This window comes from Lampetra fluviatilis, chromosome 2, assembly GCF_964198595.1.
Source record: "Lampetra fluviatilis chromosome 2, kcLamFluv1.1, whole genome shotgun sequence".
In the NCBI taxonomy this organism is placed as follows: Eukaryota; Metazoa; Chordata; class Hyperoartia; order Petromyzontiformes; family Petromyzontidae; genus Lampetra; species Lampetra fluviatilis.
This window is the reverse complement of record NC_136276.1, coordinates 20879566-20951654: the sequence shown is the minus strand read 5'-3', so window position 1 is coordinate 20951654 and position 72089 is coordinate 20879566. Positions and strand designations below refer to the sequence as shown.

The following is a 72089-nucleotide window of genomic DNA, read 5'->3' as shown; positions in this document are numbered from 1 at the left end:
GAATAACACTTACTGTCTTTTAAAATCTAAATACCGTCGCGAGGTTTACATTCGCCAAAGCGCATCTCTGCCTTGGGACTTTACGGATGTGCATGCTCGCATATAGGCCGAGTGTGGCGAATGGCTCAAGTTCTAAAAAAAACCCACACACACACGCGCGAATGATAGCGGAAGGATACGTGCTTAGAATTGCAGAATTACATCTTGGGACATAAAGAGAAACACGCGGATCAGAGAACAAACAAGGGCCGACTGGTTGTTGAGTGTGAGATGGTGTGACGGTCAGCCAACATGACGCCTGAGCTCGTTGGAATGAGGTCGATTCCAGAAGCAGCTTAATCACTTCGGGTGGGCAATTACACGAGGGGTACAAGCAATGTTGTAAAGTGGATTGCAAAAACGCCCGTTGGCATCATCTGCTCAGCCAACATGCTAGAATGGCGTCGTCCAAACCCAACATAAGAACATTCCTGCAATTAGTTGTTTTTTATATGAATGCCTTGATGAAGCCATCATACAGGGCCTGCTTTCAAGAGAGATCATGAACCCCGGGGAGCGCTCGCCACGTAGATGGACTACGGATTTAGAAAAATAACATAGCCATGGAAGAATCCGACGAGCTATAAAGCTCTTTTTCACAGATGTCCAGGAAGATGAGATGAATGCCAACCGATGGAAAAATGCGGTGATAGATTTCCAGCAAGGAGAAGAAACGTGCACACGGGGATGGCTGGCTGGGGAGGAGCCAGGACGAGGGAAATTAAGGGGCAGTGCAAGAGTGAGATGGATTGCGTGTGGCCGTTTGGTGCGGGTGCACCGTTCTACGGTAGCCAACGGAGGACGGCTGTCACAGGGGGGTGATGATGATGATATATATATGTGCAATGGCTCTTACATCATGTGAAATCACTCGCGTGAATTTTAGCTGAAATTTTGCTGCACTCTTGCTTGATGTCGTTCCTCCTTGAATTGCTTTTCCCCGAATAGTCGATGCGGCTATTACGGCATTGATTTAAATTGCAAGTGCACACCGAGCCTTTATAACCTGTTCATCACGCGCTTTGCGTATTTTTGAAAATGCAACCCATTACAATTCTTATTTTTTTCAGCCCTGTATTTTGAGGTCTTTATTTATTTAAAAAAAAGGGCCAATTTGTAATGGATTATCTGTTCCTCTTAACCTCCTGAAATACATTACCTGGCAGCTGCAGCAATCAGGTCGCTTCGTCTGCGTGTAAACTGGTCCAGTCGTGAGCCGTCGCGCTTTTGTCGTCTTCGCTGCAGAGAGTTTGCGGGAGTTCGAACCCAGCAGCAGCAGCAGCAGCCCTGGTTAATACTGTCCAGGGTGGGTTCACCGTAACAATTCGTGCCGTCGGCTTCACACACAAAAAAAAACTCGTGATGTTGTTTGTGCGTTGGCGTCAAAGCTCAACTTTTAAAACAACATGCGAATTAAAATCACGGAGCAACATCACCCCTTACTGGCAGACTATGCCTGTCTGTGAAACATAGCACCTTGATGATAGCTTTGTGCAATAAGAAAATTTATAAATACCGAATGTACAGTACTTAATTATTATTGCATTTAAACCGATGCTTAAATGGTAGGCATTAAAATATAATATTTTGTCCGTATAGGCAAATATTTGCCAAAAAATTGCTCCTATTGTCTGAAATAGATTCATTTGGAAATGCATTTTTTGTATTAGTCAGTGTCTAAAAGCTAATGAATGGCTGTACATTGACACCTCAAATGGTTTTTGCTTTCATTGCGGACAGCAGTGTGCATTGCTTGAGCAAGTTACGATCAAGTCAGACACGTTTGCACCCCAACGCCACCGAAGCGTCAACTCCGCCCGTCGGTGCACTTACGAGGAAGTCACCAGTGGTTTCCTGAATGATTTCGCAGCTGCAGAAATTGGGGAGTTGCTGCTGAGCCCCAACGCTCCAGCAATAACTCGGAGGGCGAAATAATTGGATTTCCTCTGCATCCCCCTAATGAAGCTCAAGTTCACATGAGATCTCTGAGCAATCCGCTTCCATGGCACTTGGGCCGTCAGACTTTCCGGGCATTCTCTACCCGCGGAACCCAGACTGTGGCACTGTCTGGGCCTTCGCTTCCATGGCACCTAGGCTGTGGGACTCTCTGCCGAAGGCCTTCAGGGAGCCTGGCTCGGCCAGGATCTTCAAGTCATTTCGCCTAAAGACATTTCTCATTCAGAAAGCGCTTCCTCTTTTAGCTCCACACCACTTCTGACCCAACCCCACCCCCATTGTTATTGTTGTGGAGCGCCTTGGGATGCTTTGAAAGGCGCTGCTATATAAGCTATAATTATTATTATTAAGGAGACTGGTTACTGCTATATTAATGTGGAATTCCCACTGCGGGCTCAGCGCCGCCAATGGAAATTGCTCAGCTCCCGGAGCACACGTTTGCCTTCCTGCTTAGATGAGCATGGAGCAGTACTTATCTCTGTTAATAGCTCGACGCCTCTGGTGGAGATTCCACATTCCAGCGTGGAGCCCAGCCTATTTATAGAGCGAGCCCTTTAGACTTCCCTCAAAGTGATTATTGTCCTGCCCTGGTGGCACGAGAGGCTGTCAACCGCCCAACCATGAGTTGAAAACCTTCACTTTCTGATTGTGAGTTAAGAACTGGACCCAAGATTCACCTAGCGAGTTTATTTTGTGTTATTATTTGTATTGGTACAAACTGAAATGTGGTAGTTAAATTTCGATTTAAAGCTTTCGTGACTGCAGGGATTCATCTTCTTGGTTTTTTTGGTAAAGTCACGTAGAAGGGAAGTAATAAAATAATAAAAATAAAACATAATAAAATGAAACAATTCTCACGACGTTTCGGCCACAACGCAAGCAGCCGTCCTCAGGTGAAGAATGAGACAATCCAAGCTAGGAGCTTACATATAAGCTGGGTTGGGGGTGGGAGAAGAGCGCATTAACAAAAAGGATGTGCATATCAAGAGGAATTTAGCATATACATGGGAAATGCGCAGGGGGCGGGGGGGCTTCAAAGTCATACCATGCCCACGCACTATGCAGGATCAAGAGCACCAAGGGGGGGTGCAGGGATTAGCATTAACAAAGGAAAGGAATGCCAATGATATGTAGCTGCAGTTACTAAAAAACACCGTAGAAAACTAAAGTATAAACTACATACAAAAAACTAAAATATAAACTGCATAGCACCATCAGTATACTTACTATACTCTACAATAAGCTGAGTTGCTAACAGCAAGTAATACATTACAATTCTACGTCGTAAAAGTTATATAATATGCTTCCATCTAAACTTTATTCTCTTACATAAACCGAGCATATACCGTACTATATACTGCCATAGATAAACCCAACATTAAATTATATACTGTATTGCAATAAACCACATTTCTACATAACACTATGTATTATTCTACCTACCCTAATGTGTATCAAAATGGTTTATTGCGTCCTTCCAATGATTGCTAAGCCAGAATCCATCTTCTCGATTAAAATTGTCTCTGTGTTTGTATATGTGGATCGCCTCATGAACGAATCTCTCATGATAGCCAGGTGGCTTGCAGAGAACCTCTGTCTTGGAGAAGTCAATGTCATGTGAGCCCACTGAGTTGTAACAGTGATCTGCCACGGCTGAGGTGTTTGTCCTACCGTGTTTCAGGTCAGCTTTATGTTCACGGATGCGGTCCGAGACATGTCGTTTGGTTTGTCCAATGTAACTGCTACTACAGAGGCAACTTAGTTTGTAGACACCAGGGTGCTGTATGTCTGGAACCACATCTTTTACAGACGGTACCAGATCACGGATTTTATGTACTGTTGAATCGGACCTGGATCTTGTGTTTAATCAGGATTTTGGAGATCTTTTTTGTGACCCCAGCAATGTAAGGTAAGGTGATGGTCTTGAAAGGCTCCTCAACAGGATCCTTCTTGATGGTTGGAGAGATGGCTTTGCGGATTGTGTAGTCGGAGTAACCATTAGCCTTAAGAGCTTGGCGTACGTGTTTGAGTTCACTGGAAATGTGTTCATGGTCGGATATGCATTGGGCTCTATGATATAGAGTCTTGATGAGGGAATTCTTCTGGGATGGATGGTGGTGGGAATCCGGTTTTAGATAAGCGTCCGTATGGGTGGATTTCCTGTAGACAGAGTGGCTCATTGAACCATCAGGTCTCCTTTTGATTAGGACATCCAAAAAGGGTAGCTTGCCATCTTTTTCGACTTCCATGGTGAATCTGATGGCTGGGTGTATGGAATTGATGTGGTCAAGAAATTGGCCAGATGACAAAAGTGTCGTCTACGTACCTCTTCCATGCGGTACTAAACTCTACTGACCTGGTATCTACAATCAAGGGGATTGCCCTGTCCCCAGACGACCTGCTTGTCAGTTTTGATGTGGTTTCCTTATTCACCAAGGTTCCTGTACCTGACACCATCGCAATTATTGAAGACTTGGTTCATCAGGGACTGAATGCTGGGGTACCCCCCCTGGTGAGACACTGCTTAACCAATACATACTTCACCTGGAATAAAACTTTCTACAAGCAAATTGAGGGCACCCCAATGGGCTCCCCCCTATCTCCGGTTGTAGCTAACATCTTCATGGAGAAATTTGAGACGGACGCCATCCAGACTGCCACTCTACGCCCGACCTTATGGAAGAGGTACGTAGACGACACTTTTGTCATCTGGCCACATGGCCGGCCTGCTCTAGACCAATTTCTTGACCACATCAATTCCATACACCCAGCCATCAGATTCACCATGGAAGTCGAAAAAGATGGCAAGCTACCCTTTTTGGATGTCCTAATCAAAAGGAGACCTGATGGTTCAATGAGCCACTCTGTCTACAGGAAATCCACCCATACGGACGCTTATCTAAAACCGGATTCCCACCACCATCCATCCCAGAAGAATTCCCTCATCAAGACTCTATATCATAGAGCCCAATGCATATCCGACCATGAACACATTTCCAGTGAACTCAAACACGTACGCCAAGCTCTTAAGGCTAATGGTTACTCCGACTACACAATCCGCAAAGCCATCTCTCCAACCATCAAGAAGGATCCTGTTGAGGAGCCTTTCAAGACCATCACCTTACCTTACATTGCTGGGGTCACAAAAAAGATCTCCAAAATCCTGATTAAACACAAGATCCAGGTCCGATTCAACACAGTACATAAAATCCGTGATCTGGTACCGTCTGTAAAAGATGGGGTTCCAGACATACAGCACCCTGGTGTCTACAAACTAAGTTGCCTCTGTGGTAGCAGTTACATTGGACAAACCAAACGACATGTCTCGGACCGCATCCGTGAACATAAAGCTGACCTGAAACACGGTAGGACAAACACCTCAGCCGTGGCAGATCACTGTTACAACTCAGTGGGCTCACATGACATTGACTTCTCCAAGACAGAGGTTCTCTGCAAGCCACCTGGCTATCATGAGAGATTCGTTCATGAGGCGATCCACATATACAAACACAGAGACAATTTTAATCGAGAAGATGGATTCTGGCTTAGCAATCATTGGAAGGACGCAATAAACCATTTTGATACACATTAGGGTAGGTAGAATAATACATAGTGTTATGTTGAAATGTGGTTTATTGCAATACAGTATATAATTTAATGTTGGGTTTATCTATGGCAGTATATAGTACGGTATATGCTCGGTTGATGTAAGAGAATAAAGTTTAGATGGAAGCATATTATATAACTTTTACGACGTAGAATTGTAATGTATTACTTGCTGTTAGTAACTCAGCTTATTGTAGAGTATAGTAAGTATACTGATGGTGCTATGCAGTTTATATTTTAGTTTTTTGTATGTAGTTTATACTTTAGTTTTCTACGGTGTTGTTTAGTAACTGCAGCTACATATCATTGGCATTCCTTTCCTTTGTTAATGCTAATCCCTGCACCCCCCCTTGGTGCTCTTGATCCTGCATAGTGCGTGGGCATGGTATGACTTTGAAGCCCCCCCGCGCCCTGCGCATTTCCCATGTATATGCTAAATTCCTCTTGATATGCACATCCTTTTTGTTAAGGCGCTCTTCTCCCACCCCCAACCCAGCTTATATGTAAGCTCCTAGCTTGGATTGTCTCATTCTTCACCTGAGGACGGCTGCTTGCGTTGTGGCCGAAACGTCGTGAGAATTGTTTCATTTTATTATGTTTTATTTTTATTATTTTATTACTTCCCTTCTACGTGACTTTACCGAAAAAATCCAAGAAGATGAAATGTGGTATTAACAAAAGTGGAATTTGGCCTCATAAATAATGTGATGCTTGTAAATATAATTTGTAAATCTCTTGAAATAAATACCAGTTAGCTGCTTGAACCAAACAGACCGACTCGTGGTGCTGGTGGCGAAATGTTAACTCCCTCGCCTGGTATGCAGGAGGTTGTTGGTTCAATCCCGACCCTGACGCCTGCTGTATATTTAGAGTTTGCATGCTCTCCCCGTGGTCACGTGGATTTTTTTCCGGGTCCTCCGGTGTTTTCCTCCACATTTAGAATCAACATGCGTTTAGAGTATTCGACAATAAATGTGTCCACATGATGAGTCACTTCGCTGAGCTATCGTTTATGACCAGGTCGCTTCTTAAAAAAAGAGCTACATCAGTCTGTGGAACTTGTCTGCTAAAATAAAAGTATTAGCAGTTTGTTTTTGTTTAAGTGGGAGCTTTATGCACGCGTGTCGACAAGGCGTGGCTGTGATTCAAACCGCTTTGTTTTCAGAACATCTACAGATAAACAATGCACACACACACACCGCGTCGGGAAACACAGCGTTCATTATACCGTGCACGCGATTTTTTTGCACAAAGCGCTCGCGTTGTCTCCATGGCTGATGTGCAGCTTGAGCCGACTAGAGGCTGGACTTCTTTTGCAGCCTTACGTCTACAACACAGATGGACTTGACTCGGAGCCATGAAGGCAGAGTGCGACGCACTTGGCACTTCATACGGTGCGGCACGCGGCGTGGGACACAGCGTCATTGGCATGGCTTGACGTGCGGAGTCCTGCAGTATGCAGGGGTCATTTAGCAACACGTTCAACTCTCGTGAATATGATTAATTGAAACGATTAAGCGAATAAAGTGGATTGTCATGTGTATATCAATTAACTTCAATGGGTTGATTGATGAATCGTCGTATTTTTTTGTTGGGGTGAACCATCGGTTCGGTTTGGAGTCGAACCGACCTGATTTTTGAAACAGAAATCCGAATCAGATTTGGTCATTGGAATGATTTTCTGAACAGAGACAAAACGTAACACATTCGTCAATAAACACCGTGTGGACCTTAATAGCAAAACAAAAGTAGTCGACGTTTCAGCCAATGGTTCTTTTTCATGGCACATGAAACGCGTGACGCTTGTGCACCGCTGCCAACGCATCATCACCCAATTATTCGTCAAATTTGACGCAACGTGAGGTCTATTCTTGATTTGGCAGATTGGATGGATTGCTTTTGGAATTCGATTACTGTTTGTGGAATTTAATATGGCCCGTTTATTTTGTATTCTTACCACCACTGTGAAGCAGTGGAGTCAACAGAGCCCACGGGAGTCACAATTTGATGCCAAAATTGATTTTTCTTCACAATTTTGGAGCGTGTGGAGCATTAACACGGCGACAGTGGTAGCCATGCAATTGGCAACGCTCTAATTTTCATTACAGTTTGCGGAGCGGTGGAAGTCACACTGATTCTTTTGTGTTATAATTTGTGCCAATGAGACAGCTGTATTATCATCACCATCATCAGCAGCATCATCATAAACAGTAGCATAATCATCATAAGTAGCAGCAGTATTATCAACAGTAGCATCATCATCATCAGTAGCAATATTATCATCAACAGTAGCATCATCAGCAGCAGCAGCATTATCATTAACAGTAGCATCATCATCAGCAGCAGCATCATCAACAGTAGCATAATCATTATAAGTAGCAGCAGTATCATCAACAATATCATCATCATCATCAGTAGCAATAGTATCATCAACAGTAGCATCATCATCATCATCAGCAGCAGCGTCATCATCAACAGTAGCATAATCATTATCAGTAGCAGCAGTATCATTAACAGTAGCATCATCATCATCATCAGTAGCAATAGTATCACCAACAGTAGCATCATCATCAGCAGCAGCAGCATCATCAACAGTAGCATAATCATTATAAGTAGCAGCAGTATCATCAACAATAGCATCATCATCATCATCAGTAGCAATAGTATCACCAACAGTAGCATCATCATCAGCAGCAGCGTCATCATCAACAGTAGCATAATCATTATCAGTAGCAGCAGTATCATCAACAATAGCATCATCATCATCATCAGTAGCAATAGTATCACCAACAGTAGCATCATCATCAGCAGCAGCGTCATCATCAACAGTAGCATAATCATTATCAGTAGCAGCAGTATCATCAACAGTAGCATCATCATCATCAGCAGCAGTATCATCAACAGTCGCATCATCATCATCAGCAGCATCATAAACAGCATCATAACCAGTATAATCATCAGCAGCAGGGTATGGTGGCACACGCCTTCAAACCAGCATCTTGGGTAAGTGCACGTTGAACTTCGTTCGCACCGTACGTGGCCAACTGTGCTAATGGGAGGTGCGCGCTCCCCTCCGTGCGGCCTCTGCCCCCGTGCGCCGCGCCGTGAGTTGCGGGCGCGTCCCGTGATTCCGCCTGTTGCGGCGCGCACGCGTCACGGTGTCTCAGCGAGCGTGCGCCCCGTGCAAGGCTTACGAGCACCAGCTCGTTGACTGTGAGTGCTGATCACGGGAGGGGAGGCCGTGGATAAGGTGGCGGGGGGCAACATTGTGATGAATGCCCTGTCCCCCCCCCCCAAACGACACGCACGACATCCAAATTGTACGTTCGCCGTTTCGGCACAAGGAGCATTTTGCTTCAGCGACTCATAAGTATTGGCTTTCGCCAAATGTACTGGAAAGGCCTCGGCTCAAAACAACCTCGAGGCCGTGTTCTCTACCACGGAGAGAAGAGCGGGTTGGTTATTCTGTGTTTAATTGCCAAGCGGCACTTGATGGGAGCGCAGCGCCGCGTTTCTACAACAACAGTGCGTTGTGCTCGTCATCTCTAACTTGGAGCATCGCCCTGCAAAGTCATTTCGGAAGGTTAATCTAAAAATAACGCCGTGTAACATTTCATCTGTACGAGGCTTGAAGGTGTGCGCTAAAAGGTGCACCGCCCTGTTGTGGAAAGAGAAATGACTTCAAAAGTAGTTCTCTGATGTCACCTTCCAGAATCGTTTTCTGACACTCCGAGGCGACGTTTGAATCGCCCGCTGCGAGAACTCCTCGTGGGAGATGTCCGCGTCTGGTGACGCCGATGGCAATATACAAACGAGCGCGATACTTGTGGACGCAAAGTCTGAAAAAGTAAAAAATAAAACATCACGCAGAACAATTAATTGAAATTGTAACTCGTCGTAAACCACAATTTGCCGTGCGCGACGGGACGACCTGAAGGAGCATTTTCTCCTCGCGTTTCTTCATGCCTCATGCTGTCAGGTGAACTGGCACAACGGCGGAGATGGATGCCCTTGCAGATAAATAAGTGTACCAAATTTGAGCGCTTGATGTGATTTTACTTCGCTCCATGAACGAACGAGTTTATATAATCATCACTAAAACGTGCTTCGGGTGCGAACGTATTCCTTGCGAACACGCGATCACTTTATTTCACCGCGGAGAAATCCGAGCGCAACGCCATGGACAGATTGCGAGTCAATATGCTCAGAAGAATGGGGCCACGGCATGCAAAATGTGTACCCCTTTGTGTGGATTTCGGATGACATCTGGGTTCTGATTCACGTTCATTCAGGACGATAAATAGTTGCCATGTGCCGCTGTCGTGCCACTTTGTGACCCCGATGGATGCGTGGCTCTCCGTGTGTGCCATGTGCCGCTGTCGTGGCTCATTGTGACTCCGATGGGTGCGTGGCTCGGTGTGTGCCATGTGCCACCAATGAAAGAAGAGCCTCACGGTGCGCACGACTCAAGTCACGCGGGCGTGTGGAGATCGCGTGCCACAGACAATGGCCAGCGTTCACCCCCCTGTTATTAATAACCCCTGTACAATTGTACGCATGCCACATTTGTATTCTTTTATATTCAAAGGGTTACTTTGATTGTCCGCTCTAGGCGAGCGAAGCCCCCGAGGGGAGTGTGAACATGAGGCCACCTTGTTGAGCTTCTCTGTGGCGTTAACCGCGAGGCAATTACATGAATCTGGGCTTCGTTGTAACTATTGCGGCTCGGACCAAGTTTGATTTTTCGTGGTGTCATGAAAGGGCTTGGAGTAGTTACCGCAAATGCGATGAGCACAATTGAACCCCTTACATTTCTCGATTGCATTAACATTCGTGCGCATGAAAATGCAGTGTTGCGATTCTGTAGGAGGCTAAATTGTGTTGTTTAATGAGCTGTCCAGAACATGATGTAGCTGCTCACCCCGAGCTCTCAACCTCCCGATAGTGCCATTGTCCTTGTGCTGTCCGCCTTTTGGCGCCCTCTGGTCGAACCCTGTTTGAGACTAGCCTCTAAAGACCAAATCAGTTTCAAAGACATCATATACTACCAGAGCATGTTTTTTTGTTTGCATGTTCACCACAAGTATATGTGGTGAAAATGCAAACATGATTCCTTGCAAAAGGTTTCAGTTTGGTGTTTTAATATCTTAAAATCTGTTTTATATCCAGAAAGGGTAAAACACATTCTTATATGAGCTGTCCAGAGTTACGTTCTGCTCCACATCCGCGAACCAATCATCGGAAGGATGGTGGTGGTGGGAGATCTCGCTCCAGCGCCATGATGTCATTGGACAATCCCCACTCGTGGACGAAGCCGTCGAAGGCCGAGTTAGTCCGTGAGGTTCGGGGGTAGTCTACCATGCAGGACGCCACGGTGGCGAGATGTTAACTACCTCGCCTGGTGTACAGGAGGTCGTCGGTTCGATCCCGACTCTGACGCCTGCAGCTGTATATTTGGAGTTTGCATGTTTTTCCACGTGGTCGCGTGGATTGTTCTCCGGGTCCTCCGGTTTTCCCCTCCCCATTTAGAATCAACATCACGTGTTTAGATGATTTGACTGCTCTACATTTCCACACGATCAGCCACTTTGCCAAACTTTAATTTGTGGCCAGGTCGCTTCTGAAAAAGTGCTATATACCACACCTCCGATTAGCACGGTTGGCTACGTACGGTGCGAAAGAAGTTCAACGTACATACTTAGCTTAGTGGGCCCTTACCTGGTAAAATGATAATAGTTTATGATAGTTTTTTTTGTATAACAACTGCTCTGCTAAGTGCCAAACTCCCTTTGTAAAGGCATAACGAGAGAAGATAGTGGCGGTCCTGTCGTGTGCACACAGACACGCGTGCACCTCACGATTATCTCACGGCCACGAAGCTGTCCAGGCTACTGCCGGTAAAGCCACCACATCTTATCGTTAATCTCTTCCCTCTGCGAGGTCCTGTAACTACAGCACAGCTGACCCAAACCTCCAGTAACCGTCATGTTACCCCGGACGCGTGCTTCATCCGGAAATCATCGGCGTTATCTGAACATACTTCCCTCCGGTGGTCAGTACGATTTGGTGAAGGCAGGGAGCATAGACATCATGATACAGTACAACAATTGAATTTGCTACATCATCCTCTGTGGCCTCACCACGTATTCTCGAGATGCCCCACAACACCATGTTGAATCAGAATCAGAATCTTTATTTCAGAATCAGGATCTTTATTTATCCTGGAGAAATCCGATAAGCTATGACGCTCTTTTTCACGGATGGTCATGAGGGGCGGGTCAGTAAGATACAACAACAATCTCGATTTGAAGCTTTCGTGACTGTAGGAATCCATACTCTTGGTTCTTTCGGGTAAGTCACGTAGGTAGAAAAATAAAATAATAAATAATATTTTATACATATTATATGTTCTTTTTAGTGGAAATCTATAGCGTCCGGTGGACCCGGACAGAAATCCACGTGACCACGGGGAGAGAGAACATGCAAACACCGAATATTCAGGTGTCAGGGTCGGGATCGAGCCCACGACCTCCTGTATACCAGCTGAGGATGATAACATCACGCCACCATGTTTAATGCATGGCAGTCACCCATTTAAGCACTTGCCCGGCTCAATCTTCTCAACTTCATATCAGGATGATTTGGTCATAGGCACACGCGTATATATGGTGTAGACATACACTGACATATATTTCCATAGACACAAAACGTATCATCCTGCATTGTGCAATTTAATTTAACAGTTTTCTGCATTCGCAACTGCCAGAGTAAGATGTTCCTAATGAGCTGCATGTTAGTTCTTGCATGCCACGCTGTGTGCACTACTCAGAAGCCACGACTGGAGCAGAGAGGGCTTCCTGTAGCAACCAAACTTTTTGTGATGAGAAATGCCACCGACTGGGACCTCAACACAGACAATGAAGGACACTCCTAATTATTATAGTGTAGATGGATGTTGTGTTAACTATTCAGACCAAAGAGCAAAAGCTGTAGCCTTTGTTTTATATCGCCCTTGGCACTGGCCAATGTGTCTGATAAGCATTAACCTTATCATAACAGGCACACCCAGCTCATAAGCACACGCCAGTATGTAAAATAAAAAATATATGATGATATAGTGCTGCTACGCATGGTGCGAAAGAAGTTCAACCAACATACATTAATATATTTCACAGTTAATTCCATCACTTGTATATTTGCATACCCCGTAACATTGTTTCGCAAGATAATGTTTCATACCGGAAGCTTTCACGAGGCAAATTCAAAACATTTTTGCCAAGGAAAGAGGAAAATGCTCACGCACAAGACAAAGATCCCCCGTGTAGCCTTCACAGACAAGTGCTCTGTTAGCGAGTACTTTTGGAGGCCGCCATGGCGCACGAGGGTGTGGGTGGCCAGCATCACGCCCGGTTGCCTTTGTCTCCCTCACGGCGATGTTTACACATCGCATCAGGTACACATGTGAGGATGAGTCAACCTAGGGGAGGCCTAGGACAGATTCAAATAATTACAATTGTCGCCTGTGTTGGAGCGCAGCGCGCTACCCGCTACACTACCGCCCCCCATTCACATGCACGTATGTTAACCATCTCTTGCACCGTACATAGCCAACCGTGATAATCGGATGTGCGGGCATACACCCATGACTATCTTAACCTTTCATACAGTCACAGATGCATGAATAATGAAACTTTTGTCTTTTTCCTATTTTAAAATAAATAAATCTTCTTAATCACTGAAAGTAATCGACTTCATTTTTCAGAAACCGAGAAGGATAATTAATACACTTTTTTTTATCAAATTATTTATTCACAAAAATAAAAATCAATGTTGGCACATTGCAATTTTTTCAATTGCATCACAACGTAAAAACAATCATTCAATAGTGTAATAAATTATTATTCCAGGAAATGTTTACATAGTAGTTTATTTTGCACCTGTTAGATGTTGTGGCAGATTCAACTTTTTACGAGGTCGTGCTTGGTGTGAGCTTTATTTCCCAGGCGATGCTGTTTGTGAATTGGTCTCCTGGCACAGACATCCGTCCTGTTAGAGGACTTTAACACCCAGGCAGGTCACCACACCTCGATGTTACCGTCTGGAATTCTATATGGGAGCAATTAAAAGACATGGGCCTAATCAGCCCACATATTGTGTTGGAGGCTGGTTGATTGTTGTGTGCCCCATGGTATTGTAATTACCAACGGGATGTTCAGTTGTGCATCAGCACAACAGTACTGGGCGAATGCGTAACACAAACAAGGATATTTGCTGGACTACCAAGTGGTTGAACACTAAATGTGGGGTCTCACATCACGACATAAAAAAAAAACCAAAATATTATGGCTTACCATCCATAAATGTTAATTTAAACTCTGCTGAACATCTTGAATTAACATTTAAGAAGAATATATTACAGTCTTTTAAAGTTAACATATTCTCCAAAATACCACATCCCCCCATTTTACATGCAAGAACTTTCGTTCGTCGTTAATTTGAATTAACTCACAGGAGCTGTCTGTCGTTCGGTGCACTATCTCTCACCTTTAAATCAAACGAAATTAGTTTCCCAGGAGGCACAGAGGCTGACGTGCCAGTGGTTAAGCCCGCTGACTTGTCAGAGGAGAATGCATTTTGTCTCAGAGAGAGAGAGAGATACAAGAAGGGAGGGGCACAGCCGTGGAAGAGGGTCGCATTTTTTTGCTGTGAATCTCGTTAACTCTCTGCGGTCGACTCATTTAAAGCGTTTACACTGACACGGATGGGTGCATATCTGGGCTGCGCTTTCTCATTCCAAACGCGACCAAATGTCAAACGACAGCGAGATCTACGCACCGGGCCCTAAACCCCCTGCCGTGGGCTGAATATTTCAGCTGCCACGCTAGTCGCTAATATAAACCGACGCCCAATCAACTTTTATCACCGGGCCCGGCCAGAGTTAAATGAAACTCCACACTGTTAGCTCTGATGAGCTCAACATCCCCGTGTTTGGCCATTTGGCAACGAGCCAGTGTCAACAAGCAGTCTGGGCAGCACTGCAACACCTCCCACGCTGCACAGAATCAACGTGAACGTTGAGCTCCGGACTCAAAACTATTAAAACTAAACTATTTATTTTATTTTACTAGGTAAGGGCTATATAGCGCTATTTCAGAATCGACCTATCCTAAATAATAGCTCAGCGAAGTGGCTTATCATCACGTGGACATTTCTAGCAGTCAAATACTCGACACGCGCATTTCTAAATGTGGAGGGAAAAACCGGAGGACTCGGAGAAAAATCCACGCGACCACGGAGAGAGACTTGCAAACTCCAAATATACAGCAGGCGTCAACGTCGGGATCGAACCTAGGCCCTCCTGTTTACCAGGCGAGGTAGTTAACATCTCGCCACCGGAGCACTCAACACAATCTAACGGCAGATAACGACCAGTGGAGTAATCAAAGCCATAAACTGCGTCGAGACTGCTTTGTAGCAATATAATACAAATGCTGATACTGTATGGTTACATTTTAATTGTACAGTACACAAATACTTAATAACGTTTTCTGTGCGTGTAAACACTGTTAAGCAGTTTTGTTTCCTATTTGTTGGGGCATCTGGGTAGCCCGATGGGCGACGCGTAGAGAGACATATGCAGGAATGGGGAGCATCGTAGAAACGCCACCACTGCCACCACCGTCGGTGCGCTCGAGTTTAGTTTTGACGCTGCAATGGAATTCCGTGTCACCCGTGCCAAAGGCTTCCTCCGTTCAGATGAATCCACGGCGCTGCTGCTGCCGGCACACCGGATCTGCTGCAAAGTATCGGGGGCGATTCTGCGTTGGCTGTGGTGCACAAGCATATTTAACGAACGAAATAAAAAATAAAACCCTCGTCAATAACGTTGCCTTAAAAAATAAAAATACAATAGACGTCTCGGGTAATGGTCCTCTTTTCATGGCAAATAAAGAAGGGCTATTTGCGCGAAAGGTCACCTGTGATATATTTTTTCATTTAAGGCAGGGCTGTCTACTGGGGGGAGGGAGGTGGGGGGGCATGATTACGGCATTGCTGTGCCCAGCTGCAATTAAAGGGTCGCCCGGTGTGCGGACACCACTTCTGTTCTCATTACCAAAGGTGCTGACTACTGTGCTCTTGGGGTGTCTACAGCAGCAGCAACAACAACACACCTCATCGGAAAGAATGCAGTTACAGCACTAATTAGTGGCTTCCCATTAAAGCAACGGCTGCACCATCACACACCAGCACAGTTAGGTATTAGTATCAATTTTAATTAGTTTTTACATTACTTTAAGGGGAGGCGGGAGTTCGGGGTGAGTTTATTTTGACACTATGCATAAATCACGTGTGACATTGTTATACCTTCACCCCCCCCCATCCAAGATATGCCCTCAGTTATTTCACACATAAGGCCACCAGATTAATGCGATTTAAATTAGGCACAATGTGCATGCCCATTGAGCAAATATGAGCATGATTAAAACAGTGCAGTACTCTACTGTTTTGTAAGTATGTATAAATGTTGAACTTTTTTTGCACCGTACGTAGCCAACCGTGCTAATCAGAGGTTCGTGGGAAGGGCAACAGACTAAACACTAAAAGGAGTTCCAAATAAATTAGTTTTCAATCTAGATTTAACAGTGCATAGCTCCCGTGGCTACCGAAAACGCGAGAGGAAATTTCAAAACAAATATGCAGTGTTCTGTGGAGAATATTTGGCAATTTACATCTTTTGCACAGTGCAGGAATATAAATTACGCACGTATATTTGTATTGCTTTGATGATACATTCTTATTATGGCAAATACACTCACATGCATCCGATTAACTGATGACTCAGGTATTTTAGATTCTACATCAACAATACTGTAATGTTCAATGTCATGAAGCACATTGGTACTGCAGTGCAGTGTATAGACGACACCGTAACCACTTTCATCGCCATGAACTAGAGACGAACCGTAACTCCAGTTCAGGTTAGATGCGGCCTCCACCTCAGGTTATTTTCCAACCACAATCCAGTCAGCCTCCCAGGAAAATAGATCGAGTGACAGCCAAGCAGCGCACTGTTCACACAAAAACATCGCCTCCAGCTTTCCTGTTCTCTAATTAATTAATCACCTGATCATGTCGTCTCGTAAGTACAAATCCCAAAGCGAAGCACACTGACTCTCTGAGCTGGAACCAACAGTGACCCTGCCATGCCCTGCAATATCCGATCAGGGGTCAATTCCCCGAGGAAATAAATAAATTTTCGTCATATTTATTTTGTACTAGTGGGAAAAATATATTTCAAAACTCTTAAAAACACAACATATACATTCATACAAACAGAAACGTGTAATGTATGTATAAAGTATTTGTGTATACATTTACGTGTTTAGGAGATTACAATGGAGTGTAAAAAAAAAAAAATTTGTTCGTCCCCGCTGGCGATGTTAACTACACATCGCAGCAGCTTCTCATTTGAAGCTGATTTCACGTAGGGGAGGCTCAGGACCGGTTCAGATAATCGTCACCGGTGTTGGCCGTGAGCGGGAATCGAACTGGGGTCGTGGGTTCGTGGTGCATCGCGCTTACCGCGACACCACCGACACACACATCAACTTACACACACACACATCGACTCACACACACACATCGACTCTCACACACAAACACATCGACTCACACACACAAACATCTACTCACACACACATACATCGACTCACACACACATCGACTGACACACACACATCGACTTACACACACATACATCGACCCACACACATGGAATTGCACATAGTAACACATACCAACTCACACACACACACATCGACTTACAAACACACATCGACTTACACACACATTGGACGTACACACACACATCGACTCACACACACTTCGACCCACACACACATTGACTTACACACACATCGACTCACATACACATGGACAACAACAACAACCGCCATTCGCCACTAAGTGGCGGTGACGTCACCATGACGCTTGTGCCAGGCTATGTGCACCTTGAGGCCACATGAAGTGTTGAACGTCCACTGGCAGGAGGTCACGGGGCAGACCCAGATGCCACAGGTCGACTGACTGAGCCAACTGGCTGATGTATCACCTGTGCCCCCTACTGTGCCAACTTGTTGTGCTTTAGCCACCTGGCGCTCCGCTCGTTGTTGTGAGCATCCCTCTCCATTGTTGTTGGAGGGCAACTACCTCCAACTGCCCAGTAACGTCCTTCATGAGCCTCCTCCACAGAGGCCGATCTTGACACCGCTGGTACCAGTCATCGGCAAGTCCACTCAGCTCCTCATCCTCCTGTACCACATTACTTCGTCTCTTCTCTAGCCCGTGCCACGCCCGTTTAGTCCCCTCGATCCGGCCGAACAAAAGCTGTTTAGGCATGCGGGGGCTGGGCATGCAGGCTATGTGACCCAGCCAACGCAGCCTTGCCTGTCAGAGGAGCTCACTGATGGGACTTTGTCCACATCTTTCAAGGATTTGTGAGCTCCTCACACAATCCAGCCTGGTTAAACCCAGGATAGATTGTAGGCAGGCCAGCCTAAATGTTTATAACCGGTGAAGATGTTCTATTAGGGGGGTCCACGTTTCGCAAGCGTAGAGAAGGGAGGGAATGACTGTGGCTGAGAAGACCTGAAGCTTCGTGCGGAGCGACAAACCAGGTAGCTTCCACACAGCGTTACGCAGCCGATTTAAACATAATGCCGCTCGATTGATTCAGAGTGAGACCTCTGCTGTTATACCAGAGCAGGTCATGAGCACACTGCCAAGGTATGGGAAACTCTCCACTTTCTCCACAACTGCCCTATCACCAATTGGGAGTTGTGGGGGTGGAGTGTCCGATGGTACAAAATATCCAGGCAGGTGCTTAGTTTTGGTGGGGCTGATGGTAAGGCCCTACCTCTTAGTGGCAAGCTCCAGTTTCAGCAGCAACGTCTCCGACTCCTCCTCTGAATGAGCAGCAACTACCAAATCATCGGCATACATAACGTGGTTGACCAATAGCGAGCCATCCCTTGACCGCACCCGGGCACCGATCAGCCTCCCATGGTATCTGTACCAGATGGAAATTCCTCCGGTACAGCTATTGAAGGTTTCACGAACTACGTGGTCGAAATAGATGTTAAATAACCTGTCGCTTCGCACCTGTCGCTTCAGTACTTCATCAACAGATGGCACCTCAGCCAGCCACCCACAAGGGGTGACTTCTTCTTCCAATATTTGAGGCACCGCAGCCTCGGCAGGGTCATCCCCACTCTGTCCCATGTTGTTTTCCAGGCTGAGGAATTTCCCCTCCACCAGGACCTCACAGAAATGCTCAGCAAATCTGCAAACCTATTCCTGGGGGTCGGAGATTGGATAATCCACGTGACCACGGGGAGAGAGACACTGCAAACTCCAAATATACAGCAGGCGTCAGGGCCCGGATTGAACCCACGACCTGGCTACCAGGCGAGATCGTTAACATCTCGCCACCTTGCAGCCCCAATTTCACAACTGAATTTCATTTTTGGTGAAATTGTGTCAGCACCTCCATTACCGACTTTCGAATAAACTGGGAAAAATTACAAACTTCTGTCTCATTCTGAAGAAATTATTTATCACAGATAAACACAAACCTTTACACATTATAAAGCAACCTTCACTGCCAATTAACAGAATTCCATGAAACAAGAAATTTCGCTATCCAAAGCTAAATCATGTCAAGAATAACATTAATTGAGCAACTTTTCAGAATTAAAACAATATTACCAATTTGATGATTGGAAACAACAATAATTTCAAAAACTGTAATAGAATATAACATTAAGTTGCAGAACTGTCACGACACTGTGTAATTGGAAATTTGGTCATAACATCGTGGAAAAATTACAGTTGCACAAATAAAATACTGTAATACAATCATCCACAACATATACCGTATGTGGGTTGTGATGTTTGGACAAAACAAATCGCTTAGATGAGATCCATTCTTTTTACATAGCGACTCACAGGCCAAGGTGACCCATTCATCTGGACCAAGACACGTACCCCAAACCACCAAATGTCCCGGTCGGCAGTTCCAGGCCTTTCCCCCTGTGTGTAATGAAGCCAGGGTCAGACCAAGACCCAGATGAAATCTTGTTACAGAGCCCAATTAACCAGGAACCAGAAAAGGATTATTCTTCAACTATTTTATATGCAGTTATTTGAGGTGTATGTTATTTTGTATCTTCCATTCTTAACACATTTTTCACACTGACATGTAGCTTTTTACCCCAGAATCTGAATATTTATTTATACTGGAGGAATCCGATGAGCTTTCAAGCAATTTTCACAGATGTAAAAAACGGATTTCCCTATTTGCATTTCCTATCCTGTTTAGTCAATTATACGGTGTGTACACTATCACACCAAAATTCAACTTTGCTAAATTTGGTGTAGCTGGTTTCCACCATACCAATATATTGTAGTGCCTCCACCATTCTTTTATGGCCTCCAACACACTTACCCACCCCCACTTGATTTATTAGACCATATGGGCACTGACTTTTTGACGATTATTGTTGATGGCTCATGAACAAAAGTTATATTGACAATCTTAATTAAGATCTGCAATATAATTTCAGATTATGGGCAGTAGACGTTATGGGCACGGTAGGGTGGTGCAGTGGTAACACTTGTGCCTGGATTCAATTTCCAACTCGGGATCCTTTCCACGTGGAGTTTCTATGTTCTCTTCTCCTGTTTTCCATGCGTTTCCTCCCATCACAAAATAAGCGCATAGTGTAACAAGTATTGGCCAAACATCCTAAAGCTGAAGAATAACTGAGACTGAGTGAGGCTTTTCTGGGTAAACAAGGATTATAGTTGACATTAATAATTATAGAAAAAACAAGTCAATATAACACAATAAACTCATAATTACAGGATACCATCTCAATGTTAAACATTTTTTATGGTTAACTTTACCTGTCATCCCTCTGCAACCTGCAGATTAAATAACATATGGTACACTGTAAACAGTGTTTAGAGGTTACTCCCTGCCACAGTAATGTGAAATTGCCTCTACTGGTCCAGTATCACCAATGTAGCACTCTAACCACTTAACTACACCCCCTGACTGTATAACACGGGAAGTGAATAGCCACGTCTTCATGGGAGTACAGTGTTAGTCATACTCTTATATAGGCGCACAACTTTATCTGTGATGAACGCTGCACTTTCCGTCGTTTTCATGCAGGGGGCGCTGCAAACCTACGCGCCCCCTGTATGAACGACGGAGGCGCAGGGGCAGACGTTCGATTACGTTGGAATCGATCTGCAGACGGCGGTCTTCTCGCACGGCCAGCAGCTCCATGTCGCCTTATCTCGATCCCGCAATCCCAAACTGGTGAAAGTCCACATCGAACTGAACCCCCAGCAAGGCCATCTACTTAACGACGAGAGAAAATTCACACGAAATGTCGTTTTCAATGAAGTCTTCCAGATATTAAATGATATAATCTTTTAATGAAGAAATACAATTATCTAATTCAAAACATAATAAAATTCAAAGATGTTTCATTTTAAAATTTCTAAACGGAGCATCGAGTGCTTGCGTGAATGCGTCGTTGGTGTGCAACTTTTTTCGTGACTTTCCTGGCCGAGTCAATGAATAGTGGGTTTATATTTTGTGCACGATTTATTCACGTAAGACAATGACAAAACTGTGTTTTTCTCATATAGATTATACACGTCTGCTGTAGGCACACTGCCACAACACCGCACTTCTCAGATATCTGTCATTGATTCAGCTCAAGTGACAATACACATCAGATATCCATAGCGATTGATATGTTCTAAAACTGCAACATTGCACCACACTGCATCACAGCAAAATATGTTAAAAACATAATAACCGAGTTTAATACAGGGTGTTATAAAAAGATGGACCTTATTTCAAAGCAGTACTGCTTTCCATCTTTGAGCGAGCTCTTAATCCTATACAGTACCGTATAAGCTGTCTCCTTTAAAATAGTCGTGAACAATGTTGACATTCATCTGACGGGCGCGCGTGTGTCACACAACACACAACTTGCCCTTCTAATTTACAATGCAAAAAAAATCTCGTGAGATAATTCACAAACTCATTTGTGTGCTGATGTGCCTCGAGTATTATCAGCTCATGCGAATGACGTTTACATCTCAGGCGTTGCTGTGCTTCGCTTATGCTTGAATGATAGTTGTGTTTTGGCCACAATCCCATTTAAGGAATTAACAAGAGCATCTACAGAGAAAATATCCGATTTAATTAGCAATTTTTTTCCAGATGGATAAACATGATTTGTATGGTATTTGCTTTTTTCATGGAAACGAGAAACATTCTAATAAAATATTTTTGGAGCTTTCGTGACTGCAGGAATTATTCTTTGGTTTTTTCGGTTAAGTCACGTCTAAAGATAAAATAATGAATTAAAATAATAGCATTTTAATTCATTATTTTATCTTTAGACGTGACTTAACCGAAAGAACCAAAGAATAATTCTAATAAAATACTTGATTTTACAACGGTTCACGCTGTAAAAGGCTGACATCTTATTGCACTGTACCGTCATCCCCCCAGAGTAAACGAGTGCAAGACAGTGGGACGTCAATGGTGATCTTGCTATTAATTGAATGGCTCTTGCCATAGGAATGTGGACATTTCACAACTGTCTCAGAGCTGCCAAGAGAGACAAGAGGAAACCAATTCTCGAGTAACCATTTGATTTACGAATGTTATTTTTTTAATATACAGCGTCTGTACTCAATATAAAGCATGTCCTTAAAGCACAATACAGTAACACAGTGCGTGTGTGTTTCATTATGACGTGGGGTAGAGATCGTTCACCCAACAGGGCCAATGGAACGTCGATAGCCTCGAGTTATGCTAAAAAAAAAACACCCCCACAAATATCTTCCGCAGCGAACTTCCTAATAATAACACCTCCAAATCGCGCCCACACCCAGACACACCACGGAGCGCGTTCATGGGCTGCGTTCGTGTCCATTGCCCATCGCACGCACGCACGCAACCCGTCGGACAAAGGGCATGGAAGGTTACGCTACAAAGCGACACATCCTGCCACCCACACCCCACCCACCCTGAGTCAACACGCGCCGGCAAATCACAGCCCAGCCGGGGCACGTGTTCTGCGTGCACAAATATAGCCACGGATAAATAGCGGCGATGCTCGCGGCTGACAGCCAGAGGAGAGTGCACGCAACAAGCCCGGGGGGAGGGAGGCGAGCGGCGAGGAAGCTCGGTAGCAGCGGCTTGAATTCTTAACAGGAGGAGGAGGAGGGGGAGAGAGCGACTTACAACTATTTAACCGAGCGTGCCGGCCTGGCTGGTTGCTGTTTAATTCATGGATGCTGAGCCAACAGGCCCAAGCGACGCGACATTCCCGGTGGCCACAAACACACGGCGTTATTGAAGGCGTGATTTTCATGTCAGGGGTTTTGCCAACTCCAGTCCGCGTGAGCCACCAGCCACGCTCCGTCTTTTCGCGTTTACCCAATTTGCTCCTCACGAAGCCAAGTACAAATTAACTCGTTCCGCGCTGCACGCGCCTGATGATTGCTAAACACGTCCCACGTGACGCGCCAAGCAATTAACAATATCTGCGTTCATGAGCCAATTAAAATCCAGATCCCAGTGTGCGTTTGTGTACACGTGTGTGCATACACGTGTTGCACGTGACGCGGCGTTAATTTCTTTGAGCGTGACGTTTATAGTTCGATCCCCATAGCGCACTTTTGATTTAATCTAATTTCTATGAAATTAAATTTCGATTTAAAGCTTTCGTGACTGCAGGGATTCATCTTCTTGGTTCTTTCGGTAAAGTCACGTATTATTATTGTATTACTTCCCTTCTACGTGACTTTACCGAAAGAACCAAGAAGATTCTATAAAATTGCCAATATTTGCAAAGTACAGTAAGTACATGATTCAAATGTGTCAAAATGTAACATTTACCAAACTAAATTATGTTACATGGCTGGACAGCCATAACATGTCACTTCATTGGTTTTAATCACAAATAAATGGATATGACTTTGAATGCTCATTGTTTCCTTTTCATACGCCCTGTGGTTATCGGGGTGCCGCGGCGAGATGTTAACTACCTCGCCGAGTATGCAGGAGGTCGTGTGTTCGATCCCGACACTGACGCTTGTATATTTAGAGTTTGCATGTTCTCCTCGTGGCCGTGCGGATTTTTCTCCGGATCTTCCGTTTTTTCCTCCACATGTAGAAACGTGAGTTTAAAGTATTTGGCTGCTATAAATTTCCACGTGATAAGCCACTTCGTTGAGCTATCATTTGTGGCCAAGTCGCTTCTGAAAAATAGATATATAGCTCAGTGGGCCTCACCTGGGGAAATTTATATAAATATATTGCTACTCTTCGGATTATGTGTAAATGTAATTCTCCTGCACATGCCCACGTGTTAGTGGACCAATTACACCTCATGGCGGGACCCCGGGGTCCCATATGCCCCCGGCTCTCGCATAAACTGAGTTGCAACGTCATTTTATGTCTGTTGTAGGCGAACGACACGGCGATCGATTCCTCTCGACGAGCTCTACACGATGCGCTAATCAAAGTTTTGTTTCTTCTGCGCATTCGTCCTCGCTGCTGCGCTTGGACACGACATGACGACAGAATGATCCGCGCCAGGCAGGTCGCGGCGTTTATGTGCGCGGTGGGACGGAGCCGGCAATTTTTTTATTAATTACGATTTGACTTCCGTTTATTCGGGACCCCGGGGTCCCGCCATAAGGTTCAATTACCCATTAGATTTTCACCCTAATTGTATCTTCAATAAGGATGCAATGTTCTGGTTTCAGAATGTTTGCGTATGGGCATCACTTGTAACATTCGTGTATACTTGTGAAATTGGTTTTGTTAAATAAAAAAAAATGCCTGTGATCATTCATTCCTTGCAATGGAATGAATTATCACGATTCAGCCTTGCGATTTAACCCGATGATTACACATTATATATATGACAGTGGTGAATTGTAGATCATGTGAACACATATAGAGCATATAGGAAACAAAATAATCGCGTCTCACACGTGTTTCTTAGCATGTATGCTGAGTGCAATAACTGATTTAAATTGACGAATGAGCATTAGTACACTCCTACTTGAATATTAAATAATTAAAATACAATGACGTATGTATGTTGAACTTCTTTCGCACCGTACGTAGCCAACCGTGCGAATCGGATGTGCGGGGGAAGGACAACAAACTAAACACAACAATAAGTTCTAAAGAAATTAGTTTTCAATCTAGATTTAAAGTGCATAGCTCCATTGGCTTCCTAATGTCGGAAGGAAGAGCGTTCCAGACGGCCACAGAAGCGCATCTGAAAGTGACTGTCTTTGTTGGATGGTTATCCAGAAGCAGCTGCGAGGATGAACAGAGTTCGCGTGATGGTTTATGTTGCTTGACGAGATCAGCGAGGTATCGTGCTGACGTCTTGTTTGACCAGATTTAAAACTCGCACAGTAAATCTATTCGATAATACTGTACAACAAGCCAAGACGGAACTTTACTTTGCCAAACAATAAAACAAAGCCTTAAATGAAATGTATTGCGTGTGGCAGGCACACTATACCGCATAGGCGATATAACCAACTACTGCAGGGATAGGATCACTCTTCATACAGAGCAAACGTGTTCAGAGCAAATGTAGTTGTCACTGCATTGAGTGCATTGTGCCTTTTCCATTCAGGAACGACCGCCGGTCCTGATAAACGTGCCAATCGTGCTTACACTAAAGACTTTCAAATTCACTTTTAGATCACATTATTTGGCGATGATGCTGCTGCTGCGTTGTCAGCTGTGCACAAGCACGGAAAGCATGAACAACAACAAACTCAACACATTCGTCGAGAAAGACAACACCTTTATATTTGGCACGCAAGTTACCGTATTTAGAACCGGAGACGGATTGTCAATTTGGCTAAACGCGTGGCCCACAGGGGGGGGGGGGGAGTGCCGCGCAGCGACGGCGAATTGATCGAGAGCTGCGGCGGCGGCTGCAGCTTTGTTTACCGATCAACTAATGGGGAGGCGTCGATTGGGCTTTGTCCTTCAGAAGGCTGTGAGCCACGAATGGTAAATGAAGGCAAGCCACGGCTCGCAGTTTTTGTTCTAGATGTGCCTGTTACGTCGGTTTCGTGAATCATACGTCGTGACAGGGTCCAGGGCTTGGGCTAGCGATGTAAAATGTCACGGTTGTTGAGTACGCTCTTGGCAATAAAAAAAAGTGCCTTCTATACAATACTGAAAAATAAGAACAGGGGTTTTACCCTTGCTGGCAATAAAATAGGTGTTAAGATGTTCAAATACTGTAGATATCTTTTGTAAGGAATCAAATCTTAATTATGACACGTACTTTGTGGTGAGCGTGCAAATAAACGTTCTCTGATAATTAATATTTGCATTGTCTTCGAAACTGATTGGCATATATCAGAGCCAGCCTTCTTTAGAGCCTCGTCTCGCCTGTGTGAGACCAGAGAACACCAACATGGCGAGCAGTACAAAGACAATTCAAGTTTCCGAGCATGTATAGTTCGGGGTGAGCAGCCATATAATGGGGACTTTTTTTGCCATAAACCAAACATGAAAAATAAGAATAGTTTTACCCTTTCTGGCAATAAAACAGGTGTTAACATGTTTAAACACTAAATATAAACCTTTTGCAAGGAATCAAGTCTGCATTAACCACACGTACTTGTGGTGAACATGCAAACAAACATGATTCTGATCATATATTACTTGCAAAAGGTTTATATTCGGTGTTTGAACATCTTAGCACCTATACTCTCTGGTTCTTTCGGTAAAGTCACGTAGATAGAAAAATAATAAAAGAAAACGACGTTTCGGTCGCAACACAAGCGTCCGTCATCAGGTGAGTTCATCAGGTGAGTTCACCAGGTGAGTTCGTATTTTTTCTACCTACGTGACTTTACCGAAATAACCAGAGGGGATGGATTCCTGCAGTCACGAAAGCTTCAAATCAAGATCTTAGCATCTTTTTTATTGCCAGAAAGGGTAAAACCTATTCTAATTTTTCATACTTGGATACTGGCAAAAAAAGGTCCCATGATATATACAGTACTGCTGTCGCGGGAACAAAACATATCCCCTGAATATAGGTGATCTGTAAATCATTCTCACTGCACGATAAAAGACGGAGAAAAAAAACCCAACTGCATATCACCAGGCAGTCTGGCTCATAACTACCGGTGGTAAATACCACCGGTACACCCGGCTGTGATTGCTGCCGGTTGAATGGGGCATACGTGGCGACAGCCGGATTGTAAACCTGGCAGGCTATGTGTGGCGTGAGCTGTAGGCAAAGTAAAGACGTCACTGCTGAGGTCAAATCGTGACGAGCAACGAAGGCGAGACGTGATAACAAAACAGCCGTGACTTTGATCGATTGTCACGCTGCTGTCATCATCTAAAAATGCACCTCGACAGTATCACAATTAATAACGTGGCATTACAAATTGATAACCGTGCAGAACCCATGTGCGTTTAAACAAAAAAGTGATTCATTAAAAAAAAACCCTGACCATTTTTGGGAGTTGTACCCATGGCTATGATATAGTTACATCCCCCATTGTAACCTCTTGATTACAAATTAAGATAGGACGTGACGTCAGTCTGGCTACTGACTCAGTGCAGTAACTTATCTCGCTGCTTTACAAGATGCTCGTGGTGGGATGGTGGCTGGCGGCAGTGGTTCGTTTATTTCCCCCCTAAGAGCCCAGCCCCCTGAGTTCGAACCCGGCCGCTGTTGTTGGTATCAGTGGCGAGTGAAATATGAACCGGCCTTGTGTTCCCTTTCAGCAATTTGCAGGGGTGAAGTAAGGTCAACCAACTACCGTGACGGTCCACAGAGTGGGGGAGTCTTCATCTGCGCACAAAGCTGTAGTAAAACATTAAGGAGCAGCTCATTAGCTGGAGGGAGAAGCAAATGTTTGTGGTTCTGCAGCTTGCCTCACTTGGGCGCCATACACGTTGATCTTATACGGCAGAGTACAACAGGAACAACAGAACATGCAATTATGGCAAGGAGATGTACACTGTCTTGCAATTAAATGATAAACGACTCTAGAATGCATTACTGTGCAGTGCTGCATTATTTAAGATAATAATAGTCATGCCAATTATCTGTCCAGCAACGCCAGTGTCTTTAGACGCTTTCAGCAAACGGACACAGTGAAGAACGGTCACACAAATCAAACAAGCAACACACCGCACGAGATGTTTAGTCTCTAGACTATATTCTTTATATTCTTAGGTTTTTTCGGTAAAGTCACGTAGGTAAAACATCAAAATTAATGAAAATAAAATAAAATAAAAACAAAAATCACGACGTTTTACCTACGTGACTTTACCGAAAAAACCTAAGAATATGATTCCTTGCAGTCACGAAAGCTTCAAATCTAGAATCTCTAGACTATATTTCAATAGAGGAAGGGAGAGAGTTAAAAGGATTTTATTTTTACCAGGTAAGGCACACTAAGCTACATGGCTCTTTTTTTAAATCAGAAGTGACCTGGCGACATGGAAATTTACGGCAGCCAAATAATCTAAACGCATTTTTCTAATTGTGGAGAAAAATCCACGCGACCACCGAGAAAACATGCAAACTACAAATATACAGCAAAACGATCTCCTGTATACCAGGCGAGGTAGTTAATATCGCGGCCACCATGGCGCCCCTGTCGAAATCTGGCAGAAAGGAGCCCATTAGAGACAGTGACAGAAGCAGCATCGGAGGAGTGATGACCACGTGCATTGATATTGATGGGAATTCTGGGAGAGGAGGCAAGTGTCTTGCAGAAAATATATTTGAAAAAAAAATAGCAGAGAGTGTTGAATGAGTAGGCCACTGAAGGTCAGCGACTACAACTTGGTGAAAGATTGTGTAGTTCATGCGCGCGAGAATAGGAAAGCCAGCGGTGGGATTAGTAGATTGGCGCAAAGTGTGAATACAAATTAGGGTTGGTATGGTTGTGCATTTATTATAGCGAGTGGGCTGAGACCATTGAACTCCCCGTACATACTGATGTCTCGAAATTACAACACTGTACAAATCGTCCCATGAGTCACTCTACTTTGTACTTTAGAGGCTTCGTGGTAACCACCTATAATTTGAACGTTGATATATTCCACGGCGTTTGCAACGTTTCATTGGGTAATATAATACATCAATATAATTACTATTAAATATGAGCAGCTCAATAGAGCAGCAACATGAAAAGAAACGCATTTTCCTCCCACCTGTGTGACTTTTACATCAGTGAGTAGGCCGGAGAACGTATCGGTATCAAGGCATCCATTCAGTTGCGTAACGTGAACAAGGGCCAGTGACGCGTGTGCCGGATGAAAGAGCATTCTGGACACGCGATGTTGCTGACGTCCATGGGTTGTCAAAGCTTTCTGGGATGAAAAGACTGAACCTGTAGCCGGCACTGATGGAATATTAAATGTGAACTATGCACAGTATTTCACATCACAGGAATGATGACGAGCCCGTATATTACCAAAGATTTTTAACCGGATGCCGTGAAGGTCACCTTACGTGATGGCCTTTCAGAAGTGGCCTTAGCTGTCTGTTAGGCCTCGGCAAGGCCCTAGGCACAAGGGAGCTCTATGTCAAGTGGGTTTAACGATTCGAGCAAGAGAGAGTATTTACCAACTTGCTACGGTGGTTGTTAAATACTGAGATTGCTTAAATCAAGCGGCACGTGGATAATTGCTACCGTCAAAAGTGCCGCATTACTTTATTTGAATTTTATTTCATATATTCACAGTAAGGTATGCAGCTTCTGGGTTGTGCGTATAAGCAAAAATAGTAAATATTTCAACTGAAAAAAGACAGTGAATCAACAAATCTAGACAGACACTGAGAAGCTGTCTACGTATTACTGATGGTACGCGTACCACAGTTTGGGAACACCCTTGCTCTATCATCAACATCAGCCATAATGAGTCGAAGCTTCTTTGAGCCGACCACTTTGTGCCACCTACTGACTGAAGTCCAACTCTGCGTGTGGCACGTGGCACCACTGATCAGATCATTTGGCTTCCCTGATCGACCGCTCAGCTAGGCTCCTAATCTGCTCTTGAAAACACACTCTACGGCTTTGGAAAAAAAAGATATTACCATGAGCTCTGTCTCAGATTGCATGCGTATTTATCCACTAACCTCCACGCTTACCATGGCAAAATTAAGTGCAAATTGAAATGCTATTTCTGGGTTGGATAATCAAATTTGCAATATCAGCTCCTAACTCGGTGACTTAAACATACTATCTCAGAGATGATAATGGAGTTTGTGCCATGGCACATGCCTTAGTCCATATCCACTGTTATATGTTGTTGTCATTATATTTATCAGACCATGTGAGAACTGAGATCATTGCCTAATAATATAATCGGTAGACGATGATGATGATGAAGATGTTCATAGTCAAAACAATAGTTACCTCTTACTAATGTAGTCAGGACACTATATTAACGACATGGTAATATGGAGGTGGAATAAATCTAAACATTATTCCACTTGAAAATTAGTTCTATGCCTTTAAATGAGATTATTTATTGGAGGCTTTTTTCTTAGTGTAATAATCTATGAGGAATGGCACTGTGAGATTGCGACTGCGTAGGGAGACCATCCAGCAGTGGATTGCTCATGCTTGATTATTGTGATGTAAGTGGTTATAATACAATCGCCAGCAAACAATTTGGATCAGATGTTGCTGCTGAGCAACAAGATTTGAGTTAATACAGATCGGATGCAATTTCTCTTTAATCGGATTGAGTTCTGTTTGGACCCCTCTCTCAGCCTCGAATGTACTTTATGTTGAACTTATTTCGCACAGTATGTAGCCAATCAAGCTAATCGGAGGCGCGTTGCCAAACATTGCTAAAATCAAACCTCGCAACCACAGTGATTCTTGTTCATGCACTGTTATTGTATTATATCACTTAATAGTGAAAGTCACAACAGAGTGCAATGATCCACTGGCAGCTTTAGGGGGTCGGCCGACATTGGCAGTCGTCTGCGGTCCAAAGTAAAGGGGGTGGGCAGAAAAGAAACGCATTTCCAGAGATGCCGTCCACCCACGTGGTGTTTCCAAAGGCACCCACACCCCTGCAGCCTCTGGAAATGCCACCTAGGGTACGAATCAATCCAGCGCTGGCCCTGCAATGGTCCACTCTGCTCCTGCTGTTGTGGAGTGACTCATGCAGCCAGCTATGGCTACAGGGTTTGGTGGTACATGTTGTTTGTCGTTTATTGTGAAAATTCGGTCACAGTTCCTATGATCACTGTTACATTGCTTATGGCTTTATTTTGGTGATTTCGAAAAGTTTTTTGGTTTGGCCATGTTTGTTTGTTGTAGTACGGAGTTAGAATGATGGCTTTAATCTAAGTTGTCTTGTGGTTGTTGTTGTTGTTTGACTTGCAACCCACTGGGATTTTTGCACAGCGTTGGTGGACGGTGCTTTTTTCTGGAAGACTTTGCAGTTTTTTCCTGGATTTTTCTGTTTGCGCATAGTAGCTTTAAGATGTTTTCTTGTTCATGTTTTTGTTTTTTGTTTGTTGCGGTTGCACCCGATTCAAGAGCCGAATGGCTCACAGGGCTAAACCAAATAAATGAAACTGAAACTGCAGTTAGTTCATGCCCGCTGCAAAGAACACGGCACACAATGTGGTGACTGCCCTTGACGATGAGCAGGCAGCAGTGAATCGTCAAGCTGTCGACTGTTCAAACTCAGCAACGTTCAGGCGGTGCAGTGATCAAGTTCATAATGTAGTAACCATCTTCAGAATTCGATAACACATTCTCAGCGCTTTAACATTCCGAACAAAACGGGCAAAGTCCTCCGAGACACAATTAAAATCCTGACATTCAAGGGATTGTACGAAATGTGGTTAAGCCAGCCTAGATTACTGAGAGTGGCATTTGCCCAAGCTATTGCCATGCACACAGGCATAGACTTTCAATGCAGGGTCCGCGGAAACATTCACCCAGAGTGGCAGATGTGGCAGCCAGCTATGGTGGAAGGTGTTTTTAGACTTGACAGCATAATTGATGCTTTACCATATCACCCAAGGCGATTTAAAAAAAATATATAACATGCATATGTGTACGTTTTTCTTCTGAGCTATTGAAAACAAAGTAGTAGATTTATTATAATATATTTAAAAAAATTACATTTCAGCATCATCATCATCATCGTCTGCTATGTTACATTCACTACTGGGTCACGGTATCCTCGTATAATCACCGTACCTAAGGGTCATGCAAAACTTCAGTCCATCTCGCTGCCCATACATCAGCTGATCTCATTGCTACACTTCCGTGGTGTTTGCCCTCTTGGGCGTATTTTCTCCTTCGGCTGCCATTCCACCATCAGCCTCCTCCCACGGCGGCTATCATCCCTTCCAGAGAGGTGTGTCCCGCTGAAGCCTACTTATCTTTTATGACATCTCTAATTTGGATTTGCTCTCTGATCCACTCGTTCCCTTTCTGTCGGATTTCACATTTCTGATCCATGTCCTGGCACGTAATATGCGCCGACTTAAAACGTTCTTCTTCGGGCACAGCGCCTTCGATTAGCATGGTGGGCTGCGTACGGTGCGAACGAAGTTCAACGTACATACATTGGTAAGTTGCTTTGCAACAGCAAATGTAATCATCCGAAAGCTCTCCACTCTGCTTCCGTTAACCTCTTTAGTTCATAATATTGATTCCAATCTGCCATAAATGATTGCCCGACATATCCATATTCCTTTGTGTATTCCAGTTGTGTCCTTCCAACTATTATTTATGTTTGTTTAGCATGATATGGATATAAAAATAGTTAAATATGCTTCCAAATGTAGAGAAATAATAATTCTCTACATTTTGAAGCATAATTATCAAAACCATTTCTAAATATAGAATAGCTACATGAGCTTGCGTAAAGTAACATAACACAAATCGGAAGTCTATAATTGTTGGAAGGACACACCCAGGCATTACATTTAACACGTAGTTTATACACAATGTAGAGGACTCGTAATTAGACAGCGTTTATATACCCTGCAGCGTGTGTGTGGATGAAGGTGGTTAGCGCTGTGCTGCGCTGCGAACCCGGCCACCCGAGTTCGATTCCCACTCATGGCCAACACCAGTGATTATAATTTATCTAAACTCGCCCTGGGCCTCCCCTAGGTCGACTCAGCCTTAAATGAGTACCTGGTGCGATGAGTAAACATCGCCACTGGGGAGAGAAAGGCGGCCGGGCGTGGTGTTGGCCACCCACCCCCTCGTGTACCGTGCCGGCCTTCATAGGTGCTCGCTAACAGCACTTGCCCCAACAGTCTGTTAAGGCTATATTGGGGGAATCTTTGTCTTTGTTTTGTGCCGATGTGTGGAAAGTGATCGTGGAGTGTTTATAATCTCGGCGACCTGTGTTTAATTCTTTGTCAAACACATCGTACAGTGGCACATGCTATCTAAGCCGGTCCAAAGCCTCTGCTAGGTTGCATAAACCTCAAATGAGTAGCCAGTGTTGTATGTTAACATTGCCATAGGAACGCAGAGCACAACCTGTGTGCATTGCTGGGAACACGACCCCCTCTCGTGTTGAGCCACAACTGTATTAATAGGTAATGTCTAACACTACTTGGCTCACAAACTATCGGACTAAAATGTTGCGACGTTCATCTTCTTGGTTCTTTCGGTAAAGCGTTGTGGCCGAAACGTCGTGAGAATTATTTTATTGTTTTAGTTTTATTATTTTATTACTTCCCTTCTACGTGACTTTATCGAAAGAACCAAGAAGATGAATCCCTGCAGTCACGAAAGCTTTAAATCGAAATGTGGCGACGTTGTTATTCTGATTGTCGAATGCATGGCAATGTATGGCAATGTATGACAATGGGCCCAATTCATAAATTATTAAATTTCAGACGTTTCCAGAAATTCTGCTGGACAAATGTTGATGCCGACTTGCCTAGAGGGAATGACCATGGTGCCATTCCACCACGGACACAAGCAGACTCTGGAGTTTAGTGGAAACAAAAACTTAACCTGTAACCGTATTGTGAACCGCTACCCACGGCCTTGCTGATCGTGTAAAGGAGCACGATGGTTCATTCTCCTTTACAAGATCATCCTCACAGTGGATTTTGGCTAACCATTGAACAAATACGGTCACTGCATCGCGCACTTTCAGATGCGCTGCTCGGCCATCGGGAAAGCTCTTCCCTCCGATATTAAGAAGCTCTTGTGCACTTTTAAATCTAGATTGAAAATAATTTTTTTTGAACAGTTTTTTGTGCGTATTTAGTTTGTTGTCTTTCCCCCGCACCTCCGCTAAGCACGGTTGACTATGTACGGTGCGAAAGAAGTTCACTATATATACATACACATACGGGCATACACAGGGTCCATGCTTGGATTACTCGAGGAGTGTGGTAGGTTCGAGCCAAATTGTTTCTATCCTTGGTCATATCCAGCTGCACAGGTATCGAAGTACATTTGACAAGAATCCGAGTAATTTTAATGGTGACGTTGGTCTCGTACATGGGTGGGCACCCTGCAGCTTCGGAGCCCCATGCGGTGGCTCTTTGGCTGCCCACTTGCGGGCAGCCGTTTAAGAAAAAAACGTAAACCTTCTACATAATTTGACGTCGAAATAATAGATTAAATATGGCAGTGAATGGGTCACTACGGAATGTATTGGTGACGACAAAATGTACAACAGTCACAAACTGCAGTGTTAAAGAATAACTAAGGGGACTAAATAGACGCAGTTTATTGCATGATCTATTTTGTTATTTAAGTCAGAATTTGTTTGTCATTTGCTGTCTACCTGATGCTGTGTTTGTTGTACAAGTAGCCCTGCGTGTGAAGCGGCTCTCGAACTATTTTGGTCAAAGACAAAAACGAAAAAAAATATTCTTCTTTGTAAGGTTGCCGACCTCTGGTCTAGTACCATATTTGTATTCTGTGAATTCATCTTGTGGGAGTTTCATAAGCACGCTGATGCGTCTGGTTTAGAACTAATGGGAGCGAATACTGGAGTCAATGATCATGGAACAATGGGCATATTTTAAATGTAAACGCACGTTTGTGCGTTACAATGTCACTTTTCTTAGCAGGAGATTCGTTAAATGTATCTAAATTCAATACAGTTTGGGGAGGAGTGGGGATTTATTGTTTCCCTTAAAATTGCAATGTTTAGTGTTAGCTGATTTTTTTAACGTCCACTTAATATATGAACTTATAATTTGGTGATAATTTTTCACAATGGTATGTATTTAAAACATTCAAGCCACACAGCACTCGGGAGGAACACATTCAATCGCGTGCAAGCACATCGTACCCAGTACCCCATGCATGCGACCAACCGTGAAAGCTGAAAGTGCAGAAATGGGGTGGCTCTGCTTCTTGGTTGACCCTGTATTAGAAACCATCAGACCAGCATATTACCGTAAATTATATCTATTTATCTTTGTTACTTTTACAAAGTATGGCCCAAGGCGGGTTATATGCAGCATCACACTATAACAATTGTGGATGACACCCACACAAAAGAAAATCATACCCATTATAAGCCTAACTGATCTTGGGTGCACTCAAAAGTAAGAGTGTCATGATGGATAGATTTTCTACAGACCTGACATGAACGAAGGCAACTTTTTCAAAAAACTTTATTCTGAATTATTCCTGGTCAACATTTATGCTGCTGGAAGTGGTTTGAAGGATACATCAGAGGCCCACAAAACAACATTTTATGCTATATCAGCTTAATTTAAGTGACATTTTATGAAACATTAACAGGTGACCTGCACGCGAAGTAATGCTAAGTGCTGCAGGGTGGGTAGCTGGCGCCGAGATTCAAGAGGACGTGGCACAGTTGAAATCCCAGTCAGGGGTCGTCAACTCAGCCCATCATCCTTTCGGGGTCAGGTAAGAGCACCGCTTTACTGCCATGGGAATGTGGCATTTAGACGGCTACCTCCGGGTTACCAACAGAGATGAGCACTGCCTCGTTGCTTGAGGTTACTCCTACAAATACGACCATGTATGTGTGTATGTATGTCTGTTAAGGCTATACGGGGGATCTTTATCTTTGTGGGGGAGCAGTAGTGTAGCGGTTAGCGCTACGCTGCGCTATGAACCTGGCGACCCGGGTTCAATTCCCGCTCATGGCCAACACCAGTGACGATTATCTGAACCGGTCCTGGGCCTCCCCTAGGTCGACTCAGCCTCAAATGAGTACCTGGTGCGATGTTTACACATCGCCACTGGGGAGACAAAGGCGGTCGGGCGTGGTGCTGGCCACCCACCCCCTCGTGTACCGTTCCGGCCTTCATAGGTGCTTGCTAACAGCACTTGCCCCTACAGACTGTTAAGGCCATACGGGGGATCTTTGAACTTTTTTGAACTTTGAACTTCTTTCGCACCGTACGTAGACAACCGTGCTAATCGGCGGTGCCTGGAAGGACAACCATCCTGGTCTCTCGAGTCATTATCATCTGGTTAAACAAATACATTTGAGTTGACTTCATTGAGGAGTCAGATTTGTGAGTTGACATGCATGTGTATTTCCTCCTGTTAGTGCCGGATTATCCTCGTAGCAAAGTAGCTACATATTCTACGGGCTCCGCACTTTCTAGGGCCCGCGCTAAATGCTTTCAAGCTATCAATTCCGGTTCAGTGATTCTACACTTGCTCTATTACTATAGTACTATACTGCCTTCAACTTTTATAAACGACTGGGTGTTTAGGTTAGCGATTTGTTGTATTATCTGGCTGTATAGTAAATCAAAAAATACAATGACTTTACTATGCAAGTAAATTGTTTATGTTTTAATATTTAAGACTTTTAAGGGCCCCTTTAAAACATATGCTACAGGCCCCCGCACTAGCTTAATCCTGTGGGAATTGTATCATTGAAATTTTTGAGACAATTTAAACAGATTAATATTTTTACGTAGAGGGACAGATACGTGGTACGTACAATGTTGTAATTAAATGCACTGAATTACAAGTTACTTTAGCTATTATTACTTGGACGTATTTAGTAATTACAGTAAGTTGTACTTTGAGCCACATTGATCTGTGGCAGTTGAAATACAAGTGCTCATTTACAATACCGCATTCGAAATTACTGACTCTGGACAACACTAGATTATAATATTGTACCGTAAATGTTTTGCTATATTTTTTTCATAAGACCTTGGATCAATGATTCAGTTGCAAGTGATGCATGAATGTGTTTCACTTCGGCAAGCATTGACATCTTTTTATGGCCTGTACACATTTCATTATCAGATGGGAATATGATTAATACAGAAGATGGGTACTCTTAAAGAATTAGCATGACACACGTTGGTTGGTAATTTGAATAGATGTAGGTTATCATAAGAGTTATAGGATGGATAAAACGTGAGCATGAATGGTTTATATCTGCATGCTATAACTCCCGTGAAAGATATTTTAAATATGTCTCCTTTAAAATTGAAAATATATTACATTATATTCAACACACTGTTAAAGGCCATTGCATTAATACAGTACGGATATGTGATATATACAATACAGTTATTGCTTTGATTTTCTCAAAAGACGAGCAGCGGAGGTGAATTAACATGAAGCATTATTAAATGTGGGCCCAGACGGCAGACTGCCGTGTGAAAGAGGTGGAGAGTGCAAAAGATGAATATGCGACAGACAACTTAGTCGGTGACGCAAATAATTTCGTAGCAAATTGAGGATTTAATCTAAACAAAAACTAGAATGGCATGGCAGCCAGATGAAGTGTATTTGCTGCAATTATTGGTGTCTGGTAGATAAATGAAAGTGGTGACAAAGACATTGGAGGCGCTTGACTGATTTTTTTGTCAAGACTGCCCACTGCCTCAATCAAAGGTCTCGGGATATGCCAGACGGGGTCCCAACGAAAACCCCAGGGACGCCGGCGACCAATAGCACGCAATTGAAACCGCTTCCCTGAGACATTGAAGCTCTAATTACAATACAGCTGGTGTCTGCTCTGCCCACCCCTGCATTTATATGCTAATGGACGCAATGTGTGCTTTGGTCTCAGCAGAAAGATTGTAATTGCATTTCCGAATGGCCACTGACAAAGCCAATGGCAATATTTACTTCTGCCTGCGGTGCGATGGGTTTGATCTAGAGTCCCAGACACTGTCCATGATGCCCTCGTGAGCCTATTAGGCAATTCTACTCGCTGCCATGTAAATGTCAACTTGATTGTTTCCCCCCATTGTGTTTTTAAGCCAAACTGTCCGATGGCATAGCCTGATAAAATACCATCTGAATGCTCTGTTGCCGCACTTCCAGACTGATGAGATAGGGTCCAGTGCGGTGGCTACACATTTATTTTAGCATACATCTCTCCAACGCGCTTGCACGGTACAGAGCAAGTGACGACTTCAACAGGATCGAGAGCTTTGTTTGTGCACTCCACGCACCACGTGCACACTGCAGATAGCACGTGCACATTCCACCCACCACGTGCACACTCCACCCACCACGTGCACACTCCACCCACCACGTGCACACTCCACTCACCACGTGCACACTCAACCCATCACGTGCACACTCCACCCACCACCACGTGCACACTCCACCCACCACCACGTGCACACTCCACCCATCACGTGCACACTCCACCACCACGTGAACACTCCACCCACCACGTGCACACTCCACCCACCACGTGCACACTCCACCCACCAGCACGTGCACACTCCACCCACCACGTGCACACTCCACTCACCACGTGCACACTCCACCAACCACGTGCACACTCCACCCACCACGTGCACACTCCACCAACCACGTGCACACTCCACCCACCACGTGCACACTCCACGCCCCACGTGCACACTCCACCCACCACGTGCACACTCCACCCACCACATGCACACTCCACCCACCAGCACGTGCACACTCAACCCACCACGTGCACACTCCACCCACCAGCACGTGCACACTCAACCCACCACGTGCATACTACTGCAGCCAGCACGTGCACACTGCAGATAGCACTTGCACACTAGGAATGTCCAATGCTATAACCACGCTACGCCTCACATCTCCCAATCATACACGGTGCTTGACTGTGTCTGGCTAGGTACATGCTATATAAGTACATAGCATATACATAGTGCAGTGGTTAGCGCGCTGCGCTACGAACCAGGCCACCCAGGTTCGATTCCCACTCACGGCCACCACCAGTGACGATTATCTGAACCGGTCTTGGGTTTCCCCCTAGGTCAACTCAGCCTCAAATGAGTACCTGGTGTGTGGTGTGTAAAACATCGCTACTGGGGTGATGTGCTGTTCTCTAACAGCACTTGCCCCAACAGTCTTCGTCCTTGCTATGTATATGCTCAGAGAATGGCGGTGTGTCTTTTCTCTTGTTTGAGAATCGCTGCTGGACATTGCAGAGTGAAATCCTGCTACCTGCACCATACTCGATAAGGCAACATCGCGCGCAAGCGTCTTTCGTTGCTACCTTTCGCATAACTTTCGTACAGAATTCCAACAATTTCAAACGCAATTGTAACGGACATAAAAAATAACAAAGGCAGCTTCCATGACTTTTTTTTTTACTAAATCATTTTGGTAATTACATTTTCATATTCCACACAGTTCGTTGAAATGTTTTTCGTTGTTTAATTTAAAAGTGAAACGATAATGTAGTATTCTTTTTTTGGTTTTAACTACTTGGTGAAACGTTAAAACAATTGTGTCGTTGTTGCACAAACATAACAGACATTCATCTAGATTTGAAGCTTTCGTGACTGCAGGAATCCATACTCTTTGGTTCTTTCGGTGACTTTACCGAAAGAACTACATTTTTCCGTGTTTAGTTAGTTTTCTTTCCTACACACCTCTGATTAGCACGGTTGGCTACGTATGGTGCAAAAGAAGTTGAACATACGTGAGCTTTTTGCGGGAAATGTACAGTAATCTTGTTTGCTACCACATGCAAAACATTCATCAAACAGGGATTAGGCCTCATATTTCCAATAGAGCACCCGACTTGAGACACATTGAGGCATTCCTGTACAAACTACATTATGGATGTAGATGTAATTCAATCCTTTGCATATTGTTTTCTGCAGGCCACACACCGGCAGGTCGGTCTGTTCACACGTGATGCCCATGCAATCAACTGCAGCAATCTGTCTCCAAACTTCGAAGATTACAGACAGACATATGCCACCAGGGATGGCTAACAATACTTGCCACGACTTTTTTGAAACGCAAGCGTACTCTTCAGTTTGGGATTTTATACAATTTCTCTTTTGATGAAATCAATGAAGCGGTGAGACGGCGGTGCTGGCCCCAGCACGCTTGACGTATAGCCCGGCGTATAGTAGAGGAGCATGGCCACTGCTCACAACAACACAGCTCGAGTTAGCCCGGTTGTGGCCATAATGAATGCGGGTTTTGTGAGGCTTGGTTAGCAAGGAGGTGGAAAGTGATGCTGACACAGCATGCAGACGAAATCCCAGCAGCATTCCACAGCTTCGTGCTGCACAGTCATTTGCTGTGGAGCTACGCGCCTAATGTAACACTTGCACTGCAAGACTTGAACATGCTTGTGGGTTTTCTGAAAACGGAGCAGCTCAAGCTATCCCCGTGCACAACCCACAGTGGGGCAATGGTGGTTGGCATTGTTAGTGGTGTGAATTCCACATTACCATGGTAGGAGTCGGTCCATCCATAGGGTTACGACCGTTAATTTCCTACAAAGCAGGGCCAATTTTATTGACCTGGAGAGATGATACACCGAGATGACCCTTTACAAAATGTTAATTTGCAACCTCAAATTCTGAGATGGGCACTCTAAACACCGTATCATTTGGTTGGATTTTACAAGGATGGTATCAGATACATCTTCATTGTTAGTACCAGAGGTGTGGACTCGAGTCATGTGACTTGGACTCGAGTCAGACTCGAGTCATGAATTTGATGACTTGCGACTCGACTTGGACTTGCATAACAATGACTTTGTCCCACCTATGAGATGTGGACTCGAGTCATGTGACTTGGACTCGAGTCAGACTCGAGTCATGAATTTGATGACTTGCGACTCGACTTGGACTTGCATAACAATGACTTTGTCCCACCTCTGGTTAGTACTGTGGTTGATGAAATCATTAAAACGTAAACTTTCAACTCCAAAGCTTTAATTACTTCTAACACTGAATTCGCTTGTCTTTCAGGGCAGGTACAGGCAACAGGCAAACCTATTCAATTCACGTAAGGCATGGGGCGCCTTTCTATGTTTGTAAATATTGTAGTTGGAGATCCATTGTGGAACACTGCAAACATCATTTGCATGCACGTGGACACGTGCGTTTCATATATTTTTTACTGAAAAAAATAATAAATTTTCAAAATCAGGGACACACAAGCATGCTGGTTTTGTTGTTTTTAATATTATCATATTTATACAAAAACAACGTGCTACTGCAGAGTCAACAACGTGTATTTGTAAACACCGGAGCTGATGAGCAAATGGATGGGGTGTGCCGCTTGTATATTTCTGGTTTTCAATTTAATAACAGGGCCCAGAACTCCTGGTATTGATCTCTTTAGCCCAATGTTGTGTGTTATGGCTTACCGAGTAATTTAATTGCTTTTTTTAAAGGAAAACAATAATATTTCAACTTCTTTTATTTACTTTTTTTGTTTCAAATATTACCTAATGATGAGCTTTGTTTTAACAACATATTGACATTTGAACCGCATTCCCCTGAATAACAACCGCTGTCCACATGGCATCCAGCTCCAAATTGCTGGTGCAAAAAATATGTGAATTGAAATGTAACTAAAACTCTTCCCAGCCTTATCCAGACCACCAGCTCAAAAAAACTTGAACGTGTGGCCATTTTATCGTTTCGGCCACCAACTCGACAAGTTGAGGAAACCCAGTGGGCAGCAGTGAAACAAGGGCACAACCGTTGATCGCTTTAGTCCTTGGGGCTCATCAGAACAATTCTGTTAGTCGTCAATGTTCGCCGCTGCCTTATGCCTCTGGGGTCCCCAGATATGTAGAGGACTTGAAGCTCTACACTACGGGGACCTTATTCGCACTTGCCCAGAGGCAACAATCATTCAATCTGTAAATGACAAAAACAAAATGGCAACACAACAGAAAAGATGCGTGCGCTAATAACTGCAATATAATTCAATAATCAATAAACATTTAACTAAAACGTCCCCACTGTGAAATATAGTAATATCACTGAATACAAATGGCATGGCAGATTTTCATCCCTCATTTAACAGATCACATGCCTCCCTCACAGCATTACTGCACCGCCATCTTTTGGTTAAACGAGGCAGCAGGCTATTACACTGGGGGTCACTAAACATTATCTAAAAAACAATCCTCAGAAAGGCTACATAGTCATCGGTGAAGAAACGAATTAATTTGTGTAACCATATTCCATGACTCACCCACTCAAGCGTGCCAGTGTTCTTTAAGTCTGTGTGATTAACTTGTGGTCATATAAATTAGATAAATTACTTACGAACTGTAAAACACTTCCCCATATGCGTGCCATTTAGCATGCGACCAACTCCATTGTCTAATCCGAAACATGTATGGCACAAAGCATCGAATCCAGAGTTTGCCTTACATTAGATGACACTGATACAGCACCACTGGTCTGTGCTTCACAAATGCCTGGGTAAAATGATTTAACCCATGGGTAATGGAGTGAATTACAAGCAGGCTTTCAATGATTGTACTGGCAAAATGGAGCGTTGTAGATTCGAGTAACTCGGCTGCTTCTGCACGAGAGACCGATATATTTTCAGAACCTTGGTTTATCCGAGAGGAATCCGATGCGCTATGAAGCTCCACAGATTCTCAGTACGAAGTGGGTCAGCAACTGACATCAACAAACAATACCAAAAAAACAATGCACGTGCAAAATAGAGAAAAGGTAAGCAAGTCACTAAAGCCTAATAAATAATAAATAAAGGCTAGAAGTACAAATTGCACCAGTACATCGATACCTGCCGACTGACTTGTCAACACTAAATGTAAGCTTGGGCAAGGCAGCAAAACAACAACAACAACAATCCCAGGCCACTCCAAGACAACAACGCACAGTTCCTCGATTGCGTTGCACATTCGAATTGTATCTTCTTGGGTTTGTCTATGGCAGTATATAGTACGGTGTATACTCGTGTGATGTAAAAGAATAAAGTTTAGATGGAAGCATATTATATAATTTTTACGACATAGAATTGTAATGTATTACTTACTGTTAGTAACTCAGCTTACTTTAGAGTATAGTAAGTATACTGATGATGCTATGCAGTTTATACTTTAGTTTTTTATGTAGTTTATACTTTAATTTTCTACGTGGTTGTTTAGTAACTGCAGCTACATACTATTAACATTCCTTTCCTTTGTTAATGCTACCCCCTGCACCCTCCCTTTGGTGCTGCTGATCCTGCATAATGCATGGGCATAATATGACTTTGAAACCCCCCCGCCCACCTCCTACGCATTTTCCATGAATATGCTAAATTCATCTTGATATGCACATTCTTTTTGTTAAGGCGCTCTTCTTCCACCTCCAACCCAGCTTATATATAAGCTCCTAGCTTGGCAGTGTCTCATTCTTCACCTGAAGACGGCTGCTTGCGTTGTAGCCGAAACGTCGTGAGAATCATTTTATTTTATAATGTTTAATTTTTATTATTTTATTACTTCCCTTCTACGTGACTTTACCGAAAGAACCAAGAAGATGAATCCCTGCAGTCACGAAAGCTTTAAATCGAAATCATGTGCATACTTATGTATATATTGGGATTTGTTTTATTCTAATTAGATTAGAAATGTATTATCGGAGTAAAGTACAAGCATGCATTATTATTTGGTTTTTTGGGTGCAGTCACGAAAGTTCTAAAATTAAGATTGAACTACAAGCATGCAATTTGTGTACTTTTGTGTTGTGAATAAACAAACATTTCGCCCGCAAGACCTGTTGATCGAATAATTTTTTTAATCCTTTTCTCACAGACGTGTCCTCGGATTTGCCTTCTTGGGATTCAGCTCATTGGGATGTGATGGCTCATGCCACAAAACGCCCGTGTGTTGTGTAACTCTGTCTGCATAGCCACGAAAGTTCACGCAGTAATGAAATCCAAGAACGGATAATGAGCTGCTAAAGTAAATTTGCCTCAATATATTTTGTGCTGGCAGGCATGGCATAAAGCAGACAGAAATTGCATTATGAAGCAATGTTGCAGATATAAACTTATGCTGGCATTTCAATAACGTTGTATTGGGCAAGGAACTACTTTTCAAAGTTGTGCCCATTACAGGTTCACTGAGTATATGAAAGTGCATTACTTATTATTGTGCTGATCACATATTCCGTTGATAAAAATAAAAATATAATTATATTTTACATTATTTTTTATATTCATGTTTGCTTTAACAGCAAATGTAATGTAATAAAAATTATGAAAAGCATTCATGGCAGATTTTTGTTGTTGTACAATGCTAAACTGAGTTTTTTATTAACGATTATTCTCATCATTATTACGTTTATTTACCGAGACGGTTGTTCATGGGGGGGGGGTCTCGTTAAGTTTTCGCAGGAGGGAGATGATTGCTATTTGTATTTCAAAAAACAAGTAATTTTAGAGTACGTTTTAAAACTTGAACTATGAAGCTCGCCCACATGACCTATTTTTTTTAATTTGTTTTATAACATCACAGAATCTTTAACGTCCTCAGTAAAACAGCGAGGGTATTTCATTTTTACGATTTAACACACAACGTGACTGTGTCATATCACTTAGATAATTAGCTTGCTCTCTTTAGAGAGTGTTGTTATTTGTGTTTATTTAATTTCATGCAACAAATTACGTCAATGCAGTTTGCACGCAATGTCATAATTATGCAAGACAATAAACCCTCCTTGTACGTCTAATTCAAAACAATACTTTCTTCATAAGAAGTAATAAGACACGGTAGATTAAACATTTGTACAGTAATGTGTATACTGTATCTGTATATACAATTTGTTCTCCGATAACGTGGTAGTAGTTGCGTTCCTGAAGAACGCCGCGTTATGGCAAACATCGCATCATTATAGATAACGTATGATATAGGGGGTAAAGCACGGTCCGCAACAACACGTGTAGGTAGCGTCTTTAAGCATCCAGCAGCATCCCACCTCGTGTGATGCCACGCCGAGGCGACGTTGTTCCATTCGCTCAATCGCGTTATATCCAATTCGCATCCGCGTTATAAAAAAAATGTGTTCCCGAATACATTCATTGCGTTGTATCCAATTTGCGTTATGAAAACATGTGTTACAGCAGAACAGACTGTGTTTATGATTAGAAATTGTGTTTATTCATCTGTGCCTCAGCTCTGATGAGTGGCAAAGTTAATGTCACGTGGCTACACACAAGCCATGGAAACCATAACAACAAGCTCCACTAAACATGTGGAAGAGGTTTATGTACTTTTTCAAGTATTTTTTTGTATACATTAAGTTAATCAAATTCATGGTGAAGTGGAGAATGTTTTGGGTGTTGAGTAGGCATGTAAGCGTTATTTGAATGTTTAACACGTAGGCTTTCGCGACCAATATTATCCATAACAGTTTTTATTGACGATATAGTTTCTTACGCTCATTATAGATGCATCGAAACGTGTAGAAAATAATAATGTATTTCCTATTTCAGTCAATACTGTGCGAATGCTACTCTTAGGCTGATGGCAGGAACAAGAAACAGAACATGTGTGACAGACAAAAAGAGGGCATTGTAAACAGAAAGGACAAAAAAACCATACGTACTTGAATTCAAGCGTGACCCCGAATTTGGACAAATTCACAGTGAGGGGGATAAGAGGAGAAAGGGGGTAAAGTTGAGCACTGAGCCCACAGATGGCATCTGCTAAAGGCCCACTCGTGACTTGGCAGTGAGCAGTTGCAATTGTACAACGGGAAGCAAGCCCAACAACAGTTTGTGAACATTGATACTCATCATTTTACATTTTAACGGATGAACATGTCACCTCACCTTTCATTTTAAAGGATCTCTGGACTGTCCATGCTAGATTTTTGTTGTGAAACAATGAATTATTGAACTCAATCAAAAGCTCGAATTGAGACAGATACAAACGGTATTGGGGAAAGGAGAAATGGATGAGCAACGATGTAATATGATATTGATGAGGTGTTTGGCAGGGGCTGTTGGGACTATCGCATTTACAAAAAAACAAATCACAGCTGAATAAGATGAATACTGCAGCAGTATAAATGATTTAGAAAATAGCATTTCTGAAACTATCATTTGTTTGATTTTAATATAAACGATTTCATTTGCACATAAGTAAGGTCAGTGCAGTTTATACACAGCCCAATAAGACAAACTATATTAAATAGGCTACAAGCCAAGGCACTGAACAGAATATCTAAAAGGTCATGCTACCGAGCATACACACATTGGTTTATAATTTGTATTCATGCGCACGCAAAGCAACAATGGATGTGGCCTTGAGTGAATATCGCCCGTGCTGACCGGAAGGCCGTGCGAGTGACGGGGAATTGAAGCCACTTCAAACGCCCTAGGGAAACGCCCTGCAGCCCTGCACTTCCTTCCAAGCAACAAAGCCCCCACGGAGAGCAGACACACTGGCTCCAGCACAATATGGTCGAACAGCAGGACCCCCATTTGGAAACGAGCGGAAGCCTTTCCTCTAATGAGAGCCTGGCCTGCAGCAGTAGCAGCAGCATCAAAATATCTGCCCACATTTTTCCCATACATCTATTTTCCTTCCTTGTTCCCTGTCGGGAATTATGTTTTTCGTCTCGTAAATGATGCTGTAAATCTGGGAATGCAGCCCAAAATACCGTAGGCATGCCGTTGGCCACGTCATTGTAGATGTACTGCATACATGCGTGCACTAATTGTATCATTAGCTTCACAGTTCAAGCGTTTTGTTTCAGTAGGTGGGAACCAACACAGATCCCTATGACTCGGTTCATGTCTACTTTGTGTTCACACGTTTGCTAAATTCTGCCATTAATATTAATTGTGCAAAATTCAAATGTGTGTAGTATCAGTTTATTGCCCGATTCGCCAAGATCTGATGATGCCAGCCCCACCCCACACAGAACCTCACAGCCAATCGGCAGCCGGGGTAAGTGCTGACATCAGCATGCTTGCCCCACCAAGGGGTTGAGCCAACCAATCAGGATTCGTCGACTAAATTATAAAAGCTATGAACTACTATTTTTATTTACCAGGTAAGGGCCCACTGAGTTATATAGCTCAATTTCAGAAGCGACCTGCCCACAAATGATAGCTCAACAAAGTGGCGTATCTAATGGAAATGTATAGAAGGCAAATACTAGAAACGTATGTTGATTCTCACTGTGGAGGGAGGACCCGGAGAAAAATACACGCGACCACGGGGAGAGTCATGCAAACTCCAAATATATAGGAAGAGTGAAGGTTAGGATCGAACCCACAACCTCATGTATACCAGGCGAGGTAGTTAACATCTCACCACCGTGCTGATTGTTGCTTTTCTCTGCACCAAGGTATTAAATGTAGCACGAAGCCAGAGATGGCTTCGTGCTACAGTATTTAAAAATTAGAGCAATGCGAATGATGATACGTGATTAATTCCTACTTTCCTGTCCTCCAAAATCTAGCGACATAGGCTGAAGGTAGAAAATCAACTGGCCTACCATTTATTTTATCATCACGAACATACTCATATGCTGATTGCAGTAATTCCACCCCGTTTGTAAATATTGTCAAAAATCGTTTATGCTGTCAACATAGTCCATTTTCATTCTTTGATAATTTCACGAGCCTTTAAACTCTCAAAGGACAAAAAAACACACACTAACGATATCTCGTTGCTCTTTCTCATGCACAAGTGGTGCTTGTCACCTTCGATCGTGAGAAAAGTCTGCAATCTATGAGGAAAATATACAGGTATACACCGAGTTACAAAAGCGATGTGTTCTTTAAAAAAAGACACGCGTAAAATAAATGTGGGGAATCGGAATTACTTTTCCCATTAATTTCATACAAAAAATGAGTGATCTGTTTCAGACAGTCATTCCAACTGGACTGCTAACCTAAAAATATACACCTATATCACTTTTCACAATACAAAATATTAATAAAGAACATAAAAGATTGAACAATAATTCATACGAAAAAATGTTGTACCTTTTTCAGGGAACTCGCATGTTGGAATAACTGTCAAGGTGATGTGGAGGCGTCACTGTTGCACTGCAGGGACACCGTGACGCTGTTGCGGATGGATGAGGCAGCCTCCCCGAATGCTTCCTGATTGATCTCATGGCGCGTGGCCGTGTGAAATTTCGTTCACGTGGAAATTCGATTTCGTTCATCTAAAAGTGGCCATAATTTGTCGATTGCGTTAACGCGAAATTTCGTAAACCGAAAGTTCGTAAATTTAGGGATACCTGTAAATTAAAAAACCCATCACGCTTGAGTAGCAAAGGCCCTTATTCCATTCACTCTTTACCATCCTTTAATAAAAACACAGGTGACTTGTTAAACGTATCTTTGCATATTGCAATATGATTGTAATAAAATATTATCAATGACAATCAAAATGAGCGTTGAAATTATGAAATACCATAATTTTGGTGGCTATATTGTTGCTAATTATCTCTACAACATAGCATTTTTACGTGCAAAATGGACAGACATTTATCAGTAGCCATCAATTATGTTGTCGACAAGAGCAGCTTATTATACGAGTGACGTTGAAGAGTAAATTGCATTATTCTTTGTACAACATGTAATTTTAAACGATTTTACATTTAGAACGCTGCAGTAGAAAGCATCATGGGGACCCCGCAATATTTTAAACGCACGATGCTCCGAACAGCCTACAGAGGGCACAGTAGACTTTTTGTAACAATACGCCTTCAAAGGCTGACGCTGATGCAGTCGTATAATTACGTGCAGGCCGGTTCGTTTTCGTGAAGTTTTATTTCGAATGTCAAGTCAGAGAAAGGGCGTCATGTAATTTGCCTGGACACTAGGCCCGTCGAGTGACCTTTCCTAAAACGAAGCCGATGACAATGGTGAGGACGGGAGCCGTTGCATCTTCACTGCAGGCGCCCATTCGGAAGTGACACGGTGGCGACAAGGGTGACCCTTTGTGTGTATTTGTTAGCAATGGGCGCAGTAACGAGTGGTTGTGAGGACCGTAAACACATTCCTGCGGAGGGAGCTGGTAGGGACGTTGGGTTGCTCGGTCAGTGGCCAGGGTCAACGGCGGCGTGATGTATTCCGCAAATATGCCCGACTGTGAGGGCGGGCACAAGCCGGCGTGAGTAGGTTAAACGTTGAGTTTTATAAGGCCACCACGGGATGACCAGCCTTTCCCCACCCAGCCCCACCCCTCCCACCACCCACCCAGCCCCACCCTCCCCACCCAGCCCCTCCCCACCCTCCTCACCCAGCCCTCCCCACCCTCATCCCCACCCAGCCTCTCCCTCCCCACCCAGCCCCTCCCTGCACGACAGACGGACGGACACAATAATCCCCTGTGCGCTGATGGAATCAGTGGGTTCCTACCAGTACAAATACACTACATTTATGTTGCAGCATGAGGTTTTTGATGGACTTATATAAATCAATCTTGATTTGAAGCTTTCGTGATTGCAGGAATCCATACTCTTTGGTTATTTCGGTAAAGTCACGTAAGGTAGAAAAATAATAAATCACGACGTTTCGATCGCAACACAAGCTACCGTCATCAGGTGAGAAAGAATTGCTGCAACATGCGGTTATATAAGGTAGGAGGAAAGCTGCTGATGCAGGCTGCTTCTAAAGGGTAGAAATGGGCGTAGCCTAAGAGTCATTAACGGCTGCTGCACGTGAGACAAGGGGGAGATAGGCGGCTAGCAAACAAAGGCGAGCAAACGTCAGCTAATCCGAGGGGGGATGGAGGGGAAGGGCTGCCATAACGGGCGAGCGGGTGGGGATGCAATTGACAGAGAGATCGGCGGCAGGAGGAGAGAGAGGGGGTGGGGCAGAGCTAAGAAGGGTCTGCGTGTGAATGTGACTCAGAGAGTTGAGAGAAGCTGTTAATATAGGCTAGCAGGAAGGGGACATCACAGCCAGTTATGACCGAAACTGGTTAATAACGTCCTTCCAATGATTGCTCAGTTTGTACCCATCTTCTCGGTTGAAATTGTGTCTGTGTTTATATATCTGGATGGCTTCATGGACAAATCTTTGATGGTAGCTCGAACGTCTGCAGAGTACCTTGGTCTCGTAAAAAACAATATTGCGTGATCCCACCGCGTTAAGACAGTGATCAACCACGGCAGAGGTATTGGTTCTGCCATGTTTCAAATCTGCCTTGTGTTAGCGAACACGGTCCAAAACATGTCGTTTCCCCAATGTAACTGCTACCGCAGACACAACTTAGTTTGTAGACACCAGGGTATTGCATGTCAGGAATCATATCCTTCACGATGGGATCAAATCACAGATTTTGTGTACTGTGTTGAATCGAACCCGGATTTTGTGTTTGTTCAAGATTTTGGAAATCTTTTGGGTAACACCTACTATGTATGGCAAGGTGATGGTTTTGATTAGGTCCTCAGATGGATCTCCCTATGGTTAAGGATACAGCTTTGCGGATTGTGCGGTTTGAATATCCATTCATCTTGAGGGCTTGGTCTACGTGTTCAAGCTCACTGGCTATGTGGTGCTGATCGGAGATGCAGCGAACCCTATGGTGTAGTGTTTTGATGAGGGAGTTCTTCTGGGCTGGATGGTGGTGGGAATCAGGCTTTAGATAGGAATCGTGTGGGTGGCTTTCCTGTAGACAGAATGTCCCAATGAGCCATCAGGTCTCTTCTCGATCAAAACATATAAGTCAATTTGGCGAGTATTCTACTCTCATGAGTATTGATTGAAGCAACTTCTCTTATTATAAAAAAAAAATCATGGGAATAATGTAAGGGCTGACATTTGGATGGAGGTGAAAGGGGCAGGATAAAAATAACGAGAGCATTGTTAGAATGTTTCGTCACTGGCAGAGTAGATGATGGTCGTGAGTCTGGACTTGAAAGAGGCAGAGGGAATGGGCAGGAGAGAGCATTACGAACACCGACAGAGGAGGATTGATTTTTGGTTTCATCAAGACGCTTCGGCTGGTAGAGCAAAGTGTCCACCAGGGTAGTAGACTAAAAAAGTTTTGGAGACATTTTTTGGAAAATACACTTTTTGTTTTGCCTTGAAAATACAGAAAGGTTAAAAAAATTGGCAGCTCCCCCCACCCTTTACTTCCTCCTCTCTACCCCCATCATGTTAGTTATCTTTCCCCTCATCCTTCCATCCGCCAAAATAATCTTTCATGTTCTCAATGTCGCCACGCGGGGATGGGGCAGAGAGTCTGAATGTCCCCCCCCCCTCCTTCGTTAAGCCCCCAGGCGCGCTGATCTCAGGGCTTTGTACTGGGCTCACGTTGGGTCACAATAACAAAAACGGCAGCTTGCCACTTACATTGGTTAGAGTTGGGCAGGTATTCACTCGGGTAGTTAGGCAGCAGTGAAGATGTACGTTGTAGGCAAAGGATAAATAATGGAAGTGGACTTTTTTTTATTTTGGAGATGATGCCCGAATGTTGTTTTTGGTACGTGACTGCGGTGGGGGTAGGTAGTGGAAACCTGGAAGTGGGACACATGGAAGGAATGGAATGGAAAGAGCCTTCTGTTCTCAACCGTTTTAGAGAAGTCCCACACAGCAGGCGGTGTATGCGTGGAGTAATAAAGCATGATTAGCTCAACTTCTATAATAAAAAAGCCCTTGCAAAGTTAATGAAAGTGAAAGTCCTCTCTGTTGGCATAGTTGTTAACCAGTCAAACAACTTGCTTTGATGGGACGCTGACTATCTAACTGCGGTTCACCATTTCAATTGGGCATGGTCAATTCACTGCGATAGCACAATCCATCCAGCACCTACGCATGAACGGAATTCATTACTCCACCTACTCGGTGGACGTCCTCTCAGATGTGTTCCATTGTTTGGATGCCACTTTGTTTTTGCACTATTCTTGACCATCTGCCAAAGCCCACTAAATGTAATTCCATGTATGCATCTCTCGACACTTGTTTGCAAACTTTTTTTTGTTCTATATATTGTTTTGTTAATTACCACGTTTAGTCCTTTCTGGACTATGTATGTGTAATGACAAAGAATTGGTCACTATGTTGCATAGCGCTGGCTGCTGGCAGGAAAGGGGATCTGCAGAGTGAAGCAGCCCTGATTGACAGCAGGCCACGTGACAGACCTGAGAGGGATCTAGGGTAAAGGTTATGGAGGGGACGTGTCGAGAGCCCGCTCATAGGTCCCAGAAAGGGGGCATGGCCGAGGCTGAGCGAGGCCACGCTAACAGGATAAAAGGGGACCCCGAGCGGGGGATCAGGGCCATCGTTTGGAGTGGGGTCCCCGTTGTCATCGTTGTGGTTGAATATCGTCGCCATCGCCGCTGTCATCTTGTGCCTTCGTCGCTATCGTCGTCCACTTGATAATTGAGCTGCTAGCAGTAGTCGGCTGTCTTAGTTCAGCGCCGTCAGTGTCAGACGACAAACGTTGTGTTGTAGGCTAGCAACCAGTATAGAGCTGCGTTTAAACGAGAGACAGAGCATTTGTAGGGGTGTTACGGAAGGGCTGTTATACAATGGTATCAGACGGTAAACAAACACAGTGGGCGTGGCTATGTCTGTGCACAGGGGGGTGCTCACAGCGACGTCCGCACCGGGCAGCCTGGGGGGCTGACTCGGAGCTGGGATCCCACGGGGCCCCACCCCTCAGCGGGGGAGTTGGTATATAAAGGGGTGAGCCGGAGGGCTCGGGGCAGAATGTATGAAGCTTAACCAGTGAAGAAGGAAGATCTGCTAGATAGAGCCCTGGACTCCCCTGGATCGCCTCCCTTGTCAAGGCCGACCAGGACCGAGCCAGTGGCGTGGCCCCGAGAGCCAGAGCCGGTGCTCTTGTCAGAGCTGGTCTGGGGACTCCGGGCACCGTAAGCCCAGTTGGCCAGTGCTGGGCTAGCTAGCCTCCCCTAGCCCGATAGTGGAGGACTGAGAGGTAGGCTAGGGGTAGCCTAGAGTGTGTCTCCCCAGTTAGACGGGTGAAGGGGCCGACACCCCTTCCAGTGTTGTATGTCCCGGTCTGTATTGTGCCTTGTACGGAATAAATAAGTGTGCCTCCAACCCCGGCGTCCAAGTCCTCCTGAACGTTATTACATCTGGCGTCAGAAGTGCTCTTCTACGAACATGGACACGCGACGGACGGCTCGTGCCAGAGAACCGGGGGCGGAGGAAACCGATGCCGACTTTGAGCCCGAGATAGCTGACGGCGACGCCGAGCAGCCAGGGCCGGGTCCATCCACACCGCAACGTCTGGACGGATGGGAGCCGTCGGCTGACGGACTGCGGCAGGCTCATTCGCGACTGGCGGAGCTACTTTACGCTGCAGCCGCCACACTCGAAGAAATTACGCGGCTGGGGGCGGGTGGAGCGACACGGAGCGACGACAGCCGACGGCCAGCGCCGGTTCCCGCCATTTCCACGGGGCCGGATTTCGAATTACCCGCCATTACTACAGTGAGTGCTGGGGGCGGGGCCGGCCTTAGCCGCGCGGACGACGTCGGGCATACAGTAGCCGCCACGTCATCAGGAGCGGTCGGCACGTCACCAGCAGAGCGACCGCCGATGCCACACGCCCTTCCCGCCAAAACCGTGCCGAGTGACGGGAGCGACGGGGGGCGACCATCGACTGCGGCCGCCGCGTTTCACCAGCGCTTACCACCTCTCAAGGAGTTCGTGGGCGAAGACGGTGACTGGGGCGGCTTCCAGAGGCGTTTTCTCGCACACCAAGAAATGGCGCAGTGGACAGATGCCGAAGCTCTCCGCGCGCTGCCGGCGATGCTCGACAGGGACGCCCTCGCTACTCTCACCTCGGCGCCGAAAGCGAAGCGCGCCACGCTGCAGATGGCGTTTCAACTCCTAGCTGCAGTCTATGGACCACCTTCGGACTGCAGGCAGCTGTTTTATAATCGCCAGCGGGGTGCCAAGGAGTCGCCTCTGGCGTACCGTACGGCTCTGCTGGCACTGGGGAAAACGGCTTTCCCGCGGATGGATGAAGAAGGGGTGGACGCCATGGTGACGGAGAAAATCCTGCTGTTGGCTGACGAGTTGGACATTGTCGTCTTGGCGCAAGACGACACGGAGATGTGTTCCCTGCGGGCCGTGCGACACATCCATGCTAACTTGCTGTCCCAGCGTCGAATGGCCAGCAAGGCGGCGGCCACCCATACCGTGGCTGCAGCCACCCTCCCAGCGGAAGAAATCTGCGCCGTAAATCGCCCGACGGAGTGGAGATCGGGAGTACGACCGGCTCGGGACAGACTGAGCCGCCAGGACCAGCCCAAGTCATCGGGAGCACTTATGCGCTGCTAAAATTGCGGCCTCCGGGGCCATGTGGCCTCGGGATGCCGGTCTCCTCGGCAGCGCGGGGCGACGCCTCGACAGGACATCGCGCCTCTTCCCAAGCTTCACCAACAAAACCCGGTGCACCAGGAGTGACGGGCTCACGCCCGCCAACCCCTCCTGGGGATGTCGGGGGTCACTCAGCAGCAAAGAATGACTCCCTCGAAACCGGACTGTTCACACCTACCATTGCACCAACCGGGGTTGCCCCGTGTGACGGGCCTGCTGCAAGAACGCGCGCAAAAATGCGCAGACTTTTGTGAGATCCTGAAAATGGTATATATGTTGGTTCCTGAGAATTGTATATGTGTTGTTTTTACTGGAAATTGTATATATGTTGTTTTTACGGGATTCAGTATTTATTCGGGGGGGTGCGTCGGGTTATTTTCTCTTTCCTGTTGTTATTGTTCTTGTTGTTGTTATTGTTGTTCGAAAATTGTGAGGCACACACGGGTTCAAGGGGGGGATACATCTTTATTGTTATTTTGTTGCAGCCGGGACGGCTGCGAGCTGTACAGGAGGGGGTGATGTAGGGGTGTTACGGAAGGGCTGTTATACAATGGTATCAGACGGTAAACAAACACAGTGGGCGTGGCTATGTCTGTGCACAGGGGGGTGCTCACAGCGACGTCCGCACCGGGCAGCCTGGGGGGCTGACTCGGAGCTGGGATCCCCCGGGGCCCCACCCCTCAGCGGGGGAGTTGGTATATAAGAGGGTGAGCCGGAGGGCTCGGGGCAGAATGTATGAAGCTTAACCAGTGAAGAAGGAAGATCTGCTAGATAGAGCCCTGGACTCCCCTGGATCGCCGCCCTTGTCAGGGCCGACCAGGACCGAGCCAGTGGCGTGGCCCCGAGAGCCAGAGCCGGTGCTCTTGTCAGAGCTGGTCTGGGGACTCCGGGCGCCGTAAGCCCAGTTGGCCAGTGCTGGGCTAGCTAGCCTCCCCTAGCCCGATAGTGGAGGACTGAGAGGTAGGCTAGGGGTAGCCTAGAGTGTGTCTCCCCAGTTAGACGGGTGAAGGGGCCGACACCCCTTCCAGTGTTGTATGTCCCGGTCTGTATTGTGCCTTGTACGGAATAAATAAGTGTGCCTCCAACCCCGGCGTCCAAGTCCTCCTGAACGTTATTACACATTGTGTAACAGCAGAAAGTGTGTAACAATTGCTCGGTGTTTAATTAAAGAATTGCCTCCAAGAAGTAACGTCTCTAAGTCAGCCACTACATATGTGTAGTGGGTCCAACTGAGTCGCAGACGTTGTTCCTTTTAGAGGCAACGCATTTATTTGTAACACCGTAACACAAAGGGGTAACTGCCCCTTTACCAGATACAGCCTAGGGTGGTGACCACCCAGCTAACTCCACTATACAGGGGAGTTACTGCTGCGAAGGGTCGGACCCTCGCTCGGGTCTCTGATCACATGGTCCCCTGTAGGACGAGGCGCTTCCAGCTTGAGACGCAGAACTTTCAGCTTGTAGAACGAAGAGAGACCCCGGTCCCTCTCAGGGACCCTCCTTACATTCCTCTCTGGGCGGGGCCACTACGCCATCGGCCCCGCCCGCCTTCGCGAACATTCTCATTCACTCTCGATCTTTCTGAAAAGTTCTCTCCGGACACGTGATCACCCCCTAGTCCCCACACCTGGGGCCCCCTGTATGGACATTCCGGATCACGTGTCTACGGGGTCAACCAGAGTGCCATGGCCCGGGGCAACCCTGCCCCTGGACTGACACTCCCCCCCTCCCGTTCGGGAGAGCCCCCACCACACGCTGTGCGTGGTGCCCGCACTATCCCAGTGCTCGCCAAGCCCCGCTAGGGCTGGTGTTACACACAGCCACCCACACGGTGCTGTTCACGATGTAGGAACATCGAACGGCACGACCCTTCCGGGCCGGCACCATACAGTGACATTAGCGATGTCACTACATATGTATTGTAGCGACCCTTGCGAGCCCCACCCCGCTCGGCCCACCCCTTCCTCGGTTCGGCGCTGTGTTGCGGAAAGGGTGGGGGGAGTTGTCTTCATGGGCAGGATGGGGAGACTGACAGAAGATGGAGGATGCCAGTCGGAGAGGTGCGGCGTGGCGCGACCGCACGGTCGCCTCAAATTTAAAGTCGAAAGGATGAAACATGGTGCAAGTGCCGCATCAGCCACCCCCATTGTGTGCTGCCAGTGCCTCGAGGAGTGTGACGCTGGTTGAGAGAAAGAGAAAGAGACGGACGTCGGCGCCAGGGCCGTATTATCTGATAGGCAAAATGTCACCAAGATATTGTCTTGAATACATGTATTTATATAGCATGGATAGGCACAGTGAATATACAAAGAGGCAGAGTCATGTCAATCGTTTTTTTCTCATAAGGTGAGAGAGAAATTAACAGCGGAGATTCACTTTTCGAGATTTTTGAAAAATTGCAAAATTAGCAATAACATCTTCAATCTCATAGTATAAGGGAAGCCGACAGTTGTTGTCCTATGGTTGATCAGATACAGTTTTCTTCATATCAGCTTTAGCTTCGAAAAAGAACGCTCCCCTTCACAATTCGTTCCCAAGATGGTAAGATGCATCCTTAGAGCAATGTAAACATTTGTAAAGCTACTAATCAGCTCGTCAGATATTTGGGCTTTGAACATATCTGCCACTGTTTTTTCTCTGCATACAAATGCAGGAACAGGAATTCATCTGTGAATGTTTTTTTTTAATCTGCTGGATATGCAGCAACCAATGCATTGGCCCGCACAACAGTTTCTTCTATGGATAGTGATATCTACAAGGAAACTGAATTGATCATTCAGTTTGGCATATGCATTTCGCCGTTTTTCCATCTCCACGATAAGTTGATTCATTATTATTTGGTTATTTCGGTTAAGTCACGTCTAGACGTGACTTAACCGAAAGAACCAAATAATAATTCCTGCAGTCACGAAAGTTCTAAAATTAAAGTTGATTCATGATGCGATAGAAGCATCGCATACAGAATCTGGTCACTTGCATTATCCAGACTGAAATCAGTGCCATTTTCATCAGCAAATTGTTTCCTCTTTCGTGCACACCTCTCTGTATAGCGAGATGTTTTGAGACCCTCTGACCATTGTTTTGAATTCCTCAAACCTGTCACATCGTGAAACTTCACAATGGTGCCCAAGTCAATCCCTGCCTCCTGCACACCTTTGTTTACAAGGTTTGCCTTTTTCAGAACATCATTCCAAATAGTGATCTCATGGCGCGTGACCGTGTGAATTTTGCTGTATCAAATTGGTCAAGATTCCTTGCCAGTGACTTTGATTCATGTTAAGGTTTTCCGAATTTTAGAATAATTTTCATACAGGGCTTCAGTGGCATTACTTCGTGCCTGACCACCTTGTTTATGACATGGGCATTTTTCTTCATCTTATTCTTTAATTTTGTTAATGTTTGTGGTGAAATAGAGAAATATGCAAATTAACATTTGCAAAATGCGATAAAAAAATTACTGCTTCAGTGCAACACTTAGCAGCAGATAATATAAACAAATTTAGACTATGGGCTGCACAGGGCACCCATTCGGCTTAACAGTTCACTTCATGAAATCTTGCTTGCACACCTGAGTATATGCCACTAGCGTTACTCGCATTGTCATATGACTGTGAGCTGCAGTCTGCCATATAATGATGCCATGAGATTTGAGAACACTTTGTAGAACCTCAAATAAATAATTCCCATTATGCTGTTGAATTGAGCTGAATTTAAGAAATCTTTCAACATTTCCGTCAATGGTGACATAGCAGAAACTATACTGTCACATGATCAGTATGACTGACGTCCGGAGAAGAATCAATTATGTTTCCCGAATACTTAGCTATCTTAATTTCAGATAATATGGTTTTCATAACCTCAGATGCCAATAAATCAATACTTTCTGGATTTCCATACATCTGAATGTAATTTGCAAGAAATGGGTCGAATTCTGCTAAGAGGACAATGCAACCCAAGTAGTTTCCATTGTTTCGTCAATTGTGCACCTCAGTATCACCACCAAATGCCAATCCTCTTTCTTGCAAGGAATTTTACTACTGCAACAAACCTCCTTAACACATCTACCCGGTATTTACAAGATTTTTCTTTCGATTTTTGCAATTCTGTATCAATTTTGGCACATTTTTGGTGCTCCAGCATCACGGACAGTGCTTTCAAGTGATCCATTGACTGTTCATTAGCAGTAATCCTGGTGATTTTAAGCTTTAATGACTGCAGGAATCCATACTCTTTGGTTCTTTCGGCAAAATAACGTAGGTATAAAATTAAATAAATCACGACGTTTCGATCGCGCAACAAAGTTGTTGTAACTGCACTCTCGCTGGTTTAGCAGTTCCACTGCTGGATTATATTTTTTACACATGAGGACGACCGCTTGTGTTGCGATCGAAACGTCGTGATGTATTTAATTTAATACCTACGTGACTTTACCGAAAGAACCAAAGAGTATAGTAATCCTGGTGTTTGCATTCTTACAATCATCAAAGCCAGTTTGAACGTTGATTAGAACACTTGCTGCTGTCAAATTTTTTGCACACACAGCAATGCACGTGACTAGTGGAAGGTGAGTAAACGAGCCAGCCTCTCTGGATATTCTCCCCGTTGCCCAAGTGCCTGCAGAAAATTCCTTGTTCACATACGTTTTCTTGTCACCAAATGTGCTACCTGACATGGAAAAGTCAGAATCATCAATATCCTGAGATGGCATTAGGGGCCGTCCATAAATGACGTCACGCACCTGGGGGGGGGGGTCAGACATTTGTGACGATGTGTGACGAGGGGGGGGGGGGGCGGAGAAATGTGACGTCACATCAAAATGCGCAACTTTAAATAAATATAGACAACACGTTCTACTTCATTAAATAGACTTTTTAATAAATCTTTTCTCCTCCAACATTAGGTGCAGCACCACATTAAATACGCACTACAACGACAGTATTATTTGGTTCTTTCGGTTAAGTCACGTCTAAAGATAAAATAATAAATTAAATTAAATAATAGAATACGACGTTTCGATTGCAACACAAGCAATCATCATCAGGTATAATGAAATAGCGACATAAAATCTAACCAGAAAACTATAGACAGACATATTAGCAGACAGATATCACCAAGATACATAGCGGGAGCAACACAGGTAACAGAGAGGTGTGATCGTCTCTGTGGGGTGGCCTTAAATAGACAAGGCCACCCCACAGAGACGATCACCTCTCTCTGTTACCTGTGTTGCTCCCGCTATGTATCTTGGTGATATCTGTCTGCTAATATGTCTGTCTCTAGTTTTCTGGTTAGATTTTATGTCGCTATTTCATTATACCTGATGATGATTGCTTGTGTTGCAATCGAAGCGTCGTATTCTATTATTTAATTTAATTTATTATTTTATCTTTAGACGTGACTTAACCGAAAGAACCAAATAATAATTCCTGCAGTCACGAAAGTTCTAAAATTAAGATACAACGACAGTAGTTTAAAGCGATTTGAAGCATGTTTTATTTTTTTGGGGGGGGGGCGCAGAGCTTTGGGACGTCATATTTGAGGGGGGGGGGTCTGACTTTTTGTGACGCCGTGTGACGGGGGGGGGGGGTCAAAAATCGTCCAAAAATCGCGTGACGTCATTTATGGACGGCCCCATATCAGCAAAATGGGATCTCTGCAATGACTTCTGTCCAGAGTGCAGGATCACTGGCAGGCCGACTCGTAAAGTCAGCATCTGATGTTAGATTTGGAGTCTGTGATTTTTTCCACCACAAATCTGCTTCCAAAGGGGCCTGTTCTTCGCTTGATCTACCCTCTATGTGCGAATAAGATTCTGCTTCAAGAACAACATTTTCACAAGGTTCACTATTATGATCCAACTATGTCATTAATGATGATTCTATTGGAGGTTTTGCACTATCACTCTTCACATCCTTGTTCATGAACTTCAGAATCTCTTTCAATGCTTCCTCCTTTTTTTCTCGGTTCTTCCTCTACTCGTGCATTGACTCATGCTTTCATTTACAGTTTATCCATCTAATTTTATCTCAATTTCATTTTACGTTTTACTGTTATGTGTGCTCAGGTACTGTGGAAAGGTATCACATATTTGTCTGCATCTTTGAATATAATTCCAGTGCAGAATCGGGAGATGCTTATATAGAACAGTTGTAGACTGAATACGCCATTATTTTTGTGGATAACAAGCTCACAACGTACGTCGGTAAAGTTCTTTATTTCTCTAATGGCACCCAAACTTAAACGTCAATAAAATGAGTTTCACTGTGGGTTAAACTTATTGAACTTTTAAACTTTTTTGGCCCATGGACCACCCAGCCGATGCAAACGTTTCCGTCCACCACCCAGCCTCCCACCCCTGGTGATAAGACGCATTCACTTTCCTCTCTAAACGCCAGTGTAGTATTCCCTTGTTATTTGCGAGGGATACGTTCCAGAAATGCTCGTGAGTAGCAAATATCGCAGATAATAATGTTGGCCTACGATATTGTATATTTTTAACGAATGACCTTAAATAAATATGTAAACAAGCTATTAAATACAGCAGTTCCACTGATGGATTTTTTTCCCGCCTGAGGACGACCGTTTGTGTTGCGAACGAAACGTCGTGATATATTATTTTCATTTAGTTTTAGTTTTTTACCTACGTGACTTTACCGAAAGAACCAAAGAGTACGCAACGGTAAGGTTTATTCTTTAATCAGAGCTTTTAGATCTTACGGTTAGAGTAGTTTAATAAGGGTAGTTTACCTAACGTCATTTTAAATACAATATCAAGAGTAAAATGTTAATTATCGATTGAAACAAAAAGTATAAACGTTAATATTTCCGGATCAAGCTACATTTGAATCACAGCCCCGCGGGACCACCTGGAGGACCGTCGCAAACCACTGGTGGTCCTGGGGACCACGCTCTGAGAACCACTGAACTATAATAACAACTTGACTGGTCATTTTGTCGCCTGCACGCTGTAACGCTACGTTTTCTCACCCATTGTCCATAGGTCTGGATAATTTGTGATTTCGTCTTGCTATGCTGCTGTCGGAGGTCAAGAATATATCGGGAACAGCTGTATGAAGTTCTGCGGGTATTCACCAGCCATTCTTTGATATTGACTAGTTGAAAGTTTGCTTTAAATGAACCCACGAGATGCAATTTACTTTGGGTGTTGCACATACATTAGTGAGTAGAGCCAGTCCCAATAATTGTATGACAAAAATAATTGTATGACAATTATTGACTTGCCACGTAGCGATGCTCCATTTATCTACCCTGGAGGGATAAGCTGGGTCTTCCGTAGACTATTTCACTGTGAGTTTGCACTTTGTTACAGTATCAAATTTATGGATACATCTCATTCAGTATTAAGAACCACAGTAGAATGGACCTCATTTTGCATAACATGGCATTATCCATGACTTCCATTCCCCATGATCTGTTATTATTTCTCTTACCTGCAGGCCCCTAAAGATTTAGATATGATGATCAGCATTATTAATGTTCGCTCTGTGCTCACGATTCTTACAGCGACAGGGCTAGACTTTGTCATTCCTCTACTTTTTGGTGAATGGCAGCTGTGTTTGTAGACAATTGGCCCCATTCCACATTTTGCAATTGATGCTGAAAAAAACATTCACCGAATTTTCTCACTACCAATGCGGAATGGGCCAAAGTGAGCAGGGTGAGAACAAAGCCTACTATGGATAAACATTTTCCACTATCACATCATTGGGGGTATGGACTGTGCTGGATATGCTGAGAGGGCATGGTGATACATTCCACACAAAGTCACGTGCGTGCTTGCTACCTCTACAAACTTGACCACGCGTGTCAGCGTGGTTAAAGGTGGGAAGCCCATACGTGAGAGTACCGTATAGAAGTACAGTTCAAAATATTCTGCTGTACTACCCCCTGATGACCACCACGTGGCATACCTCCACCTCGATAACCTGGCATGCGTGGCGTTCACTCATCCAAGCACTTTCCAGACACTATCCAGGCGCAGCCTCGCTTAGCTTCTGGAAAGTGACAAGACGAGATGCATTCCAGGTGATTTGGTCATAGCCAACCCTTTGTACATCCTGAAATGAGACTTATTTTCACAGTGGGTTTAACAAAAACTTTGATGATTATGATGATCAGCAAAAGAAGTGACTGACCACGCTTTCAGAAGCATCCTCACGATTTGTTTTTGTCTTTGTGTTTTAGACTGATGGCTATGAGCGGATTGAAGAATGAAGGCACGCGAATATCGAGTGGCTCAGCCCTTGCAGGCTGGCCCCTGCTTCTCCTGCATATGTAAAGGGATTATGGTATCATTCTACAAATATATTTCTCACTCGCTTTAGTGCGTCTTTTACACATGATTGGGCGAATGCAATATGCAGTGAATTGATTTGTATTTGAAGTGAAAGTTGTTAACATGGACACGTGGATCGTGTTGGCGAGTGAAGAATCGAGTTTGAGAAACCTTGGGTTGGGTTAATAATGGATCAATCAAGGTAACGTTTATTTTTTCGTGGATGTAATTATATATACGTATAGTATACTTTATACACACACGTGTCCTATAACGTACAACCCGAATTCAACTTATCTCAATTTTGAACATTCAAGGCAGCCAGGATAGCTGCAATCTTCCAACAATCTATGAATTTATGACCATTTTGGTTAAAGATTTAATCAAATACATTTGAAAATGTCACGACTCTTACTTGACATGTCTGGAGCACAATATCTGAATTGTCTATGGAATGGTAGCCAAAATTTCAGTTTAGATTTCAAATGAGGCTCTTTCTGGCAGTGCGGATTAACATTCTGTCACAGCCCAGTCTGCACAGGGAGCTGAACCTAGGTAGGTAGGTAAAGTAGGCTCAGGGCTTGGCCCTAAAAGTGCCTGTGAGGTGATTATTAGCAGCGCAACTTGGCACTCCAGTGGGATATGGATAAAATCACATCTTATAAGTGTATATTTTATTTCAGAAACTCATGTTGAAATTACAATGGTGGTTGGAAGGCAACGGTCAACTTATGCTACAGGCACACTACTTTTGGATATGAGCAGAGCTGGCCTTGCTCCCAAGAGGTGCGCTTAGTTCCGGCTTCAGTATTAATTAGACATTCCACCACTTCTGCTCCACCACAACATGGCAGAAACTCCACCACAACATTACTCTTGCTTGATCCAGCTGAATAAGGGCCCCATTGAGGCTGCACAAGGAGATACCACAACTGGCAGTTTTGTCCCACCACTGGTAAATTTCTTCTTGCTCAGCCCACAAATACACTTAATGAAACTATGCATACATTTACCCATATACCCCAGAGCACAGCCCCGCACACTATGAGTGAGTTTTGGATTTTCAGACTTTTTTTTAAAGGACAATTTCGGATCTTGTTTTAGAAAATTGTCACGTGTTAATGTACAATATCGTCCTGCTCACATGAGTGACATCAGACTATGCCACGTAACATTACTTCTGGCGGGGACAATGTGGAGGTGATGTCATTCGCGATGTCACTTGTTGACCTCGGATGAATCTGAAGTCGGATCAATCTGAAACAAGAAAGAGTTCTGGCCTGAACTTCAGATTTGTACGGTTCGGGAGCACATCCCTACCACGAACGTATTTAGAGGCACCATTGTTGAAACATCATAACCACTCTACTACAATGACCACTATCGCCACCATCATATAAACGTATCACCACGCATCCTCGCGTGCAGTTACATGCACATATGTGTGCAACACAACTGTTGATAGTGAGCACGTATTAACCACATTGTGGCACATGTGTTAGAACAGCGGTTCCCAACCTGTGGTCTATAAACCGCTGGTGGTCCCTGTAAGGCTTTGCATAAAATATACATTTCTTCACAAAACACCCTATTTTTTTGATTGCACGGTTGTTGAATATAAAGTAGTTGAGTTTAATAATGCGTTAGTTGCTTTGATTGCATAACGTTTAAAAAAATGTATTTTAAATTGAAAGGACTTGCGGCCACAGACCAGAATCAAACTGACCTTGGAGTCACAACACAATAGACCATTGAGAGCTGACTTGCGCACAGAGAATGAGATTACTCCGCCTTTGCCGACCATGAAGTGAATGGCTTCGCAGCTGTGTCAAAATAATCTAACACCGCCCACCCCCGACAAGGGAGGCACCACAGAGAGATAGAGAAGTTGGAACACAGCTGGAGTAAGTTAACAGCAATGTGGATTTGCTCTCCAACACACCGGTGTGCTGTACTAGTCACGAATTGGCACGTTCTGTTTAGGTGACAAATATTACTAATCGGCTGTGTCGGGTGGTGGCAGGTTTAACGACATTCATATTTACGCGATCTAACCCAAAAAAAACCTGTATTATGGATGATATCGGTCGCGAGAGACCTACGTGTTAAACTGAGCTACAGAGGAGCTTCACGAGTTGAGAAGATGAAACAATACGGCAGTGGCGCTGTTTTAAGGGGATCTGACGATGTGCAGTCGATGTGCAGTCATTGGTGAATGTCGGGATAAGTGTGACTCAAGGAGACGATTCACAGAGAGGAGAGAACTCCTCCTGCACTGAACTCTGCCTATCAACTCACGAGCCGTAATCAACACGAGCCAACGAGTGCCGTTATAACTACAAACGTGTGGACTATCATCACGCCAAAGATGTATAGATATGTCCGGCTGTCACCTGACGGAGAGGGCGCCGTGCTGTCTATACCCACGAGCAGAGATCGCGTGTCGTCTACCCTTCGGTCAGAGTTCAGCGCTGCTGCTGTCATTGACGGCCCGTGACTGCGTTCTCGTCGCGACGAGGGAACGTCGTTCGTCAAGTCGCGAGCTGCCACCGCCGGCGTGTGGCCGCGTCGCTGCGGGCATCGCGCTGTAAACGTCGATCTGCGCTGCACCGGAGGAGGCATCGTGCGCACCGACTCCTAACGGGCAAGAAAAGAGCCCTGCTCATTGACTGCGAATGAAGGATCAGAATCGGAATATTGATGATGGAGGAATCCGATGAGCTCTTTTTCACAGATGTCCAGTAGTCTTCACAGATGTCGCGATTGTGCTTAAAACTTAATATAAATTTTATTTTTTATAATACCAAGTAAGCCCCACTGAGCTGTATAGGTCTTTTTTTAGAAGTGACCTCGCCACAAATGATAGCTCAACGAAGTTGCTTATGTGGGAATTTAGAGCATCCAAATACGCGAGATGAATGTTGATTCTAAATATGGAGGGAAAAACCGGAGGACCCGGAGAAAAATCCACGCCACCAAGGGGAGAGAGACAATGCAAACTCCAAATATAGTATACAGCAGGCGTCAGGGTCAGGATCGAACCCACGATCTCGCCACAACTACTTTGGGTCTGTGGGATCAAATTCTTATTCATTTTTAGTCGCGCATATACATTTACTACTCTTCATATTGGATTGTTTAATGTTGATTGAGTTTTACGTTCAGAGCATTTCCTGATTGATTTTTTTATTAACACAAATTACCTTCGTAACAATATTATAAGTTGTACCGAACACTGGTTGCATATTCATGACTGGTATTCTGGTTTTCAATAAAGAAAATACATGCTTGCACTTAAGTCCTGTTCACGTGTGTGTGTGTGTGTTTTACGAGTGTGTTCAAACGTTCCGTTGAATGCAACGATATCAAACGAATCTGGTTTCATTGGGTTCCTGTCATTATTCAACCGTACCCTAAACAACGAAACACCCAAAAAATTAACAGGTTCAAATTGGAGTGACAATGTTTGTCCACGGGCCCCAATAAGGTTGGGAACCCTGTCTCAGATGGCTTGGTACAGTCAACACCGCGCACAAGCTGCCAGTGAATCACACGTTGTAGGCCAGTGTTCTTCATTGCTGCAAGGCCCGTGGGCCACTGGCTGCCCCTGGTGGCCTTTACTTTGGCCTCTGACGGGCGGCCCCCGAAAAAACACAAGTGAAAACACCCCCATCATAATCGTGTTGCTGCCAAACCCCAATGGTTTCAAATGTGTGGCGACCCTCCCACTGATGTCTTATCGGCGAAAGTGCCTCGCCCCCCTCTGAAATGAGCGAAAAACACTGTTGTAGGTGTAATGGGTTCAACCGAGTCGCAGATATAGACTTGGAGGCAACACATTTATTCAGTTCCAACACACGGGTAACTTCAACACACAGGCTATTTACACTAGTTACAACGTAACTGCTACTACGGACCGGGACCAACGACTTCGGCACGGGTCCACGTGTTGGAGACTCGTTGAACGGAGATCGTAGACGAAGGGTTTCTTCTAGGATGAACAACAACCCTGGTGCCTCTCGGGACTCGGCTCATATTCTCTGCGGCGTGGCCGGCTCCGCCCTTGGCCACGTCCACCTTACAGAATCCCCGGGAAGGATCTGGGTCCCAATCACGTGACCCCCCCTAGCCCCCTCTTGGGGCCCCTTTGTCAACTTAACAGGACACGTGTCCTCATCCTTCGGTCGGCACCCACACACCCTGTCCTGTAGGGTTGGCACTTCACTTAAAGCGTCGTGCCATCTAGCGCTATTATTTAGCACACCCTGGGCCCCTCTAGGGCCGGTACTGCCCCCACAGCCTGTTGACATCCACCGATGTCACGACATTGGCCTATAACGAGCTGTGCTGCACTGTGAGAGATGCGGAGCCAACTATGACATTCTCCAATTCGACGTTTCTATGGTAATATGGCTCTACCCCCACCTAGTTGGTAGCAAAAATAAATCTGGGTTGAGATGTATTTCGCTTATCATCTTGCTCCCTCTGGGTTTCGCGAATGGGAGTGACACCACTTTGAGCGAGGGCACTAATGCTTGTCCCATAAAAGAGGTCACACTGGGTTAGACACGTGTGCAGTATGGAGATGGGCATCTCAGAAGTAAATGAAGGGCAATTCTCTGAAATCATAAAACGTCAGGGTTTTTTGTTGTATATGTTGCTTTGGATGCCCTAATATATCGCGTAAATAAGGAAATTATTCTGGTTGTATTAATCCAACTTTAACAAATTATACTGTATATTAAATCATTATACTCATCATGTTAACGTGGCTTGCTATAGAACCTGATTTTTTTTATCCCAAAATATGATTGTAGATGTGACATTTCAGAAAGGCAAAGTTGCACACTGCAGCAAAGGAACCAAGGGTGCAAAGTAATTCTCTAAAGGACTTCACAAAATGCTTTTAATGAGGACCTCTTTGGCATGGGTCGTTCTCATGATGCATTGTAACCACATAGGGTCCGCAGAATTTAAAAACAAACAAACGTACCTGTGATAAAATAAACGAATCACTTTTGCACGAATGAACACTCTTTGCCAGCGTAGCTGACCCGATTTGCCTCTCTCCTCCATCCGCGATCGTAACGAGAAGCCAGGCGGGAGAAACTAACACCGAGGAACGATTGATGCTCATTTGTGGCGTGTGGTTGGATTTGTTGGCCCGACGTTCCACGTTTTCTGGGCTGTCTCTTCAGAGCGCGTCGTTTGAACACGCAGTGTTTTTTTTGTTCCACAATGAAGCGATTCAGCTCACTTGATGTAATTGCCCAAGGGGCGGGGGCTATGTGATGGTGCTGACTTGGAACCTCCACAGATGCACACGAAGGTGAAAGATCTCGAAGCGCCATGGCATAACATACCCCACAAGTCTGCTGTGGAGCACACAATATATGAACAGCAACGTCAAAGAATGTCTCGTCACCAAGTTACCTGACGAGGGCTATGTGTGAGGTGGAAGTAATAATAATGGAACGAGATATTACACCACCGCCAGTTGAATAAAACAGAAATTGAATGTCATTAAAATACCCTATTCGTAATATAATGATACTGACCCTTGAAAAAATATATATTCTAATCCAACTCTGATAATTATTCACTGCAGTCACTGTTCACTATTCAAAGGCGATTCATTAAAAGCGCTGCCCGGGCACATGTCAATCACAGCAGCGCAGCCCCACCGACCACCGCGCTCTGGGTGCTATGAAGAAGGGCCATCGCCTAAAACGTCGCTTCTATTATGCTGTACACTGTACGTTTCCTTTAATTCCGCGATGTCATTGACGAACGTGCTGCGTTCTGTGTTACGTGCGTCTGCCTCTCGTTGTGTCTCTTTAGATGTCTGTCTCCTGTCCATTCATCAGTCTCTCTTTGTGTCTGCCGCTGTCTAGGTGTCTCTCCACGTGTATTTGCGCGCCTAAGTCTCTCTACGTGTCAGCGTCTGTATACATCTACGTGGCTGCCTCTCTGTGTCTGCCTGTACGTCTGTCACCGTTCCCCCCTCCTCCCCCTCTCTGTGTCTTTATTTACAACGATTGGGAAAAGACGGGGACATTTACAGTGGTTGGCCACTCAGAATAAGCTGTGCGCGTCTTTCTGTCTTCCCTTCAACTAAACTTCGCGATGTTTTTTTTCAGCAGCAAATGTTCATTTATCAAAGGCTCAGATAAACACGTGACATCGAGGACCAAAGTGTGAGTGTGGAGGGCAAGAAGGGAGAAAATGACAGCGCAATTGAGACATGCGCAACTTTAGCGAACGGCACAAAAGGGGGGCTTGCATTTAACGAGTTGGCAGAACGTCGAGAAGAAATTAACACTTACTCTGCTCAATGGTGAAGGGAGACACGAGGGAGGCTATTATTATTACATCACGATGAATGGCTGCCAACACCCCCGATTAATACAGATGCAATTGAAAAATGTAATTGTAAAAGGACATAAAATCGTGAAATAGTCCATGGAATATGCAGTTATGCTCAACGCAGATTTGTGAATACGTCTGATGTGATGTATATCCATGTGGGAAAGCCGCAATATATCACTGAGAACCTTGTGGCTATTCAGCAGTTCAAAGTGCAAAATGCTGAGGTGTACACACGACAGGAACACTGGAAGACAATGACTACATTGCTGCACACAGCTGTAGTCAACTTGTATGCAGCTGGTTACCAGCTGCACACAAGTTATTTGTTTTCCTTTATAGCTGATGTTGATGGGCTCTATGCTTTTAAAGAATTCCCAAGCACAGATTACTAAATTATCGGTGGTCATTTAGGTGCGCCATGGTGGTCAGATGTGAGCTACATCGCCTGATATGCAGGAGGTCGTGTGTTCGATCCAGACCCCGACCCCTCCTGTATATTTGGAGTGTAAGTGTGATCCTCATGGTCGCGTGGATTTTCCCTGGGTCCTCCGGTTTTGCCCTCCACATTTACGGTCAACATGCGTTAATAATATTTGGCTGCTATAAATTAACACGTGATAAGCCACTTCGTTGAGCTATCATTTGTGGCCAGATCGCTTCTGAAAAATAGCTACATAGCTCAGTGGGCCTTATCTGGTAAAATAAAAGTTTGGTTTAGTTTATTTTGCAGCAAAGGGTCACATTTACAGCATCATAGCTCGTCGGATTCCTCCAGTGGTACTGGAAGGCGACCTTCGTAAACTGCATTTGAATACAGCAGATAGAAGGCAATGCAGTACATTTACGGTAGTCAAAACGGATTATCTACCGTATAATGCATATTCCACTCACCAAAGCTGTTTAATATTAGCACCATCGTGTAAAGCGAATCAAGGCAAACATGTGGTGCCATTGAAAGAGGTGAGATGGACCTTGGCCATGTCCAGAACAGTGTGGTCACCAGTACAGTTCTAGAGATACCTTGTAAAGCTGCAAAATACATTAGCAGAACCTATTAGGCTCAGCATTTAGCTGTAAATATCTATCGATTCAATCACGTCAGTGGTTTATCTTGAGTAATAGGTAAATATATTAAAACCATTATTTTCATTAAAATAAATTCTAGTTTTAAAATTTGTGCAAATGTCTATATCGAATTTGCAAGAAGGGTCGCTGAGGATAATACAAAAAAAATATCCGAAAGCAGAAGATTGGTGCTGGATACAACCGCATTTGCGAATGTGATTTGTTACTTTGATCCTTTCCCGTGTATCGATTATTCAATTGTAATGTGCAATTTTATTGAGGGTCTGTGTGTTGTCTCGGCGTGGTCTGGGACTGCTTATGTTGTTGTTTTTCTGCTTTGCCCAGGCTTGTATTTGTTTTGATTTAAAGCTTTCGTGAATGCAGGGATTCATATTCTTGGTTCTTTCGGTAAAGTCACGTAGAAGGGAAATAATAAAATATATAGAACTATTATTTCCCTTCCACGTGACTTGTATTTGTTGTTTAAAGGTCGGTAGGAATGCTTCTAGTTGTGCAATTTAGACTTGTATGCCCTCTTTCCGTTACTTGCTTACCAATTCTCTGTTTTGCACTCCGATCGTTTTTTCATTGTTTGTTGTTCTAACCTTCTGACCCCGTGTCCCGACTGGACGTCGGTGAAAAAGAGCTTCATAGCTCATCAGATTCCTCCTGCAGTCTAAATGAAGATTGTGATAGGACAGGAGCCTTATAGTTCATTAAGTTGATTTACGATAACATTTTGACCTATGTACATAAATGTTGGTTTATGTACTCACCATCAGTGCACATTTTCATGGCTTATTGATTTGGAGACCATGTGGGGTGGTAAACAGCGTGAAAACTGTGGCCAACAGCACAATATTAACAAGCCACATGAGCCAAATGCTTCTTAACACTATTGGCAAATAGATGGAAAGAGTCAAATTTGCGACACGAGGTGACGAAAATGTGAGAACACCCTACGAAATATTTAATGTAATTGATGTTATTGCACAAAATAAAATTAGAGTTTTATTTAAGTGACTTAATATACCGTGTATTAATACTGTGATGTAGAAAATGAATGCTGGATGCCTCAATATGTACTAAACTAAAATAAGCCCATTAATTCTAGAAAATTCCAACCCACATTACCAAAATACCAATTCAGGATTAGTGGATTATAATTACACTGCGACTTATCTTCATCCGGTCAATTGCATTGTGGGACTGTTTTCTCCGCCATATGAAGCAGAGCGCGTGTGGTGGATGGTAGTTTAACAACGATGCTTGATAAATACTGTAATGTGATATTTATAATGTATATACAGGAATACAATGAGGTACAAGTTACATTGCCAGATAAATCGCGAATCACCGGCTGCTGTATGGTCTGTCCATCCCAACTTGTCAGAAAGCGCACACTGCAAGTAAGCAAAGCGGCATTTCGTTTGCAGGTTTGCAGACATCATTTGACTATTCTTTGGTTTTTTCGGTACAGTCACGTAGATAGAAATAAAAATAAAATAAATAAAAAAGTTACATTAAAACATTTTAAATAAAAAACACGACGTTTAGATCGCATCATCAGGCAGATGAAGACTGCTTGTGTTGCGATCGAAACGTCGTGGGGTTTATAATATTTTTTATTTATTTTTTATTTCTATCTAGGTGACTTTACCGAAAGAACCAAGGAATATGAATCCCTGCAGTCACGAAAGTTTTAAGTCATCATTTGATTGTTTCACATGAGATGTAATGGACATAAATACAGTAAACACCTTGCTATGCAAATACAGTGGTATACTGTAGGCTCTAGCTAATTGATGCACCCTGTTTACCATTGTTAAATATTGTACATTTGGAGTGTCTTTTTTGTAGTCTACTCATGCATACCTTGAAATAAAATAGCCCTGTGATGTTGAGATTTGTGCATTTATGCTGCCACCTAGTGTCCAACCAAACAAGTCTTTAACAGGTCCTGCGGTGATAATTACACGTTCATGTGGCAGGAATCAGTCGATTCTTGGTGATAAAAAATATCGAGGTTTACATTCTATCAAGTTGTGTTCATTTTACACTGGCATAGATCAAGAATTATGGGCTGAGTAAAACACAGGAACAA

At 44.3% G+C, this 72089-nt stretch overlaps 1 long non-coding RNA gene across 2 annotated transcripts; it reads left to right on the top strand.

The window, feature by feature from the left end:
* Nucleotides 1–30848: 30848 nt before the first annotated feature.
* Nucleotides 30849–65039, top strand: LOC144937975 (uncharacterized). Of its 2 annotated transcripts, none has more exons than XR_013637805.1 (4): nucleotides 30849–30929; nucleotides 61256–61339; nucleotides 62461–62753; nucleotides 65014–65039. It is a non-coding gene; the product is annotated as an uncharacterized LOC144937975 (long non-coding RNA). The 2 variants fall into 2 exon arrangements; XR_013637807.1 differs by lacking the exon at nucleotides 30849–30929 and adding an exon at nucleotides 32100–32110.
* Nucleotides 65040–72089: the final 7050 nt, after the last annotated feature.